Raw genomic sequence first — 72,089 nt, forward strand, 5'->3', positions numbered from 1 at the left:
AATTTTATCTCAATAAATATAATATATTAAAAATGTTAATGATATTTGTATACTTTGGTAGTATAATATAAAATTAAAGATTTTATGTATGGTGGTACACCAGGAACGGCGCTAGAATTTGCGGGGCCCCGGGCAAAATAAATAACAGTCATATACATACATATTACCCAAACTAACTAATCTCTGAACAGTATGAAATATCATTTAAGAACTGCGGGGCCTTGATTATAATTTTAAAATTGCAGGGCCCGGGGCAACTGCCCCGATTACTCCCCCCCCCCCTCGCGCCGTCCCAGTGGTACACATAGGCATGTCATCCCACCTACAAAATTGCTTTCTAACAATATTTTATTTTAACATTAAAATTTAACTATTTACTTAAATTATATTTTTTCTGAAAAAAAATATTCTGTTCAATATAGGTTAAAATAGTTGTGAAACCTTGTAAATAAAAGAGTAAACATAAAATGAGTATGCAATTTATTTTTATGACCAGTGGGCAGTGAGAAAAAAAATGGTGAAATAGAAAATATTGAAACATTTTTATTAAAGTGATGACAGTCACAAATTTTTTTTTAAACACGTCTTCGTTAAAAATATATCGTTATAATAGATGTATCATTAGGTATATATAAAAAATACAATTAAAACTTTAAACTTAAAAAATGAGATATGTTATCATCAATATCTTAACATATTTTACAATAAAAAATAAATATAATTTCAAATTCATACAAACCCTTTTTTTGTAGTGATAATAGATAACTATAATAATTATGATTTATGATATTAACGTTGCATACTCTGATCATATTAGCAGATATTACTCCAACAATTCTTCTCGTATAGCTTCCGCCAGTAGTAATATTCCCTAGAATAATAAGACTATTTTACACTTCAAAAAAAATTAGAGAAGTTTAAACGGGAAAACAACGAAATGTAAAAACATGTTTCCAAATTATGAAACAGGCAACTTTGTGAAAATATAAATTTATCTTAACCTACGATTTAACTATACAAATCTAGGTAAATATATTATATAATATATCTTATTGATTTGCGTTTCTATGAAAAGAAAAACAAAGCGTTGCAAAATTGGTTGGAAAAAAAAGTATTCATTCCAAAAATACATCTATGTTAAAATTGATTTTGCGAAATGCCTACAAATAAAAATAAAATAAATAAAAATCTATATGAACTAATTCTAAACTATGACTTCAAAAAAAAAAATAGTGACTACCTACCATTTGTATTCTATAATTGTAATGGGATTAGATACTGTTTGTAATACGCATGGAATGTTAACAAATTAAAAGAAATATTGAAATAATTACTTTTTTGAAAAAAAAAATAACACTTACCCGATCGACTTCTTCTGGCGTTGCAATAGAATACGAAATTCGAATATAGGGACTTGGATTTTCAGGATTTGCTGATAGTGCATATCCTGGAGCTAAGATTATTAATTTTTCCAAACATCTATTAGTGACTAATTTTTTGGCATCGTTTAGTCCAATTATTTTCAACCACAGAAACATGCCACCATTTGGCTCGTACCATTCAGCTAGTCCTGTTTAGAGAAAATTACGTGTATTTATTGGGATATTGTTATGATGACAAAAGTTAAAAGTATAAAAGTTTTGTTAATTTTTCCTTTAAAATTTAAGGGTGATCTGTTAAGAACAGATATACGTCTTTTATGGTGTAAATCTTAAGTTATATTTAATATCTTTTAATATCTAAAGAGGACGCTACACTCGCATGTGTTGTTTCCGTCTTGCAAATGTAAAACATTGCGAAAACTGTTTTGCGCGGGAAAGAGCCACTCAAGCTGTAATCCAATCTAAGCTACCAAATGTTCACACTATAAAGAAGAAAATTAGGTTTGACGGTATTAAAATCGGAAACCGGTATTGTGGTATTAGATTCAGTAGCGGTATGAAACGGTATGCCGTAAAGCCAGTATATACCGCAGTACCGGCACAAATTGGAAAACCGTGATTATTCTCCTGGAGAATATTTACCGTGCAACGTTGTTTTTAATTTTTCGATATCACAAATAATACGAAGAAAGTTCTTATAATTGTTTTAGAATTCATTATTTTTGAGTTTTTCAAAGTTAAATAACTTTTTTTTTCTGATATCGAAAAAAAAAACGTTGCACATTTTAATATTATCCACTTTATAGTGTGAAAAATTGGTTGGTTAACTTGGATTACAGCTTGAGTTGTTCTATCCTGCGCAAAACAGTTTTCGCTATTTGTACATTTGTAAGACAGAGACAAAACATGTTGGTGTAGACGGTGCAGCGTCAACTTAAATACATTTTAAAAACTCTTAATTCTTATATTTTAGTAAATATGTATATATTTTTGGTATCAACATTGATTTATATTCAATTTCTTAAACACGTGTTATAATTTACAATTGTTATTTATCACACTTAACTTTTATCATTTTTTATTATAGGTGTATACTTCAATATTACCAATTATTAATTAACTATTATTTATAATAATCATGTGAACTGTACAAATATTGTGGTCGATATGTTTCGATTTTTTCACTTATCCACCATAAATGATATCTACTTTGTACTCGGCGTTATTGCTTCACTGTTGATTCACCATTTTAATTTAAGCTTTTTTTTTATTTGGCAATTATTATTTTCGCTATTTTAAACGGATATCAATTAAATACCCTAAAAGAGATGTGTTAGTACCGCAAAACAGTTATTTTTTATTTTTTATTAAGAAAACAAATATTTACAATCTGAATAATAGAAAATACAATAAGCAATGGATATAAAAAATTTTGCAAGGCCTGACAGGTTTTAGTGAAAGAGGCATGCATCTAGTAACGCTACTTCAAGTTGATTGGATTTGTATAGTGTGTATTTTTTTTAAATTATTTATTTAGAAGATCGCGTTGCTAATAGTATAGTAGATTATAAATTTTAAATTAAGATATTTGAATAGGCTGAAGTGAAGGAGTGTAATTTTTTTAGGTTAGTGGTGTTGTATCATGTAATACTATTTATGTTAAAAATATTAACTAGGTTTTAAGCAAGAATATATGAATAATAGTACAAGAAAAATGTAGTGACAGTGTAGTGGTGGTGATCACGTGACTAACGAGTTTTTATTAAAGGTGCTGATTATATTTTTTGTGTACGTCGAAATTAATCAGCGTATACAACAGTATGTATAGAGTATAGAGTATAGACAGAGTTCCTAGATATTTTGAGGTCGTGATGAAGGACGTAGGTCAGTTTCTAAATTAAAAAAATTATATTTAAGACTTAAGTCGATAATACTAAACTTAGATGAGTTAAGTCATTGTCGATTTATTCTTAGGGAAGAATAATTAATTATTGCAATGGTTGCTTACCGTGAAGATGTTTATTAACTGCAGACATCATATAATCCAACTTTTGCTTATAGAAATTTTTGACGTGCATGAAATGAGAAATTAAACCATCTTTGCCCCAGTGTGATAAGAGCTTGTATAAAAGTACTTGTGATAATGATGATGAGTGCATTGATGATGTTTGCATGTGTAGTTCCATTCTATGCAGTAACGTTATGGGTCCGGTTACGAATCCAACACGTAAACCAGAGCTCATGATTTTCGAAAATGAATCGAATCGAAGTACACGACCCTCTGTGTCCATCGATAAAAAGCTAACAGGATTTTCCTAAAATCATATTATATTCCAGTTAATCAACTATTGTTTGTTAATAATTATACTGAAAAGTTACTTTTTCAAAATGTAAGTAGTAATATGGATCGTCTTCGAGAATGAGCATATTATATTCACAAGCCAATCGGTAAATTTCACGTCTTCTATGATTAGGTATTGTAGTTCCAGCTGGGTTTGATACAGTAGGATTCAAATAAATCATCTATTTTAAACATAGTATTTGCAATTATTATATACAATTAGCAATTTTTTAACTAAAACATGGGACAAGGGAGTCCCATTTTTAATTTTATCGTGAGTATTATTGGCTTTAAAAAGTGTACCTTGTCATTGAGTAGGTCACTGTAACGACTATAATGACCAACTAATGGATGTGTTAAATTTTAATTCCATAATAAATTTGCATACGAAAAACTGTAGGCTTATTATATCATATATAAATATATTGATTAATAACTATTAAGTATTACGAGTGGTATAAACTAAAAATAGGGAGTAACATACCTAAAATTAATTAAATGTTTTAAACCTGTAATTTTGCAAATAAACATAAAAAATATACTTATAAATTTTGAAACCTAAGGAAAACATTTTTGAATAACAAAAAAACAATATTAATCACTAACATCGTTAGGTATTCTTCGTTTATTCTGTGTAAGAATTCCAATTTTTTTTAAATTTTTTTTTCTCGATTATTTTTTAAAAAATTCAACAAATGTTCAATTTTGACTTCTCAAAAGTCAAAAGAACTACTGGTAGAAGCAACAACTATAGATACAATTTTCTATCAGAAAACACTCTTTTAAATTAAGAAATTCGTTCCATTATATTAAATTATATATATTATATTATATTACATTATATTTAATCAAACACACGAAAAAAGACATACTTATCATTGTAATGTCAATACATTCAATGGTCTACTCAGAATTTAAAAACCAAACAGGTCCTAAAGTAGTTTTTTTAAAAATCTTTTTATGAATTTTTAATTTTGACGTATAAACATATGCCAGAGTTCATAAAAAATTTAAATAATAAAAAGCGGGAAAGTGGATATCACTCTGATGTACAAATGTACAATAGGTTACAAGTAGATTACTGTAATGGATAGAATTACATACAAAAAAACGTTTTTGAGCGGAGACGGTTTATCTGTCTAGGATATACTATGGATAATTATTACTTATTAAAATATTTGATTTTCCGGTGGACATTATTTTTTTAATTTTTTTTTTTTGATAAAGGTAGACAAACTAATAAGAAATCTTGAATTAAATTTTCTAATCTTAGATTTAAAAAAAAATTTTTTTATGAATTTTTATCTAAGATAATTTGAACATAGCCGTAATTTTCACGTATTTAGTAAAAAATTGAACTTTAAATGCTTATAAAAAAAAATCATGCCTATGTATTTTTAATATTTTTCAACTGCTATTGTAACAATATGTTGGAAGCCTTATATTAAATTTTGAAGCTTTTTGATCAAAACCACAAAAATTTTATTGAAAAAAACTAAAAAAGTTGAAAAATTAAAATGTCAGTAAACAACTCAAAATTTATCTAAATATTTTGAAAATCTTATTAAATATACAAAATGTCTACATAAATATTCAGTGAAAATTTCAAGGATATGCAGTAATTTGTTTTAGAGTTACAACAAAATAAGAAAATCGCTATATGAGATATCTAGTGAAAATCCAATATTGTAAAATTTAAATTTCAAACGCTCATAAAAACTGAATTTGACTTTTTGGTGGATATTTATTTCATGATAAAGGTTGGCAAACTTGTAAAAAATCTTGTTTAAATTTTCAAATCTTAGATTTAAAAATAATATTTTTTATGAATTTCTAGCTAAAAATAATTTGCGAATTTTCATGATTTTTACGTATTTTGTCAAAATTCAACTTTTGAATGCTTATTAAAAAAAATTGTGTCAATGAATGTCTTTTATTTTTCAACTGCTATTGTAGAAATATGTTAGGAGCCTTGTATTAAATTTTCAAGCTTTTCTACCCAACAAATAAATTGTTATCGATATTAATTTTAAAAAAACTAATAATGATCGAAAATTGAATATGCCTATAAATAGTTTAAATAAAATTATATTCAATTTTTTGAAAATTTCATGGTGAATAGAATATAAATATAAAGATTCGGTGAAAATGTCATGTATTTTATGTGGTCATTTGTCTTAAAGTTACATCAAAAACCAAACTCGAAAACTGATTGTGTGTAAAAATCCCGTTTTTTCCCTTAATTTTTACTTTGTTTATATTATTTATGTGAAGTTTTTACTTTCGACTCCCTAAAGTACCAACTAGATTCACTTTCTGATTTAACAAGGTACTGAAGTCGAAAATCGAAGCATTTTTACTGCCCCAAACATGATGACAAAAAAAAAAAAAACACACACACACACATCATTGTAAAATCAATACATTCCTCGTTCCGCTCATAATCTAAAACATTATTTTATAATTATTGAAATGTACAAATCATTTTTGATAAAATATCCCGAGTTGGGGCCGTAGATACGTGGGAATTAGGGGTTCACTCTCTTATAATATGGAAAGTTTATAAATGTATTTATTATATAATTTGTTGTTATTATGATAACCCTCCTCCCCAAATCAAATTCTTGTCTACAGCACTATTCCAGTCAATTTACAGTAATTGGAAAAATTCTGTTCGCAGGTGAATATAACAAGCAGTAGTGAAAGCCCTCTAGCATTTATATATTAAACAAAACAAGAGTATATACATTTAACATAACAGACTAACTTTGGGTATAGGCTTCATTTTTCTTTTTCTTTCAGCTAACACTTTCTCAATTTCTTCCACAACTATACCACAAGAATCTTGTACTATCGGTATAATTTCGGCATCATATGGTTTAAACTGCAAACATATTATGATCACTATAAGATTTCATAGTAAAATTAAAATGAGTTTCGTTACTTTACAACTTAATTTCAATGTTGAATACTAAAATTTAGGACAGTTTATCATTTTTTTTTTAGTGTTAGTTAGGTATTAAAAACACAGACTACAGTATAAGCGTAGCATTTAAAATAATAACTTTTCAGTTGTAAGATAACGAAAGCTTTACCAAGTCAACGGCTCCTGTGTAAACAGGATCAGGCATAATCACTGGGTCGTTGCAACGCATGCACATGTCTACGGCCTTGGATAATCCTTCTTGTGCTCCAGATGTCATAACGATACTTCTTTTATCCCAATATTGAGGTCCATGAAACCTTTCTTGTATTTCTTCCAATATCTTTATCAAAGGTCGATACCTAATGGAATATTTACATAATAATAATATATTATGATACGATTTTAGTCCATGATAAATTTTAAACGAATAATGATACATGCACATTCCGCATAGGGAAAAAAATTGAAAACCCTAATTAATTCTTATAGGTAGGTCCATTAAAAATCATACATTTTAATTGTTATTAATTAAGTTTTCTCTAAAAATGTATAATGCTGGTATGTCAACGAATTTAAGCCATTTAGTTTAGTTATTTTAACCATCCATTATGTCTCTTATTAAATATTCTTAGCCTATTGTTTCAGGTTTGCAATTATAATTTTTTTTTTTTGTAAGAAAACCCCATTCCACGCAGAACTTGAAAGGCAACAAATTTGTCTTGTATACAATTTGTTTGTTATGATTTGTAATCTTTATTTACCAGTAATCGCACGCAATTCTTTACGATGATTTCATTAATTAATCTAAATATTTATGTTAATATAGAATTACCTAATATAATTTTAGGTACAACAAATTTTTATAAGCTAAGGTTATTAGTGTATAAATGTACCTAATAAATAATATAAGGGTATTAGGTATTCATATTCAAACATTAATTAGAATTTTATTTTCGTCGTCCATCAATTAACACAATTGCTTAAGTAAATAATATTAAAGACTATAATAAACTTAAAAACTTTAATATGTAAATACTAGTCTATTATGTGAATAATTAGTTATTGCAGTTTTCTAATGAACAAAAAAATATGTGTAAATCAACTTACCCAATCGAAGGCAGATATTGCAAAGCATCAGATAGTTCTTGACCTTGAAGTTTAATTTTCTCGCCGGTAATTATTTCCACACTCATCTTCTTGAATGGAAAGGTTAGTACGTTTGGTACTCCTACTCCTAATTTTATGCAGTTTGGTGGTAGTTTCTCTAATATCCTTGCTGATAAAACAATCAATAAATGTATTATATTTAAATGGTATTTTATTGTTGCACGCAATATATTAATCAGGGGCATATTTATAGGGTTTCGTCTAATTATGGGGGGGGGGAGTGGAGGGATATGTATCTAAAGTCCAATGACTTTTATGAGTTCCTATTTGAAGGTCTATTACTATAGATGAGTGTATATTCTGAATTGTTAAAATGCCCACCTATGAACAAATTTTTAGAGAATAGGCCAAAAGACAATCTATACCCTCTCGTAAATACGCCACTTACATAATCACAATATTATAGTTACTGATTTCTCGAAGTTGAGACGGCTGTCGTTTAGACGAAATGTCATTTATGAAATATGAATAATCAATTGTGAACGGGGTAGCACTGTTTTGATTGTATGTTGGTTGTGGGGCTTCAGAACCATACTCAGGAATTCGACAATCTACCGGACAACGGGTGACGGACGCTGCTTCATTAGCGGATGAATATAGTTGATACTGTGCCATATTCTGTAGGAAAAAAAATTAAAAAAACACAATAACGTAACAATAAAATTGATTGAAAAACGATCATTAAGCAAATAATTGATTACAATATAATATTATGTTTAAAATTGGCGCACATACTGGGGTGCCAGGTGGTGCTTAGCACCTCTAAGTCTTAAATTAACATCCCCAAATTATTTTGAATTAAAAATGTTGTTTAAAGTGTAATTTTTCATTTATAATGAATTATTTCCAGTTTATATTGCAGGTAATGCACTAATTTTTACTAAAAATTTTTTTCGTATACTGCAATGTCTATCGGAATGATGATTTGTTAATATGAAAATAATTATGTAAACTAAAATTGTTTAGTTAGATAGTATAGAAATGTTCAGCCATCTATTCTTAGTTAGTAGTTTTTAATATGTTGTTTTTGATTCAGTGAAAAAATCACTGATATTAATTTTTTTTATTTTATCATTATTATTTCCAGTACATTTAAATTGAGTAAAAAAAATAAAAATGATGAAAGTAGTGAAAATGTAGACGATCCTCATTGCAACATTTGTTTATTTAATAATGTTATAGGATATATTGAAAATCAGATTCATCAATTTGGGAATTTTAATGTAGTAATTTTTTGAAATAGTAAGTGTAACCGTATAGAATCGATATATATATAACTTAATGATTCAGAATGGAAAAATGATTTTGCCTATCTCACGGATATTACAATGCACTTGAATGAACTGAATTTACGCTTGCAACGTCAAAACCAATTAATACATAATTTATTTGAACATATTAAATCTTTTGAAAATAAACTTCTGCTGTCGGAAATCCAGCTAAGAAAAAATAACACTACTCACTTCCCATGTTTGTCAAAATACAATGTTACTTCAACGGAAAAATACGCAGAAGCAATTTCTGATTTAAAAATCCAATTTGATTCGAGGTTCTTAGATTTTAAAGCTAATGAAAAATTGTTTAATATGTTTTCAATTCCATTTTCATTATCATTTGAAGATGTCCCAGAAACTATGCAAATGAAGATCATTGATTTATAGAACAATTATACAATATTAAAAGAAAAGTACAATAATGTTGAACTTTCAATTTTTTATTCGAATTATATTGACACGGAGACATATCCTAATCTTCGAAACAACGCATTAAGAATGATGTCTCTTTTTGACAGTACTTACACTTGTGAACACATTTTTCACGAATGAAAATTGTCAAATATAAAACTAGAGCTCGGTTAACTGACTATCACATAGAAAATTTACTCAGAATTGCATTGTCTCAGATCCAACCAAATATTGAAAAATTAGTGAAAAACATTGTCAGTTTTCACATTAAAAATAAAATAAAAAATTTGTAATTAAAAAAAATATATTTATCTGTATATGTTTTAATAATAATAATAATTTGTAATTTTAAATGTACCTACCTAGGTAATTTTAAAAATTGTAATGATAAAACTGAATTTTTATATAAAATACATGTTTTTACTACGAATGTGGCCCGCAAGATTTAAAACAAATAATATGTGGCCCGCCGCATAAAAAGGTTGAAGACCCCCTGGTATAGATGGTGTGTGGAGAGCAAAGTCTTCCACTAGTCATTTTGAGGTAAAAGATTTTAGCATTCCCAAGTTTAAGACTGAATGTGTGCCTATCATGTTTAGCATAACATAATATTAACTAATTGATAAGATAATATAATATAATATAATATGTTATGTTATATTATGTTTAGCTTAACATAATATTAACTAATTGATAATATAATATAATATAATATCAATTAGAGTAAAATATAAATAACAAAAATATGTTTGTGCATATTATTATCCATTCTGTATTTTTCTTCAAATTAAAATTACATAACTATATAATATACTATTTAACGTATCTATTTAAAATAAATAGAGAAGTAAGAAAATATTTTACTACCTATTTAAACTTACATAAAGGTCATTAAATTAATTATCATTTAATATTAAAATACATCACGTGTTTAGTGGTAACGATTTGTACAGGCGAACACGTGAAAAATGCGCATGGACAACAGAACTACATAAATAGGTTAACATTTTACAGCCTTAGATTATGTTATTGATTATTATGAAGAAAATTAAAAAACAAATTAAAATACTTCAAATTAAATTGTAGTTTTTAAATGTTCCATAGAAATATGAATGAAATTAAAAATTCTAAAAAACGGTGAAGAGTTTGATATTTGATATCTGAATTTATTTATATCACATAAAATATGATCAAAACAAGCTGATAAGGAATTTAACATTAATATTTTGAATTTTAAAAATTAATTGCACCTCCTTATCCACTGCCGTATCGATATAGATACCAGAAAAAGTCTAAAATTGCCCGACAACCTCTTTGAAGCCCTCAGCCTTACCTATGACAACACCAACAAAATAATCACATTTTTAAAACAAATTGATATGTATAATCTAATTTAAGAATCTATTGTGTAACTATATTTTACTATGTACTAAATACTTAATTTTGTTGCAAGCTAATAACCTTAGCAGTTGAAGCTGTACCATGGATAAAAAAAAAAATTAATAATTTTAATTTTAATATCTTTGTTGCATCCTATAATAATGTATTAAATATCACGTGTTCTAAAATATTTCAAAAAACATATTTGTGTTTGTTGATTGAGTTTTAATAACTCTGCAAAATGAACAATGGATAAGATATTTGTCTAAATTATATTTAAATGTGATTGATTTTTTGAATGAATTATTTTTCAAAGTAGCAATAGTAAACAATTCGTTTGTGGTGGACTGAGTATAGCACTTTGTACAAATAGAACGTGGTTCAAATTACTTTTTAAGAATTCGTTTAAAATTTTCATAAAATCGGTCAAATAGTTTTTAAATTTATAAGCTATAAACATACATTAAGCCCTCGCCCCTCATATTAATAAATAGTTTTAAGATACAATTATTTCTTTATTCGAGGCCATAAACGCGTCGATTTGATGCTTGATTTTACCTCTTCTGTCTGAGTAACTAATAGACCATTAATTGGTCACATATAACCGTATATATTTTATATACAAAAAAAATAATACTTTACAGGGTATAACAGGTCTATTTTACTAATAGTGACGTGATATGTATCACGTGGTCATGTTAAATAATGAAAAAATAAACGTATTTATTATTGATTACCTACCTTTTAATGATAACAAAACATTGATTAGCATTTTAATTTGAACAAACTTTGAAAATTGTTTAAAAATCAATGACGCAACCAAATTAAAAGTTTTGAACGCTAAAACTATTTTTACATACTTATTTATAAAATAGCTATATTGGATGATAAAAAAAAATTTAAATTATTTAATTTTAGTTGTATAACATTAAATAAGATATAACATAAAAATTATAGCGCGGAGCTCTAGAAATCATTATTAAAAAAATTTTAAATATAGAATGGAAAAAAAGTTGTCGCAAGGTACACTCTGTGTAATGTAAAATGTGAAAATTCGATTTCCACAGTAAATCTTAAAATCCTTGTGTGAGCATCTAATTAAAATTCAGTTTTTGGAAAATTATTAATAATTCTAAGTGCACCCTTTCATGGTGGTGCACAATGTAGGTAAATTCAAATTTCCGACTTAGATATAGTTTATGATATAAGCTGATCAGGTATGCAATCAGTTTAAAAAAAAAAAAAAACATTTTCTGCTATTCCCAAATTCTCCAACTTTTGTTTCCGTAAACCCATATTCAGACATTGTACTAAAACATTTTTTTTTTTTTTTTTAATAGCCAAATATATCCAGTCATTCTCAAGGCTAACGAAATGCATTTAATTTTTATTTATATAGATAATCATTAAATCTTAGTTACTTGTTGATACATTGATTAATAATATAAAAATATAATTTTAGCAGTGTATTCGTAGACAGTAGTCTATAAACGATCGATAATAAGTTTTCATAGATTGCAATAGTAAAATCAAGAGGTTTTACATTAGATGTGTTTAATTATATTATTAAAAACATTGTTTTATAGGATAAAAATAATATTGAATAATTGGCAGTATTTTAATATTTAACATTTAACTTCAATTAATAATTAATTTTAATAGTTTATAAACAGGTAAGAAGTTTTATATAATTTAGGTTTCATAATGTTACTTAAAAAAAATATTTTATGAACTGAAATATTATTTATAATTGGCAATATCTTGTATCACTTACATTTAATATCAATCCTTTTGTTATATGATTAAAATAATTGAATTTAAATTAGGTATTTAATATTAAAGTTAAGTTTTAATATACCTACAATTATTTAATATTTTTATGTTTAATACCTTATAATATGTCTATTCTTATTTCATATTTACTTATTGTGCTATTAGGTACAAATTGTATATTTCATATAGAAATAAAAAAATAAAAAATGTAAGAACTAATTTTTACGTTTATAATAAATAATAAATCAGTAAAAAATTATCAAAATATAAAACTTACCTGCAGTTTCATAGAAATATTTTTTCTTAAAGTTTTCATAATATTGTGTCTCTTTTAGTTAAAAAAGTATTTATAGTTAAAAGCTTAGTGTATAAAGTTTTCAAACTAAAACAGTTAAATCCTAATAATGAAATTTTAAATTTTAAATTTATTTTTTAAACGCACTCATTTAGTACCTATTATAAACTTCAAATTAATTAGTTTGATTTATTTTGAAACAATAAGTGTGGCTATATAGTATGGATGTTATGATTGAACATATTTTTTAACACGTCAAGTGTACGACTACGTTAAACTTATGATTAGTAAAAATAGTATAGTCGAACAATAAATAAATGAATAGATAAACATAAAGAATATTTTTGATGTTATCGAAATTAATGTCCAATCTAACTAGTAAAATTATAATGTTAGCAAAACATTAATTATTGCGATATTTAATCCTTAAATTAAATATATCAATATAGTTAGGTAGTTTACTATGTTTGTTAAGTGATAAATCTAAAAATATGATAAAATAATATAATAAAAAATATAAAATAAAATGTATTACGTTTCAATCTCCGTTGTGTCTTGTGGTGAATATTCAAAACTCCTTCGAATGATATATGAAAAAGAGCACTTGGGAATCTAATCAACTTAAATTTATATACCTGATAAATTATAATATTATATTGTATAGAATAATTAAAACGAAGCGGTCCGCAGAACATCGGGTTTTATATCAACAATATTATGGTATTCAACCTACCTAACGAAAGTGATAAGATGTTGTGTTGCTTAATCAACCTTTTTAACTATAGCGTCAGTACCTACTTCCTAAATATAATCAGTCGATAGAAATTTCCATAATGTCGATCATGTCAACAAACGTAAAAAAAAACTAATTGATTACAATACATTAATTTATGTCAAAATAATATTATCATTGATTCTATGTTGTTGTTAATAATTAGAAAATTGTGATGGTCCAATTATTAAGGTATTTTATTAAATGTAATACCATGAATGTGCTAATGGCATGTTTGTGTAATATAGGTATCAAATGTTGGTACCAATTAATTTAACTACGGTAATAATTAATACATAATATGTTAATTTTTTTGATTTCAATGAAAAATCGTTGCATAGATATGAAAACATTTCTGAAAAAAAAATGCACATATTTTATTATTGTAAAATTAATATTTTAATATAGTACTTACATATATAATAAATGGCCATACATTGATGGAAGGTAGTTGAATTCGCAACAAAAAAGCCACAAAATAATAATCATGAAATGTTTTAATTGCAAAAAGCAATAAATTGTATTACATACATTTTTCATAAATTTACAAGATATAAGTAAGTATAACCTATAAAATGATTACCATCGCAGCGTTATAAAATATAATTCAAATTTTATATTACAATAACTATCATCAGTACGCCTTAGGCCTAATTTTTATATTTATATGTCTTTTTTTCGTAGTCTTTCAGTATTATATTGTTGAACTGTACATCCTTCATTCGTTTTATTAATGGTTCAATCGGTATACTACCCTTATGAACAAGATAATTAAAATTAAATTTCAATGACAAAATATTAAAATTTATTGAGTTTCATTTAAAGTGTATATATATTTATTACTTAGCAAACATATTACGTAACTAGTATAGTACATACAACAGCGATTAAATCATTATAATATATCAGATAATAGTTTTTATTATTGTATCATATTATGTTATTTATCACTGTTGTACGTTATACATTTTATAACGAGCGTCTAGAGACAGCTGCTGCACAAGAGCAAAAAATACCTTATCAATTATAATATCGTATTTCTTATCAATTATCATATCATACTTCTTATTAATTATAATATAAATAATAATATATATATATATATATATATATATATATATGAATTAATTAATTAGTTATTAGAGGAATAGGTAATAGAAGAGATTTGTCATCTCAGAATAATATAATAAAAACAAGTCTATAATTATAACATAGGTGATGAACTATTTCGTATATTTCATAAACACCAACGACTTGACTTGAAGATCAATTAACAGCTAGCAACACATAAAACAATAAACAATCACAATGTCACGATTATATACAACATGTAAATATGATTACAAATTTCAGTAGGTAATTGATTAAGAGGACGCCACACCCGCATGTGTTGTCTTCGTCTTTCAAGTGCGTAACATGGCAAATTTTATGCTTAGCAGTTCCAATTTAACTCCGTTAGTTTACAACTTAGAGTAAATTTACCTCTTATAAGAATTAAAGGTAACATTATCATCTAGGTTTTCAAAGAGGCTTTTTATTATATTTAAATTTTGAAGCAACTTATGAGTATTTTTAAAACTGTGAATTGCTTGTATATCTTAAAATACTCATAACTCGCTTCAAAATTGAAATATAATAAAAAGCCTCAGTGAAAGCCTAGATAATAATGTTACCTTTAATTCTTATAAGAAGTCAATTCACTCTAAGTTGTAAACTAACGGAGCTAAATTGGAACTGCTGAGCATAAAATTTGCCATGTTACGCACTTGAAAAACGAAGACAACACATGCGGGTGTGGCGTCCTCTTAATGTATATTACTGATTTTTTGACACTTGCCTATTTTACACGAACCAATAATTTTCATGGCACGTTTTCCTGTAGCTTTGCTCGAAAATATTCCTGAACGATGGCAATAATAAATATTTGTGGCTACAGTTTTATATTTGTTAAATCTTGTCCCCCTTTTTGTTTAACAAATCGCGACGAAGAACTTACCTCGTCAATTGATTTCCATTATTCAAACTCTATAGAAAATAAAGAAAAATCAAAATATTGATTTCATAAATAAGTTAAATAGTGAAAAATTCAAGTAATATAATATTTATCCTGAAACGAAACAAAATTCATATTAATTATATCTAATTCAATATCTGCATCTATATCAGTGGTCTTGAAGATTTAATGGTACGTCCCTCCATATAAAATTTTATATGCCTAATTAAATTGTAATTTTTACAAAATTTATGATTATAATACGTGCACTCGAATATATTTGAATAAATCACAATTTCAAAAAACTGAAGAAAGTTTTGCGATTTGAAAATTTTGAATATTTTTAACGGTTATGATAATTTATAAGAAATACGATATGATAATTGATAAGGTATTTGCTCTTGTGCTGTCTCTAGACGCTCGTAATTTTATATTGCTGCCAGTCGGTTATTATCACGTCATTTTGTGTATAAATTGTGCGTTATAGGAATTAGATTTAAAAATAGTCAATATGAAAAACGTATAGTTAAGTATAGCACAGAAAATCAAACAGAATCGTGTTCCCAAAATGGTAATTCAAATGTATGGAATCCTGCTTTACATGTATATGAAGTAGCCCCCCCCACTTTGATCTATCAACTCCAAACAAATTGTAAACAATTGTAAATCCATTGTAAATAATTGTAAATTTATTCACTGAATTTGTAAATCAACAAAAAAGTTGGAAATGAAAAAAAAAAAATCGAAGGGGCTAGCAAAAACAAAAAAAAAATTAAAACAAAATGAATAAATTATTTTTTTACGAATAAAATGTTTAAAAACTGAAGATCGAAAAAATGTTAAATAAAAAGGAAATTTACACAAACAAAATTTATAATAGTGTAAAAATTAATAATCACAAAAAAATTAAATAAAAAGTTAGTTTTTGATGATAATACTATTGGTTGAAATTAAAAAAAAATAATTGAATGAAATTAATTTTTATACATTCACAGTTGAAAATTATTAAAATTTTCAGTTGGAAAAAAAAGCGGGTAAGTAAGTGGATGTCGCTCCGCTGTACAGTAGGTTACAAGTAAGTTACTGGATGATATTAAATTTGAATTTAATGATATAATATCATTGTATACGAAAAATGAGAGAAATTTGAGAGGAGACTAGGATATTTTATACTATATTAATTATATCTTTATTGTTTCAAAAAAAAAATAATGAAGATACCTATAAAATAAATTCCAAATTAATCAAATCAGATTCATTATTTCTCCGACTCACTCAGTCATTCATAATAGATATATACAATTTATTATAAAGTATTAATATAAGTCATTAACGATATTAACTATTAAAATAAGAATATAAAGTTTACTCTAGAAATTTCAAGTACCCACAAATAATATTTTTAAATTAGCTACAACAATATAACTAAAATTTTTATTCTTGGTTATATTTATATGTAATTTTATCCAAATTTTTTTACGAATTCAGGGAATGAATTTACAATTATTTACAACGGATTTACAATCGTTTACGGAGTCGATAAGTCAAAGTGGGGGCCAACTTCATGTAGGTATGTGTGCTTTACCGGAGCATTGGACGACTATAGTTAAGGCGAGGATGATAGAGGTTCAACCACGGCTTATCTTTATTATGTAGTCCAACACCCCGAATGTAAAAACTGACATTTATATTTAACATGTAGTTACCTTTATTTTAATGTTTTGTATTTAAATATATATAATTGTTATACCTAATGTCCTAATATAGAAATAAAATAAATAATAATGTAATATTAATGTTTAAGATTTGATACAACATTGCGGCAGATTGCATAATATATTATTTGGCCTTCTACTTTGATATTTATACGATATACTTATAGGTATATATATAATAGATAGGTAGTTATTATATAAATATAAACATGATAACGTTTCAAAAATAAACAATAAAATCACGTGCAAATATATTTGTTGCAATCAAAATGTTCAAATCAACAACCTATACAATTTTGATTTATCTGGATGTTAGTATAATATAATATGTATAGTATATAATATACAGTATACCTACATCAAACGAAAAAAAATAGTTACCTATATAATACTATTTATATTTCAGAGAAATGCGTAATTTAAACACAATTGTATACAAATACAAAGTGCAGACAGGAAACAGAATATTTATTATATAAAAGATAATCGATGAGATCACTCACCTCTAAGTCTGTTGTATTATAAATATTAATTCACACGAAATTTTTCAGCCTATTATTCTGGAGCAAAAAACTAAAAACTTGAATTTTGAGGTGATCCTGATACAATTTAGATCTAGTTGATAAGTATCAATAAGTATGGAGGTCAAAAGTAGAAAATGTCTAGCATCTTTTAAACTAATAATCAAGAAAATTGATTTTGGCCGTCTGAAAAAATAAATAATTTGAGACAATATTTCAAAAATATTTTGGTTAAGCCAAAAAGCTTGTATGTTTAATACAATGTTTCTTATAAGCTTTTTTTTAGCAATTGAAAATATAGAAAATACAGTCACAAGTATTGAAGTATGTTTTACATGTGAATATAGATCAAATATTGGCAACATTATTTCGGCATATTGGTATTAAGTTATAATAAATTATAATAATTTTATTTAAGAGTGATTTATATACGAGAGTATTGTATTGCTAAGACTAACATATTTTAAATTTAAGTCTTAACTGACGAAATCGTTTACTCATATCAAGTTGCTGGATAATTCATATCCCAAAACCAGTTAGCAGTTAGTGCTCTAGGTAAAAATTTAGATATCATGTAATATTTTGGTTAGAAAGTATGCGAATGTAATTATTATTTTGGTTAAAAAAATATTTACGTATGTAACTATAAATATGTTATTGAGTGATTGTAGTATGGTCAGAATTTTAAGGGATCTTAAATGCATAAATTGAGTAAAAGAGGAGCTGAAACTACTCCTTGGAGATCCTCCTCAATAATCACACTCACGCAGATGCTAGAGTTATACGGAGCGTATCGTCATGCCCGCCAATCGTGTGAAAGATAATTCGTGGTTTAAATTATTATTCTGGTTAATTTTTCAAAATTATCATATTAACATATTACACACTTAGCGTAATTGCATAACCATAACAATGATAATAAATTAATAACAACAAAGTCTATGGTATACAAGCAATGACCACGTGACGAGGTTGATGGTCATTATTCCGTGGAAAATAGACTCGAATAATATGGACCATATTATATGGTAGGTGTATAGGAGATGACCATCGTAGGGTTGGCTTCCACATTTACAGTTCGTATTCACGGTCAGCGGATCAATATGTTGTGACACCTCTTAAATGGAGTAGTAATTTTTCCACGATGTGCCCTAAGAGTTGCCGGTTGTTGTGTAGTCAGCATATTTATTTATTTCATTAAATTTATAATTCATCAGTTATCTTAAGAATACCACCTGGGCCTTACTTAAAAGTCTTGCATTTTTATGACAATACTTTTAAGATATTTTTACTCGTGCGTGGTAATTGTAGTATCAGCATTTATACTGAGTACAGATAAGTTCATATAAGACATCACTTAAACATTTCATATAGGTTATTTAGATTATAATTTAGTGTTTTATAGTTTTATACTTAAATGGAAATTATTTCATAATCTGGACAAAAAACTTTTAGTAGTGTTCATTTAGGTATCATATTTTATATCGAATAATGAATATATAATTTATAAACTGGGGGTGGAGTGGCCGAGCGGACTAAGGCGTCTGTTGCGACGCACGCAGTCGCCGGTTCGAATCTCGGTCACGGGCGGCATCGCTCTTTGGGCATTTCGCGATGTCTGGAGAGAGAGGCCGCCGCCCCCAAACCGGGCATGGCAGAAACCTACGGGTGCCCATTCAAAATTCTGCAAAAAAAAACCCAAGTGTTAAAAACCTAAAGTACCTTCCCTTACAGTTAAAGGCTAATGACCTGTTGTACAAGCCTTAACCCTAATAAAAAAAAAAAAATTATAAACTTTAAAAATTTTAATCTGCATTTCAATTGCATAATCTATCTAAGTTTATAATTCTTGTAAATAAATATCTAAAAATAAAAAACAATGATCTCAGTTACATCTTAAGATTGTTCAAAAACAAAATTTTCAATAAGATTACTATTGTTGACAATTACTTTTCAATGTTTGTCGTTAAATGTTATAAATAATCGCCCTATTATAGAGTGATTTAAATGCAATACACAAATACACGCATGGTGGTTGAAAATGCACTATTTTATTTTAAATCATAATAGCTGTTTAAATATAATTTTTACCAACACTGTTCTAATGTTGTAAACGCAATTATTGTATGAAATATAAAACTAAAACAATTATTTTTATTAATATTTTATCAATTCTGTAAAAATAATACCAAATCGACAGTACTGGTTTCTAGACATAACAATATTTTATACTACGTAAACAAATAAATAAATAATAAAATTAATAAATAAATGTATTGTATTGTAAATAAATCATTTTATTTTATTATTCAAAGGGCTAACAATAATATCTCGATTTATCTTTACAAAAACAATCAGAATCGATGTCTACAGGTAAATTATAAACTTCATACTGTGTACTAATAAAAAATTGTTTTACGGATAAGCATTATAATTTACACACATTAGTATATTTAATACAACTAAAATATTACCATGGTTATAACACTCAATTGAAACACAACAAATCGTATATATTATTATACAAATTTATTATAAAATATAATTTAAAAATTATTTCATTACTAATATCTCACAAACACAATTTAAACGTGACGATCCTTGTATAGGGTGAGAAAACCCAGAAACTATACTGTAGATGATTACTGAACTGAAATTCACCGGTTTTATATATTTTCCGATTAAAACACTCTATAGATGGTACTTATATTTACAAACATAATAATGCGTAAATTGTTATCATTTTATTCGTTTAAAAACAATATTTAACTATACGACAATACATATTTATTGATGGTGTTTGTAAATATGTTAACATATATTTTATATGGTATATATATGTATTATGTATGTTATAATGTAACATATTTGATATTTCAACAACTACATCACATTTTTTCTCATCTCAAACACATTTAGGTTCTTCATTTTATACAAGACGTACGTACATCATAATATTAAAATTATACATATTATGTTATATTTAAAAAAAAAACTTAACAAATGAGAACATCATTTATTCATAATTCATATTATATACGTCCTTTTGGTAGACATAAAGAGTTTCTCGTACAGATAAAAAATAGTTTTTTTTTTCATTTCAAAAATTGTATCATGCAAAAATCAGGCATCTGCATTGTGAAAAGAATGATTATTTAAGAGTATTTACTCGGATAATTTGAGACGACATTCAACAAAATCTTACAAATCATAACAAGCATAACGTGTTAATATGATAATTAACATTTATAAGTTCCTTTTCGATGCAAACCTTAAATTTGTGTCTCAAAAAATACCCTGTACTCAACACAACAATATATAAAGTGTGAACTTCAGATAAGTTAATATATCAAACACAACAAATTAAAATTGATAATAACTTTTTTTTTATTGTTATTATTGAACCTATATATTATATAATATTACCATACCATTGCAGGTGATTAATTAAAATAACACAAACATCAGGCCACTTAAAATTAATTGGTTATAATATTATCCTTCATTCGGAAAGAGATATAATATTATAACCTACCTACCTAAATTCGTTACGTCGAATATACTATCATTGACGCTTATAATAGCTTAATTTTAAATTTAAAGTTGTAACACACTGCTAATCCATATATATAAATATAGATATTCAATTTAATAATTTTGCTTGGAGCAGGTACACTACGATAAATTTACAATTTAATAATATAAACATACTTTTTACTTAACTCTTATACACACATGTATACCTTAAACAGGAGCTTAACGATATTTGCACTTCCTATTATTCTGAACGGATTTATGAATTAACTTTTTCCAACAATATGCGGCTAGAAAATAAAGTCATATTTCATCCAACTAATATTCTTGTGTGCTCGGCACATCCATGTCATACTATTATTCACATAGGTTTTTTCTTTTTTTATGTAGAATTGGTTTATATTTTGAGTTCGTAAAATTACCTTTTTCGGAACACGAACGCGCATATATATTTTGACGAATTAGAAAAGAATACCTTAAATTTGATGTCATTACGTCCCTACTAAATAACTAACGTTTTAAAATTTAGAATTATATAATTTTAATAAACACATGGCTGAACACATATATTTAACTGCAAGATCTCCATTAATATTGCGACACGTGTTGGATGACACTATGCGGGATTGGTTGTTGTCTGTTCATCGCTTGTTGTCCTATAAATTTATTTTATTTTCCAAGCTATATATAACTGTAAAATGTTATGTGAGATTTGGCAACATCGTCCATAAAATCGTGTAACAAACGAAATAAGTTCTACGAATAATCACCGCGTGTGCAATAATATTCTACCGAAATTGTTTACGGAACGCGTTAGCCGTATAGTTACTTATAGCATACGAGTGTCGACTCGTATACGACTGTCAATAAGTACCTACCTACCTTGGTAAATTAAAAAGTCACGGATCTCCTGCAAACACAGTTACAGAGTGTATAACATAAACACGAGAATATTAGTTTGGAAAAACTTTGTTTTTGCGGGACACTAACATATTATGCGTTTAGATATTATATTATTTATACGATGATAGTATTCTCTGAGACATAATAATAATATATTATAACACACTCCTATTATAGTCCTATGCTTTAGCAGGGGATCTATATACGACTATATGATTATTATTATATAGTGAATGAAGGCTATATTAGCTGAGTCTGTTCTTATATAACATTACCTATACAAGATTCACAAGCAGATCCAGTTCGAGAATACACGATTTCAAAACGTGAATATTATTATGATATTATATAGCCTTTATACAAAATTTAATCATTACGGGTTGCCGTATAATCGTATTATTATAATATATTATCGTCCCGAGATGATTTATCGTGAAACAAATCTCTTAAGCAGAGTATGGGTGGAGGGGTGCGGGGAGTTGCCGCCGGATAATCAATTAAGACGTTTCCACCCCGTAGCAGAGAAACGACGGCGCTTTCCCACGAAATATTAAGTTGTTGTAATAACCCCTCAACAAAAATAGGTAGCTATAATAATTTTAATAATATTGCAGCGAGTGACATTAAATAATACAAGTTATACAAATTATTGGCGGCGATTCGATACCGTTTTTTGACAGTGGCTAACCGGAAAAACAACACCGCCAATAAATCGTCAAAAGTCCAACGATCGTACAGCTGGTTACAAGTAATACCAACAGTAAAATATTATCGGAAGTCGAGCTTTGTCAACACGGTGTGTGAGAGAAAAAACCTCGTTAAGTTGAAAAAATCAAACTTAAAAATAATATAACCGTCAAGGATATTATATTATATAAAATTGAAACATAAAACAAATCGTTTAATCTGTTTGAATAAAACTGGAAGCATATTATGTATTATTTGTTTGTACGCAGTAGGGCCTTAATGCATTCAAATATCATGATATAAATTTTAAACAGTTTGATACTTGATTGACTATAATAATATCAAATCGACTACACGTATAGTACCAATTCTTAGGATAAAATATCTCCTGACCGAGTAAATTGAATTTGGATCGATCAGTTTAAGATCAAGCGATATTGTTATCGACTTAGTTACCATATTTTTAAGTTTTTTTTCTCATCCTTTTTCATTATTAAAACGTGATTGGCGAAGCGTTTCTGTTGGGATGTCAATAGTTTCTTTTGTTATTGACGAACAATCCAATAATATTGCGTAGAACCAACAATAATATTCACATAGGTTAGTGATAAATAAATTATGCCTACCTATAAAGCTGGGTAGATTGCAACTTCAAAGCAGGGTTTGCATTTTCAAACAATTTTTATGTTATGTTACATATTATATATAATTAAAACGTTAGACAAAATAACTTGCGTTTATCGTTGCTTAGAATTACTATACTGTGTGATTGGCGTCATATTAAACTCATATTGTGATGTGGGGCCGCGAGGGTCAGGGTCATATAAGTTAAGTTTATAGTTACTATAAATTAAATACCGATTATATTTAAAAAAAATAACATCAATATTTAATTAATAATGCCGCAATGACCTGGTTAGATAAGATTAAAAAAAAAATATTTCCACGAAACCAATACATAAAAATTATAAATGGTAAAAACACATTTTATTGTTATGATACGGAAGTATAAAAAGGCTTTAATTATATTTTCGTTTTGCGTCATTTTTCGTTTAAAATTATATTCTATATTGTTAGGTATAACCATTATGTTTTGTTTTGCGTTTTCATTTATCGCGTTTTAATTATACGTTTTAAAATGTCAATCGTTTTTTACCATATATAATGTTAACTTTGCAAGCCCGTCTATGATATAACCATTAAAAATACATAGGGATCTTGAACCTGCAGGTATCTTTAACATTATGGATACCTATTATATTAATAATATTACCACGGTGGTATACGCATCTACATTTCGGGAAGACATTTTCGTAATTTTTATAGTAATATTATGTATAGTCGTTACATATTATTATGTATTAAGTACTAGTTGCAGACCGCGAGTAATGATATTGGAGGGGAAAAGTTGTATACACGTGACGCCAACATTGCCAGCCAACGTGCAGGAACGCCATGGCTAAAATAATATCGAACGAAGATATATTTTGAACATTTTTTTTTTTTTTTTTTAACTCACCGGTAACGTTATACCTATCAACCAATTCAATTGAAGGTTACATTTAAAGTACCAAAGGGTACAAGTATACAACTTTTCCGATCTATTCATTGACGTCTCTGATGAATGGAACGATTCGCGGACCGTTCGTTTTGGGGGCTTCAAGCCCTAATACCATAAGACGTTACAATGTTTGTTACTGCAGTTTAAACGGTAAACGAGTTGTTTCGTATTAGGATGTGCGTCGTATAGTAATTATTATAATAATAATCACCCGGTTTGTTCGGCCAATTATTTTTCTTAGCCCCGCGCCACTACCGCCGACGTTTTTTAATATATTATAATATAATACACGGATGTCTGCGCTGCAGGTATATATAACGATAATGGTAGATAACCCTGATTTCATACATAATATTATGTATATATGTAGTATAGAATATTATATTATATGTGCACTAAAATATTATAATATATTGTACCTATACTTGTACACCGCAAGTACAATAATATTATTATTATTATGATACAATACACGATAACATAATATTATTATGCCCACACATCGTAGAAGTATACATACGACATTATTCTCGAACAACACGTAGGTATATAGCATATAACACGACGTATTTTAGCCTTAAACTAGAACAATGTTTCTTTAGACGCGTCGTACAGCGCGCGTAAAGACCCTGATAGTGAGTTAGCGTTGACGATCGAGTCGGCCACGGGGTTGACGTCCGCTTGCACTACGATCACGTTCCGACCGACTGCCGACGGTTGCTGCTGCCTGCGGTTGAAATCGTGATACGACCTGACCGCTGCAGACACCGCGGCGCCACCGACTGTTGTTGGCGCGTCGCGATTGTCGTCGACCCGATGCGTACCACCGTTACCGCGGTTAGTGATCGGCGGCGGCGAGTATCGCCTCCCGCAAGATGCTGTAACCAAAATATAGCCAGGCGAGTTAGTAACATGATAAAATATTAATACAAACATACAAGTGTATATGGGTTGATAATAATGATAAATTTAATTCACTAATACTTTTGAGTAATAACATTTAAAAATGTTTGTGTCTAATTTTTTAATGATTATAATATGTATACCTACGCGGAACACGTAAAAAATATTTTGTACCTTATTTATCGGATAGGTGTTTTCAGTGCTGTAGCTAAAACTAGATGGCCCCGGTGAAAATTTAATCTGTGTGCCCTTTAAATAGGTGCACGTTGAGTGTGAATGTAGGGGTAGCTGAATGAATTTATGATACACATGTCCATGGGGGCTTAACCCCCCCCCACGGTCCACACCCGCCTAATAATATAATAAACTGCATTGCAATAATTTTAAATTTTCACTTATTAATATTTTAATTTAATACAAGACACTTTATATATTGCCACAATGGTAGTTAAAAAATATTAAAAATACATAGTCATATTTTTTTTAAATAAGCATTTAATTTTGAAAAAATACGTAATCACGAAAATTTGAAGTTTATTTTGAGTTAAAAATTCATAAAAATGTATCCATTTAAATCTAAGATTTGAAAGTTCAATACGAGATTCTTCTTGAGTTTGTCTACTTTTATCAAATAAAAAATTCTACCGGAAAGTCAAATTAAAATGTTATGAGCATTTGAATTACAACACTGGATATTCACTCAATTTCTGTTGTACCGATGTCCGATATTCTTATTTGTTATTCAAACACGAATAAGCGAATAACTAAAAAACTTAAAATTTTCACCAAATGTGTATTTTATCAATTCTTATACTTGATAAAATTTTCAATATATTTCAATAATTTTTAAGTTATTTATAGATATTTGGAATATTCCGGTTTTTTAGTTTATTATTATATAAATGTCAATAAAATTGTATTCATTAGGTTATAAAACTTGAAAATTTAATACAAGGTTACCCATAAGTTTATATAATAGTAATTACTAGTTGGAAAATATTAAAAATACATATGCATGTTTTTTTTATAACCATTTAAAGTTCAAAGGTTGACAAAATATATTTAATTAAATTATAAAATTATTATAAAATTTACAAATTCTTTAGTGCTTAAAAATTTATAAAACGTTTAAATTGTATAGCAAAGGATTTAAAATTTAAAATAAGGTTCCACTTAAGTAGTTAATTATGTTACAAAAAAAATCTAAAAACTATACAAACACAGTTTTTTTATGGTTATTTTAAGTTCAAATTTGGTTGAAATTACATATTAAATAATCAAGAATAACAACTTTGGTCATGTTGTTGTAATTTAAAAATATTATTCGTGGGTACTTAAATTTCTAGAGTATACTTTACATTCTAATATTAATAGTTAATGTCGTTGATGGCTTATATTAATACTATATAATACATTTTATATACCTACTATGAATGACCGAGTGAGTCGGGTACATAATGAATCTGATTTAGTTAATTTGGAATTTATTTTATAGGTATCTTCATTTTTTAAAAATATAATTAATATATGTAGTACAACATATCTTAGACTGACAAACCGTCTCCTCTCAAAATTTTTTTTGTATACTATGATATTATATCATTGAATTCAAATTTAATAACATCCAGTAACCCACTTGTAACCAGTAGGTTAGGGTAGGTTATAAAGTAGCTGGGTGACATCCACTAACCCGCTTTTTTTATTTGCTTTGCCTCTATATAAACTCAAAACCTAATCTACTATTTGCAATTAAAGTTATATCAATTAGCTCTTCGAGATTCGTATCGTGTATTTATAGTTTATTTGTTCAACCCCTATAGGTTACCACAAAATGGCTTACGCATGCATTCGGTTTTGAATCACAAAAATCGATTATTTTTATTTATTTAAATGGTTGCCATTGGTTACAGATTACTATTATAATTACTAGAAATATGACATATAATACGTTAAACATGAATATAAAAAACAAAAAACAAAAGATAAAATTAAATACTCATGAACACAATATTATAATGAAGAAATGATTACATTTGATTTGATTTTTTTTTAATTCGTGAGAACATATTTTTTATGTAAATATCACGTAAAGACCAATATGTCAACCTTAATGATATTGGGTTAACATTATAATAACTTTCAAGTGTTCATTGAATCCGTCTTTATTTTTTTGTGTCTGTGTCAAAAGTATGTATATATGTAATATGTTCATAATTCAGAAGTGGAAGATTATGAAATGAACCATTGAATTGTGTCTGTAGTCTGTACTATATATTTCAACCAGAGAAAACGGAAAACGATAAAAAGATAAATTAATACTTTATCCCGGATGAATTCGGGTAAATAGAATACAATTAGTATTCTATTTCTATATAAAAATGAATGTGTGTTTGTGTGCGGGGCTTATATAGACTTGGAAATAACTTGACAAATTTTAACAAATATTTTAGAGATTGTATTTAGAGATATTATGATAGTTTTGAATGTATTTTGAATCGCATTCGAAAATTCACCAATTACCAAACACTGTATAAAGTTCGCTACAGGTAGGTTGACCGTCTCAGTCGAATTAGTTGACAAAGTGAAGTACACCGATGTACCGATTTGCCATGAACTGAAACTGAAATACACCAATAAAGTGCCGTATTTTATGTTAATTCAATGTTTCCTGAGCCAAGTGGGTTTATTCTGTATTAAATTGTATAATTTTTTCAAGAAACATACCTTACAGTATCTAATTATAGCATTATAATTTATCACTATTATTAAAGAGGCGGATTAATTTTGTTGACAATATTATGTACAAAAATAGTTATAGTGTTTAAAACCAAAAGTGTCAAAAATATTTTTCATTTAAGTTTGATTGATTATATTATATTTTAAACAGTCTATAGACTGCCAAATTATTTCAACGACGGCCAATCAAACAGGTTAAATAGTCTGTTGTCAAAAAATCAAAAAATCTACACAACTAATTAGCTCACCTTTGGCGGCCGTGATGGCCGACGATGCACCGGCGTTGTTGCGGTCGGTCAGCTGCAACTGAGACGGCGGTGACGACGACGTCGTCGTCGAGCAACAACATTCTTCGGCGAACACTGACGAGTTGACGGTGGTGGCTGTGGAAGCGGCGTCGTCGCTGCAGCTGCTACACGACGTCCGGATGCACGCGATCGGCGCCGCCGTCGACGACGACGCCGTCTTCCGCTGCTGCTGCGGTGGTTTCCGGAACCGTTCGGACGCCGCCGGCAACAGCTGTTCCGTGTGCCTAGGCACGTCCGAGAAACTTTCCTGACTGCCGCCGCTCGGTGACATGCACGGCGTCGGCTGGATCACCTGCAGTGGCACAACACAGCGACACGAATGATAAATAAATATATATTGCAATATTGTATTATAATGATAAAATAATGTTATCATTAAAAACAATTACTGTTGGGTGGGTTTTTAATGCCTTAATAATGAAAATTCAAAAACGCCTTGAACATCTTAAAAAATGTTTTAAAAGAATTTTACGTATTGTTTATTGAATTATATAGGTGACGAAAACGTGTTTTATATGTTGTAATATGTTTAATGTTACCGTTATAGCATGAAATCCATTATTTTGCCATTTAGCGTGCGTTACGTAGTTTTGGTTAGTTAAAACGTGGAATATCTTTTTATTATTACAAGATGATTAAAAATATAAATAGGTAATAATACTTGATATGTTTAGGTACCTAATGCGAGTAAAAGCGTAGTCGTCGTTTTAAATCAAAATAGTATTGTACACAATATGACTGACCGATCACGGGAAATTTATAAAAATGTATAAACTTAATGTTATTAACTATAATATGGTTATCTTAATATGGTTATAGAGTATCTATACTTAACCTTATGAAGTACTTAGATATTTTACCAAGTAACATCGTTTCATGATTAAACACTAATATTTTGTATTTTATATATAGGCATGCACAGACCGTTGGGACAGAGTAGACATATTAAATTAAATTGATATTACATACTTTAACTTACGTGTCACATTGCCTACTGCTTATTATAAGGCATACATGCAATTAATTGCATGAAAAAAATATGCTAAGCTATATTATAAGGATAAAAATGTATAACGGAGAACATTATAAAATAACATCCAAATATACAATAGATATACCAGCTCTCATGTTACAAGTAACGTCATCCATTAATAATTTAACAAATTAACTTTTATGGATATTGAACTAGGTACGTCTAGTTATTATTAATGTTTAATGATATAAAAATAAAAATCACAATACTTTGACCACTTAATAGGATAATACTAAATTTTCTATGTATATAATCTAAGTCACCATATAGTATTGTACAGTTTGATCATCGACTATGACCCATCAGCCCACACTTGTATACGTCTAAGAAGAAATTAGATTATAATACACTATAATATGATAAATAATGAAGAGTTTCTTTCAGAAGACATTTTAAAATGCTATAGTAATATAATAAAATACATAAATATTATTGATATAATGTTTATGGCCTGTTTAATTATTTGTAGATACGAAAATAGCTAGTGGTCGTTCGGTCGTTGATGAGTATCAGTTGTAGTTTTGTAAATAATTAATGTTATACCATTTGACCACTATAATATATTTTATGTCTACATACACCTCTAGTTCTCTATGCCAGTTTTTATTAAGACATTTAAAACAATACATTTGAACAAAAATGAATAATTAATTATATTTGATACAACAATATTATATTGTGAAAAATAATCTAAAAACTTGAGAAATTAGCAAAAATTCGATTCGGACAAAAATAATATATCATTAAAATTGTTGCCATCCAAAACATATTTTCCGCGCCCTAGCGTTATTATAAAGTAATTAACTATTATTATTATCGACTTGTACGTGATGTACTCGTATAATAATAATATAATATAGTTATCGGCCAAGTGGTAGTGGCGTGTTCTGCAGTGAAGAGGAGTTATTATGTACATTATGTTTAAGGGTAGAAGTTAAAATTGGCACTCCTACCCGGGTATCGATCTCCCTACCGATGTAATATGCACGATATATAGGTGGTAATATAATGTATACATATTTGTTGTTTATTTTTTAGTTTTATTATATGCTTTGTTACTTTGTATAATATGTTTTTATTCGCCTCCATATATACGATCAAATTATCAAATACATATATTGTACATGATGTGTATATAGGTTGTTACCTATAGGTACTGACCAAATCGTAATTTGAAATATACGTTTTATTGTTTAGTATTTCAGAAGGGAATGTCTAGCCTACCGCGTGTGTGTATCACTCTATACCTCAGAAATGCTAAACACACCATTGAATAATTCACGATATAATATTGATAGTATATTTATAAACGAACCGCAAAACCGTCCACGACTATGATTTACGGCCAACAATTTAACCTACTGTTGGCAATAAATCATTAAATTACGCAGCAAAAATTATGGAATTTACGTCTTATACATAATATTTTTTTCATCAAATCCAATAAAACTTTAGAATAATATACAGTTAAATAAATAAACTGTATTTTAATTATTTTAAACCCTTAATAAGCATGGCTTGTGGTTGTGTAGAAGAGTACCTATATAATTTTATTAAATTTAGGTTGTTGATAGAAAGAAAGCTCGGTAATAATCAGCAGATATACATAGTTTGATTTAGAATTATTTAAAAGTTATACCTATATAATATACAGTTTTTGTTTGTTAAGTCCTGTATATGATATTATCTGGGTTAAAAGATTTTTGATTTATAACTATTAAGCATATAAGTAGAAATTAAAACAATCGTTACACACTTGTGAAATTCAAATTGCTCCTATAGACTTTAATTCGTTCAGTGTAGAGAATTATTAAAGTATAAAAATATTATGTACGGTGAGTCAGCAACTAACCTGATCGTAAAAATACCACCGTAGCTGACTTGATCAGTTTAACTAATAGATCATAATAATAGTAGTCCAGTTTTGGGAAAGAACGTCGTTAATTGTTAGTGAATGATACGCGAACGTTGCTCTTTTTTTTCAAATAGACTTAAATATAAACGACTTTTAAATTTTTATTGAATTTGAAGGACTTTTTAGATACTTAATTTATAGATAAATTTTTGAATTTAATTAAAAATTATATTAAATAATATTATTATATTATATTAAATATATTATTATATTATATTAAATATTATATTTTATTAAATTAAATGTATATTATGCTTTAAAGTTTAAATTAGGTTTTTTGTTTTTGGTTGAGTCTCCTATATGTTTATGGGTTTTATATTAACTGCTGGTAAACTATTCTAATAACTAAAATAAATTAACTGCCTAATAAACGGGTTAGTTTGAACGAATTAATTTTTTTTTTTTTAGAGAGCATTCCGATAACTTTAATAGTCTATTTATTTATTTATTTATTTATTATAAGCTACTACTATTATAATCACTAACACAAATTAAAAAATTCAAGAAATGCATTTGCTTTAAGTTAATAATAAAACTAAATATTTAATGAATCCATTTATACACTTTTAAGTTCAATATTAATGAAATATACAAATTAAGCCAGGGGTATCCAACCTAACCGTGAAGGTTTTTGATCCGGTTCACTAAACCCACCCCCTTTTTAAATATTTAATTTCAAGGTTCCAATTATACATATATAACTGAGTTGTGATTGTGAGGAAATCGATCATATGCAATGCAAATAAAATAATTTTTCTCTCTTCTCAATACCATTAATCATTGTCTAGTACAGGCATGTCAAACTCAAAGTATCAAGTTGGCCAAATATATTGAAAAGGTTACTATGCGGGCCGCACATAAAAATTTAACAATAAAAAAAATATTTAAAAAAATTCTTATTCTATTACATTTTATCAAAAGATAAGACACTATAATAATGAATACCTAATAAACTATTCTCTAAAAATCTAAGATAGTTGTAACACAGCAATTATATATATTAATATATAATAATTATTAATAATTATATATATTAATATCTTATGACTTTCTTCATTATTATTGGTAGCCGTGGGCTATAAGAAATTGAACTGAGGGCCGCGTGTTTAACATATTTGGTCAAGTCAATATAGTCTCAGAAATATTTTATGGGGCAATTTACTTTTGAACCACTCCTTGAGATATTAACTACTTAATACAATACTTATTATTGAATTTACTTATGCTAAATATCAAATCCAGATAAAGTTAGACTTGTGCTATAATTTCCCACTAAATCCAGTAATCACCCACACACCCCATTAAAATAAATCAAGCGACTGCCCTTCAAAATCACGATCAACACGCTACTGAATATAGTAACTACACTCGCTTCTATCCTTCTCCAAAACAATTTCGGCCAGCCATTACAAAATGTATTTATTATTCAGGTGACGCGAAGTAAAAAAAAAGTTAAATTGGAGACCCTTTGATTAATTTATTTTATCCTATTTTCACTCATTATATAATAAATAATAATAGCAAGGTAAATTAGTAACAATAAAAATGCGTATTTGGTTCTATTTGTTTTTAGGTATTTTTTTGTTTGATCATGATTGAAAAACAATATAATATAGATTAGGTATGACATACCTATATCAAAAGGTATTTAAAAGGTACTAAATATTTTTAAATTATTAACATTTGTAAAAATATACACATGAAAACGGATACAAATAACGAAAAAATTTGGGCCACCACGTCACCAACATACACAACATTAAGAGATTTTCGGACAAAACGCTTTTGCCACTTTTCTTTGTTGATATCCAAAGAGCAACCAACAATTCTGATGTATTGAACATTGAGTTTTTTCTCAAATCAAAATTTATTGTTGAAAAACCACATCCACCAAAAAGCCCTCCGCAGTGCTATACATACCAGTCTTACGGTCATACTTGAACATTTTGTTATCATAATGATCCACGCTGTGTAAAATGTGGTGAAAACCGTGTCTCAGGTTCCTGTACTAAGCCACGCGACTCTCCAGCCAGATGTGCCCTATGCAATGGCAGCCACACTGCCAACTACAAAGGTTGCCCCGATTACAAAAAACTTAAACATGATACTCATTCAATTAGGCGAGATCCTCCCATACCTACTCCTTCACCAAAAAACAATATTACCAAAACCTCTCTTGCTACCAGTCAGAATTCTTATGCTCAAGCCATCTTCTCTGGTAAAAACTATTATTAACCTTTGTTATCCTCCTTCAACTTCGAAATTTCTAATATCGTATAATCCTTCCTCTCCCTCCTTACTTCACTTCCAAAGAAGTCTCAATTATCAACAATTTAAATATATCAAATCGTGTTAATCACGTTATACGTCTTTGTTTACTATCTGTTCATTACTTGTCTTTTAAATATTAATTATCTTATACTCTGAACATTCATATCTTATATTTATATTTATATATATATATCTACCTTAATGTCATTGTATGTTCAAACTATCAATTTATTGTATTTTATGCTATTTAATACTCTATCTTGTTTTATTTTCGGCTATAATTTTATTTTATAATCGTTACATAATTTCTATTGTTGTATAATTGTTGAGCTTACTGTAATTGCCGAAACTAATGGTTCTTACCAAGTTTCTTAAATAAAAAAAATAAAAAAAGTATATAATAGCAGAAAGTTCCAAGTTTTTGCGATATAAATTTTTTCAATAACAAGAAAATAACAAAAATCATTATTTTATACTATGAATATCTAATGATATCAACATTTAAAATCCAATCGCTCATGAAAAATGTAGGGGATTACACAGTAGCCTATTTAATTTTTTTATTTCCAATAATCAAAACTTATAAAGAATCTTGTATTCAATTTTCAAACCTCAAATGTTAAAATTTAAAATTTTATGAATTTCTACCTACAGTTATTATTTACAAACTTTTGTGATTTTGATAAATTTTGTAAACGTTTTAACTTAACACATTGATGGATAGTACCTACTGCTTTAGCAGCAGTTTTTAAATTGTATATACATATATTACTAACGCTAAAGTATTAGTATAAAAACTATTTATGAAAACATACTACTGTAATAGCTGTACATTTTTCAATGGTTTCATATGAAAAAGGATTTTTATTCTAATGCTTATAGTTTTTTTTTTTTATTTTACTTCATACATTTTATATATTTCAATAATTAGTATATGAAAAACTTATGAAAAACCTTGTTGTAAATTTTCAAATATCAATGAATATCACAGAATATTTTCAAAACTACATAATTTCGATTAAAAGCTTCTATGAATATTTTGTCAAATATTTAAGTTTCTAATATCTATTCATTTTTTAGTGACAATACAATTTTAAAACCGTAATTTTTGCGTAGATATTCCCGTTTTTCGTTAATGATTTGTGTTTTTTCCGATTATATTTTGTAAAGTAGGTTGGTGCTGGGAATTTCACCATCTAAAGTATTAACTAAAGATAATATTAATAGATATTTTAATAATGCTAAGCTAATTACATAATTAGTCATAGTTCTTTATTTTATAAATATAAATTAAATAACTACCAAATGTGTTTAATAATAAGAAGGGCATTGAACAACTCATAATAAATGTATATATTTTATAATTTTATGACATGCATATTATATCAAAATTAAAAGAACAAGTCTTCTTTTTGTAGAAATATTTTTCTTTCTTTACTTTATAGACTCGAGAAATTTGAGAACCTGCAATGATAGGACAATTGACACCGAATATAAAATGTATAAATACTAAATATTAAGCATATAATCTTATAATATAATAATATAATAAAAAATGTATTCTAATAAAATAAAAAGATAAGATTTTGTAAATTTTAATTAATATGAATAAAAGGTAATAAAAATAAGAGAAAATAAGAGACTAACTAGCTTCCCGCTCAAATGACGCACAATACATTAACTTTGCTCCGTACTCAGATGTTAGAAAACAAATTAAAGAAATCACAACCTCCCTTTGGCAAAACATATGGAACACCCAAACAAACAAACAGTGAAAAGATGGAAAATAAACCCAAACATAAGTATTACAAATGAAAAAAAACTAAATCGAGCCAGAATTGGTCACACAAAAATGACATACGGATACTTTATGGCAAAAGACGACCCACCTATATGCCAAGTATGTGTAATATACGGATGTTAAAATCTAATTATATGTTGGAACTTATTGTTCCAACCTTCTGATATATTATTAGTCCTACTATATTATCCAATTTTGTTGCATTGTGCACGTTCCACATAATTGTGGAGAAAACATAGATGGGCTTCTTATGAAGCCCAAAACTTACGTATTGTTAATTAACTTGTACGTTTCATTAACAAATGTTACATCGAAGTATGTTAAAATATCATCCACATCATTACCATATGAAAAAGATCATCATATCATAATCTATAAAAAAAGATATTTAAATTTTTTATATTTTTTATAACATTTTCTTTCATTATAATAGTTCGGTGTCAATTGTCCGTGTTCTAAAAATATCGGGTACAAAATGAGTCCGATATCGAAAAAACCGTTGGATATCAAACGTCCCTGGTGTTAATTATCGGAATACCGTTACCCACATATTATAATTCATATAATTACTATCCCAATTTGCGATAAAAATCATTAAGAGATGAATACATAAATTCGACAATGCAGTATAATATTATTATAACAAAATAAACAATACGTGATATTTTTTTCTAAATAAAAGTTGTGAACCACCAGATTTATAACACGGTTGACAGGTTCCTTTTGAAAATTTTAGGGGCAGCCCAGGCACCCTAGGCTGAGTAGGCTGCCACCGTAGACACACCTATGATAAAGATAAATAATATACCCTATAATATTGTATAACTAAGTAGTAAGCATTAAACAATTGTATTTGAGGTACTTATTATTATACGGCATTATTGTAAATATATAATTAAGGTTCCTATAATATATTTATTAGTCAGTTTATTATTAAAACAAGAATAATATTATTTGAAATACAATTTCAAAGTTTATTAATTTAATTAATTGAAACTACGAATTAATTGTACACATTATAGAATTAGATATAGTTCATTGAATATGTTCTGATGATCAACATGTAGCATGTGGCGTATGTATGTAGGTACACGGATAGGTACTCAACTTTTTATTAAATCACACATCGGTTACATAACATGTTACATGCAATTCGTAATCATAGCAGTTTTTCCCAGTTTTAGGCGATGCATTATAATTATAGTATTATCCACTAACTTGTATGTCAATGGGATAGTAGAACTCCCACGGTGGGTAACCGGCAGGTGGTGGGTGGTTTAACGGAGATGGTGGCTGTCCAATAATCAACGATGATCCTCTATCCTCCAAGTAACTCGTATCGTTGCTACTGACAGTTATAGCACTATTTCCTCTTGGAATCCACTTCTGGTCACATGGTACTTCCAGCCATTTGGCCACACGGTAACCATTGTTAGATACGTCTTCAATATCATCATTATCCATATCATCGTCTTCGTCCTAATTGTAATTAAAAACAAGTAGGTGAATTACAATTTATTACCATCTTAAAAAATAACTCGATTTCATACACACATCTCCTATACAATCACTGAATAAAATATTGATATAATATATTATTTTAATAATTGTATTGAAATTCAAAATTAATAAACGTAGGTGTTCATTATAATACAAATCTTAAATGAGTACTTTAAAGTTTAAGGGTATAAATCTTATTCAGCTCTAAATGAATACCATATTTTCCTTAAGTATTTTGCACACAGGATAATTCAATTCAAAGAACTAATTTATTCTTGATGTTACAGTTTTATTTAAATGCGATAATACTTATTTGTATGTGTTTAACAAGTTACTATACGAAAAAAAAGACACAGAATAAAGTCAGAAAAGAAAATTTCTTAGTATTTAATACTACTGAAAAAGCGACATAATAATATAATATACGCATTAATTGAACTCATTTTATAACTCTAGTACCTAATTGGTTATCATTTGTTCCTAAAATAACAGAAGTAGCATAATTACAGGGGGGATGTGGATATCACCCCAAGAACCTTTAATTTTTGTTTACTTAGTTAACTAGATTTTAGTTTATAATATTTATCATCTACAAATACTGACCCATTTTAAATCGAAAAGGTTATAACCAATCAATAGAATAAGATATCATAAGACAAAAGTATAACTTTTTAAATTTTTTTAAAGATATTTCTAGACATTTTGTCAAAATTACGAAAATTTACGAAAATATACGAAAAAGATAACAATTTATAAAATGAGTATTACCTACGTATAATGTTATTTTTAATTGAAATTTTCAAAAAAAAATTTAATTGATTTTAAGTTGTTCATTCTAAGAAATTATTTGCATCATTTTAACGTTCGGTTAGCAAGCAAAATTATTTAAAAAATAAGTATTATAACTAGTTCATAGATGCGTATTCTGCTATTAGGTTCTCACTTTAAATAGTAGGTATAACAAAATACAATCACAATTAGGTGATGTATCTATTTTTTTATGCATACCTATCAGAATACCTATAATATATTATCCTTGATGGCCACGAGAGTCTATAAATAATATCATTAATTTCACTCAATTATTGGCAGCGATTCTTTAGAAAATCTCATACCTTAAAATATATCTATATAATAATACATATATCTATAATCTATATATATCACATATCTAAAATCTCATGATCTCGATATCTTATATCAGCCATCTGAACGCGATTGAACAAACACAATAAACTTTTTTGTATCATATAATAAATATGATATGAATAAAAGCGTAATAATTCTGCACCCACTTCAACTTGATGTTAAATCATATACAATTTATAACATCAAACGTAAACTATTTTATTCTATATATCTACGCTATACTGCACATCAACTGTCGTATACGTTTTTATTTATCAATCTATGTTTTTCATGGACTTATATTTTATGAGTGTTTTATGATTTTTTGATACACGATTGAATTATTATAAAAGTTCAAACTGATGTGTACCGATATGAATATCAACATGATGTTTCAAATAAATTAATGATGTACCGTTAAGTCTTATAACCACTCTGAAATTGGGTCACATTCAAAGTTGTTATAAGTTTATTTGAAGACTCCAGTTTCTAAGTTCAAATATTATTACTTAATATATTTCCTTAAAGATATACTTTTACGAGCATCTATCATAGATTCCTATAAACTATATATAAACTGTCTAATATTATATAGTAAGTACATACCTACCTTTTAACATAATATTATGAATTCGTTGTATTTGATAAAGATTTATAAGATATTCGTATTGTGTTATTCAGATTGAAGCAATACTTCTTGTATTATCCTATGTTGATAAGGATATTTTTATTTTATTTTTTATTCATGCTATTGGATACAATTATTACAATATCGGAGATACCTATTATTCTTTGATCAAGAGGAAATCTATCATAGACAATTATCATCCATATTATTATATACCTATGATGTTTCAATAAGTAACCATTCGACAACCAAAAGTTTTTTTATCGTAGCTAATGCTAATACATTATGATTCATTAAATAAATATTACGAGGTATATCCAGAAAGTAAGTTCCGTTTTCTATTTTTATCGCGTTTACGATGTTATCTTAATTACGGTCATATCAGATTATTTCATTTACTCATTTAGAACATTTTTTTACACATGAAATCATTTATGGGTGGCCAGAACTTCAACGAAGATGATGAGGTGAAAAAGGCTATTAGCGCATGGTTACAATCACAGGCGTCATCTTTCTATGATGAAGGGATACAAAAACTAGTACCTCGATATGATAAGTGCTTAAATAATGGTGGTAACTATGTTGAAAAATAGAGTAATACATGTATTTTATATTCAAATAAAATTTATAATAAAATTTACACATTTACATGTTTTTATTGCCCAACGGAACTTACTTTCTGGACACGCCTCGTAATTTCAAATCATAATAATTAACGATATTATGTACGAATACATTAAATATTATTTTTAATGTATATTATATAAATGTCTTATAGACTTATTAACTGTCATCTATTAACATAATTTAAATTATTTTTTAGATAATAATTAATAAATTATTATTAAAGAAATACATAAAACTAAATGTGATGAATCTTTAAAGACTAACATAATACAATGGTGAGATTGTGCGATGGGATTGTTAGTTTTATTATTTTCATTTTTTGGTAATGTGATTAAATTCGGATATAAACTTTGAGTTCATCGTTACAAAAATTTCGATAACTGTTTTTATACGAGAATACATGAGTTTATTTTTTTGAGATTTAAAAATTATAATATCTCGACAATTAATAGGAACATAAATATATATTTATACATAAAAGAATTATTAATGTTCACACTTTTAGATTTCGAGGCCTGACTGCATTATAAAATAGTAAAACACGTGAATTTAATATTACATAATAGGCATTATTTTATTAGCATCAATAATATATGGTTTACGTATCAATTAAGTACCTGTATAATTAATGTACATCAATTTATGCAATCGCGGGTAGTAACGTTTTTGTTCTAATAATAAACTATTAAGACGCTTTAAAGTTTAAATAAATATGTTATTGAAATAATGAAATATGATAAACCTCAAAATATAAATTAGTTAAATATTTTATATTTTCATATTTGCGTTATATAGGTTTATTGAGGTAGGTACATTATAAAAACACGAGTAAGTGGATGTCGCTCTGCCGTACAGTATAGGTTACAAGTGGGTTACTGTAATTTATGGTATTAAATTTGAAGTCAATGACATAATGTCATTGTTTACGAAAAATGGTTTGTCAGTCTAGGATATTTTATACTACATTAATAATTATATTGTAATATTTCAAAAAAAAAAGAAAAATGTTGGAACCTATACCTACACTAAATTCCAAATTAATAAACTTTAAATTGTTATAAAAAAAAGTCGTGCCCATTTATTTTAATATTTTCTGACAACTAATATATAAATGTATGGGAAACCCTGAATTAAATTTTCAAGCTTTTTGACCGAATGAATAAAACTGCATAGATATTTATAGAATAAAATCTAAAAATATTTCAAATATTTTGAATATGCTATCAAGTATAGGAAGTGATAAAATAAATATATATGATGTAAATTTAGTTTCTACAGTTATTCGTTTTTGAATGATAATACAAAATAATGATATTTGTAGTATTGGTACTTACAAAAGATATCGAATTGAGATCGAATTTTGTTAAAATTTGAGATTCAAACGTTCATAAAATTTAATTAGACTTTTCAGAAGAATTTTTCATTTGATAAAAGTAGACAAACTTATATGAAGAATCTTGTGTTGAATTTTCAAATATAAAAATATAAAAAGATAAATTTTTATGAATTTCCAACTCAAAATAATTTTGCACATTTTCGTGATATTTAGTATTTTGTCAATATTTAAACTTAAAATGTTAATAAAAAAAAATTGTGAATAACTTGAGCCTGAAAAATATGACCATTTGCTGTTTTTGTAGGCTTTAGTAGGCATGTAATTGCATGGTAGTAGACGGTTGGGTTTTGAACACGTGTGTGACAAAAATTTGTCACTAAGATTCCAGTTACTTACCTCTCATCTACCTGGAAACTAGTGGCACCTGATAGTGCTTACTCTCAGATCGTCTTTCACGATTACTGGCAATACCACGCTAAGCTACTAAAATACTTATTATAATATATTATAGTTTACAATATAAATAATAAGAAAGTAGTTTTTTCTTATTTATTTATATTTACTATTTGTAAATTTCATGATTTAATGACAAGTACGAACAAAACCAAAAAAGCAGTTAATTTTTGGCTTGTAACGTGAGAACAATTTGTCATCCCTGTGCCTTAAACATTGATTGAATATGATTGAACAGATAAAATATAGTAATAGATAAACGTTTACGTTTTACGTTAATTCCCTATAATACCACTATAACTTAAAATTTTCATTCAATGCAGAGTTCAGTAAATAATACCTTATACAATAATTATAAAAATCTTTATCATTTAAATAGTATAATATAAATATTTTAAAACATGAAATAAGTAAATCAGTAAACATATTTTTTCTTTTGGTTTTTACGTGATGAACTTATTCAATTTATTAAACAATCCTGTAATCATTATTTTTCATTATAAACTTTTTTCAAGGCTTGGGGCTTAACATAAATTATTAATATATCCCATATGAAATTAACTAAAAGATTTTCTCATTACTCAAAATGGCTACGAGTCATCACTGCTCTTATACCGAAAATACGCCAATTAATTAAGTATACCTAAATGACATTTTATAGAATATGCCATAACGATAAAATTAAATTGTTCTTATTAATTAACAATTAATTTTAAATGATGGGAAGCTTTTTATTTTTATTTCTGTAATCGTGTTTTAAACTAAATTGTTTTTCAAACTGAGTTTTTAAGTTATTGAATCAAATTTAGGATGTAAAAAATGTTTAAAGGTAAAATAGAAATTTACAAGTACTTAATATAACTAGAAAAAAATAAAATGGTGAAAAACGAAGTAGTTTTATGCATACCTATCAGTTTTTCACTAAATTGATGCGATATTGTGACAAATTGGTTACCTGTTTCTTGCTGTAATGTTTAATAATATAAAATATAAAGAAAAATGCTAGATCTATAATTGATTGCATTCAAAAAATGAATTCTAATTTTTTTTTTATACACGTGTTTGATAATTTGAATAATATTTAATTGATGCTAATATTATTATGAATTATAAAATATTCTATACAATTTATATTTTTATATTCGTTAACTGCTTATATTTTATCATTTCCTGGAACATTTTAGATTATAGAAATATCAAAGTTATACAATTACCACATCAACAAAATTCAATAAATGTGTAAAACAAATTAAATTGAAACCATAAATTACGCAACAAAAAATAAGTACACTGGTATTCCTAATTTGAATAGTTTTTTTTAAATTCTTCGGATTCAATACTGTTATTTTTAATTTCTTTTATCAGATCTGTTAGCAAGGGCTGTAAATTTAATATTACAAAAAGTCCAAAATAAAATCAGAACTATAAAAAGTAACTACTTAGTAGGTACGTACAAAACTTTTATTCTTATTTTTATAAGAATCATAATTTGTTGTTGGGTACAATTTTTGAATTAACTTAGACAATTTTAAACTAACTATTTAAAAAAAAAAATTTCGTTTGTACGAAAAATACAATTTCCACATAAATAATTCAAGAATCATAGAATATGTAGTTTCAAATATGTATTACAAATTGAAATATGAAGAAACTGCAGGCTTAAATATAACTTCTGATGGGATCATGATTAGGTTCAACCGAAACGATAATTTATATCATAATACTAACTGAAATCTACCAAACAAAATACGTTAGTCTAAATAAATGATACTTCAATGTAAATAATTTTACTGAGAATAAACATAAAATTTCATTAACAAGGTATAACAAAAAATCTAAGTGAGATGGCCAAATATATTAAATACGATCCCAAACCTAATTTTTTTGAATTCATATCCTTATAAAAATAAATAAGTGGGATAATAGAGAGATATGAGTAAGAGTTTAAAAAACCCAAACAACTTTTCACCAGAGCTTAGAATCTCTTAAAATCCAAGCTTCTCAGAGTGCTAACAAATTCATTTTTGATTTATAAAAATGTATTTATTGTAAATTTTAAAGATTTTACTTTTAATATAAAATACCTACTCTATTTATTTTATTTGACTGTTGTATTCTGTATATTTATTTATTGATAGGCTGGCAAATTAGCTTAATTATAAATAGAATAAATTACAAACACATTACCCAAAAATTATTTTCTCACTAAAATTCCGTAATTTACTGTACAATTTTAATTAACTATATCAGATATGAAATCGAATTTAGCATAAACATTTCAAAAGAAATAAACAATAACTATTTCATATTTCACTACAACGCACTTACCTCTTCAAAAGAGTATTCTAGTACTGATGATTTCATAAACTTGTTGCTGGTTTGAGTTAATGCTGAATACGGATGATATTGAGTTTCAGAAAGATAGGTTTTGGCTTTACGGTTCCAATTATTACACTCAGCAACAGTGTTCTCTGTCATACTATATCCTGGTGACAAAATAAACAATGTTAGCTTCATAAATACATTATACTTTTAGCAATAATTTTTGTTACTTGGAGAACATCTACAAAGACCATGGCCAGAACAATAGCTAGAGCTAGAACTTCTTTTAGCCATAGCAGCTAGTTGTTCTTCTTGGTCCACAGCCGCTTTGATGACGGCCTCTAGGTGTTGATCAGAAAGTGATCGAGTTTTACATTTACTTTTGTACAATACTAATAGAACCATCATTAAAAAAAATCCTCCTAAAGTGGATGCGATCCTAATCTGAAAAAGAAATATAGTCACACATATATATTACAAAATGTGTACAAATGAATATCTAATAATTATTTATATTTATTTTTTAAATTCTTTACTCCAGTCATCACGTCGTAAGTGTTATAAAATTCGGCTCTAATAATTTGTCTTTTAATCATGATGTCTGATTCAGTAGCATTTATGCAGTTATCGACGCTATCTCCCATCGCTTGGGGGCTGTACCCCAAACTGACATACAATTACTTTCATGTCATTCCTCTTGACGTCTCTGCAAAAAGTATATACACATATATAAATAGGTATCCTAAAACTGTATGACTTAATTATTCTATTAAACCAAATAGAAAATAATTAAAATATTTTTATACCATGTTCATGTCATAAACGACACATAAAGACAAAATAAAGAAAGATTAATACATTTTTTGAGTAAGGGTAGTTATTTTTAGTGGTGTCATACACATTTTTTCATGAGACATAAAACGATAGACCTATATATTATAATATAATAATCAATACCTAAAGGTTCGCTTCAGTCGTAAAATAAATAAAAGTCATTACATGGGTTCCCGCTATTTAGAAAAAAAAACAAGGGATACAAATGCATACGAGGGCCTCCCACAAATTACACCAATGTCCTATAATTATTTAATTAGTTAAACTATGGTTTACCATTTATTTACGATGAATAATAAAATATCTTTATACAACATGTTTTAGATTTTGCACGGAGAGATAGATTTATTTATTTCAGAAAACGATTATAATCACATGAAATAAAATTTTATAAAATATAACATAAAACTACTGATAGACAATTTATTTTTTATGAATATTTTGTAAAAATCAATGTCGGACTAAAAATTATCAAAGTTATGCCAGTTAAAGAACAAATAGACATTTTCTACAAAAGTTGTTGACAAATTATTCTACAAATATGATTCGCTATATTATATCTCTACACCAATACATTTTAAGTGAGATAGATATAAATATTTCTTTTACATTCAAAATAATATAACAGCAAGTATTACAAAAAAATAACGATGTTATCCAACAACAATATTCTTATAATAATTGTTAGATTCTGAGAGCAATGAAATTATATTTTTAATTTAAATAATAATATTATAAATTATTTATACTTTGATATTTTTTTTAAACTTATACTTAATCTAAAATATCATTAGACATAGTTTTCTTAATTCAAACTAAAACTTACTCTTACATAGGTACAGCTAGTTAATTAAAAATATTAAATTTTACATCTTTCTCTAAAATCATTAATAGTAAAATAGTGTTAGTTTTAATAAATACTAATTTTCCATCCACTTTTTATTATTCGTTTATAGGTTTGATTTTTGTATGATTTATAAACCGTTTTTAGATAATATCTTAAATTACTATTTATCCCTACAATCAACTTAAATATCGAAGAATAGAATACTTAGGTAATAAAACGTAACTTGGCATGTTTAAAAACAAACACGACAACAACAATAGGTATCATACAGGTACATGTGGTTACATTACGATCCTATTTTTCTGCTATATTATATACTCACCAATTATAAGTTTAATTTAGTTCACTCAATGCTCTTACTATATACTACGAGTATCTGTTCCAGACTCATCCCAGAAGTTGAGCCACCTATCAGCTGTTTAATTTGTATGGTTTGATACGTCATCACTCAATGCACAGTTAACACACATGTACATATTGTTTCAATCATGATTTTTTAGTCCCGTTGTATACACTGAGTGCCAAATTATTGTTGATTGATAATCACATACATTGTGTGTCAATTATGGTTTGAGAATTCGAAATTATGTTGAATGGAAAAATATTCCAATTTCCAACATTCGCCGATATTGAAGCTCCAAAATGAAAAAATAATTATAAAAATATTTGGTCAACGTTGTTGAATGAAAGTCCAACCAAATTTCATGACACTTTAAAATATTATTCTTCAACGGGTGTCACACGGTTTAGTTTTTGAGAATCAAAATTTGCACGTTATAGTTTCGAAAAGTTTGATACACATTTTGTCTGAGAAGAAACAATCTTATGAAATGTACATCGTCAAATATTATAGGTACCTATTACAGTTTTTATGCACTCCGTTCGCACAATAAATTATAATTAAAACATTAGAAAGTAGATTACTCATTATTCTATCTATATGAGTAAATTACTCAAATAAAGGTTAATTCACAATCGCTAAGGAAGTCAAACCATTCTCAAAAAAAATGTATCTAAGAAAAATAAAGGGTTCGAGCTATTTAGTAACTAATCAATTCACCATATACATTATACATTTATCTATTTTTGTCGTGATTTTTAAAGCCCAATTAAATATAATTACTTCAAATTAATTTTCTACTTCTATTTCCATTGAAGTGGTCTATGCAGCATTGCAGCTATAAATTCGGTGATTGCATGTGCAAGCTGGGGAATTTTCAGTTAAATACAGTTAAGAATTAAGTATATATCAAGTCATATATTTATACTTATATCAAATATTTTTATCGTATGCGAGCAATGCTTATAGTTTTAATATTTCAATAAATACGCATTTCGATATTTTTATCTAAAATTACATTTTTATTAGATATTATATTAATGGTAAAAAACTTCAGGAAAATAATTGAATTATGAAAAAATCATGTTAGGTACTTAAATTGTATCTATGGCAAATTAACGAAAGACAAGGTAAAGTCCCTCAGACTGTGGAGAGGTAAAAAATGTTGCTTTTATTCTCATTTACCCTAATACAGTAAAACCTCCTTTAACGGACACCTCTCAATAGCGGACACCTCCAATTAACGGACTGAATTTTGGGAACGGTGAAATGTGTACTCACTATATTTCCCCTGTTAATAGCGGACACCTCCAAATAGCGGACGACGTTTAAACGACTGAGAGTGTCCGGTATTTAGAGGTTTCACTGTATGTTATAATTATATTTTACTATAGTATATTAATATAATAATATGTTATAAACTCTAAAACATTTTCTCATCATCTATTATCGTTATATATGTGATAGATATAAAGATCAAGGACAATACTATACAATAGACAATAGTTAGAGCTGTAGAATGTACAATTGATGATACGCACTGAAATACCTTTGGTACTGACACTTATTAAAAGATCTGTAAATAATAAATTTATCATTTATCTACCGAATTATTTTATTTGAGATACTATTTATATGATAGATAACGATGAATTATTTTAGCTGTTATACATTATTATGAATTTTTATTTTTCTGTAAATAATTTTATATCACGCAAATACTATACAGCATTTCCATTTAAAATGCTATATGTTGGGATGGATATTATGACGTTCATCATTATTGTTACTTATTATACTTGATGCTCAAAATTAAAAAACCTTTCTCGACATGTTTTCCGCGTTCACTGCGGTTTTGTGTTTTTTTTTTTTGTGTTTTTTTCAAAATAACGAATAAAATATAGGCCATATCCGCTGTATTTTCGCAATATTGATCTTTCCGGTAAAAAGGCACTGTGAACCAACTTCATTCGAATACTGCGGGTACTTCATCACTTCCGCACTTACCATCGCTATCGCGCCACCCAGCCAACACAATTATGTGACACACGAGCGCAATCTCGGTATCTGGAACAAAGCCTTCGGACATTTAATGAACGTCAACTGACAAACATATAATTTGTCAAACCGAAATGCCGGATATTTAACGCCTAAACAGATGTCTACGTATAAATGCATTACGGGGGTTAAGAGTTGGGTAAAATACTTCAGTAGTACTTAACTACCTAACCTACGAAGGCTGTCGTATGTTGTAATCCCATTTTATCAAATTTTCGCTGGTCAAATTTAATAACGTTTTCAATTCAATAATTATTTAATATTAGCGCAATATATTTATAAACGTCAACATTTATTATGCAATGGCTTAACTCTTAAATTTAGCTTATTGGAATTTTGTTCGATGAATACGGCAATTCAAGATGAATATAATTCAATTTATGTTCGACACAAATTAAATAGGTAAATAGTTTACTTTTAATATTCTATGTATCCGTTACATTTACAATAACTTTCAGTTACATATGATAAGACAATACGTTTAACTTGTTATTTGAGTATTTTACTATACAGTATAAAATCAATTAGGCGTAGATATGCAAAATATTATACAGTTGATAATAATGAAGAGTAAAATACTTGATGAAATGATGACCTTTTTGTTTTCGTTAGCAATTTCATTAGATTACAGGACTTGCGAGTTTTGGTTCTTATTATTTGATGCAGTTAGTAAATTAATTTTACAATACGTTTAATACCCAGTTAAATTCAATCTTAAAATACTAACATAATAATGGTCAATTTGTGATTGCTAACGATTACATACGACTGGAAAACAACTAAAATAATAAATATGACCATAAACATAGTAATTCTCGAGTGTGATTTATTGGATATTATGTTGTTGTTTGTTGAATGACAAATTAACCATGATTGTGCACATGACATTATTATGTGTTTTTGTGTTTATAATGCAGACTTGAAATGTAAGTGCAAAAAAACGAGGAAATTCACCTCTGCTATATAATAAGTTTTAAATGTATCTCGTCCTTAGGTGGGCTACTGTAATAGATGTGTTAAATTTGAATTCAACGATACATCACTATAAATTAAAAAAAAAAAAGATTGGTTATATATTTGCCAAAACATGATATATCATATTATAAATAGAAAAAATTAGTCATTATTATTATTATAGGTTATAAGTCAATACCAACAACGTAATGTAAGACGGTATGAATAGTTTAAAATTAGTTAAATATTTTGAAATGCCATTGTGTATATAAAATAATAGTTGTTTATAAAATACCAAAATGTTTTAAGTCCCTGCAGTAAAGTAATTCAAGTATCTATACAATATAATACACCTACAACTCAAGTATAAGCGGAAATAAAATTAAAGATACAAACCTGGTGCATCTATTATGCACCACGAGATCGGCAGGATATTTAAATCAATGATCTTATCTAAAAACCTAGACACGAATACACCACGCTTTTTATGTGACCTGCAGTGATTTATGGCTGTGAAAAGTGTACGTAACATTTAAGATTTATATGTAGAACAAAATAAATTCAAGATTTTTGAATGAAAAATGCTGAAAAAATTTTTTGGATCATAGATATATGAAACGCTGGGTGGATTGAGGACATATAAAAGGTAAACTTAAATGATCTGGGCTCACGCGATGATAGGTAAGCACTTTAGACATATATGGAGCAAGCAAGTACTACAGAAAGAAAAACACCTCTGATACGGACTGCGTTCTACATGTCATCAGACTTGTCATAGAATAGAGCAAATTTTAATGAAATACCTATATGTTTATCAATATGGTATTGAGGACTGAAACTAGGAAGAAGAAGAAGAAAAATGGTAATAGGCACACAATTCTGGTTGAACTTGAAAATTAAATAATTATAGGTATAATAACATATATATACGTAATACAAATTTAAAGTAAATTTGCTGATTCAATTAAATTCTAAACGACAGATATATTATTAATAATACACAAACAATAAACATATTGTGCAGATAAAAGTCTATGGTTTGATCGTTGACTTTAGTTGTTCATAATGTTGTCGTAATACACAGTCTTTTTAAACAGTAATTGGGACCTATAAGTACATGTATATAAATATATAACTATATTTAAAAATCACATACTTTACGAGTGTCAAATAATTTTAAGCTAACATTTCGTAAGCCATTTACGCTTTTCACACTCTTAATCTCTTTCAGTTCTAAAACTATGCACAATAATTTGACATAAGGTAAACGGGCAATGCGCAAACGGTGCACAACCCAAAAATCGAAGGATGCGCAACTGTCTTACGAAAAAGGTCAAAATGAACAATAGTGATGCGCAAACGATGTACGGCTGGGGAGATGTGAAAGTTTTAAAATGGCTAAAACTGAGAAGGGACTTGCACCTTTACAATGTCAATTGAGTTTTGTGAATTCATTTATCCATATATACATTTTATTGTACCTTTCTCATTCTTCGTAGCTTGGGCCATCAGACTATATTTGCACTGTTAAACGGATAATATAAATATATAATAATATATGAAACTACGGAAAACAATTATTTGGATTGTAATAATCCGGAAAGTGGTAAACTGTACAATGTAATGTACATTCCCGGGCCGTAAATATCCGGGTAATATAAATACCTATGAAGAATGTCACATGGCCCAATATCTATAAGAATCCGGATAATTAAAAAAAACTATACTAGTGCTCTAGTTCAATCTTAGATTTAAAATGTATAATGCAAAGAACAATCCTGTACAATATTGTAAGCTATTGAGTTTAAGCATATTATTATACTTGTATTAATAATTAATATAAAAGTAAGTAAATCTTTCATAGATTATAATAATAATTGTAATATTGTTTTATTTTGTTCATATTTACAAAAAAAATGAATGTATATAAATGTATATTAATATATATTATTATATTATTATTATATAAATATATAAATGCATAAAAAATAAATTGTTAAGATTTTATTAATTATTTTTAATATATTGTGATCTATAAATTTTTTATATTGGTTTTATAAATATAGTATTTACTACATTAATTAAATTACAGAGCATAATGCCTATTATTGTTACAAAAACTGTCCACGTGACTGTCCGAGTTCTGCACACATAATTTTCAGTGAATTGTATTTCTCTTTAATTATTATTGTATTGATTTTCTCGTATCCCGATCAATGAAAGCCCGACGAGGAGAAAAAGAAACCCTCCTTTGATATTTTTAATCAAAAGCATAATACTACGCATTGGGTATAGGATATATAGGTTATGCAGTACTATATATTCTGTAAAAGGACCCAAATATACAGGCTTGAAGGTCCTTTTATTCTTAGAGAGCATTCGAGTTCTATAAAAAAAAAATGAATATTGATAAGTTTAAAATTTTATTTTTAAAAGCCTACTCTGAAAATGGCATTTAAAAAATTATAGACAAGTTTATTTTAATTTTTTTATTTTATAATCAAAGTGTCAATAGAAAGGTGATTTAAAATATAGTTAATTAGAATTTTTTTAAATGTACAAAAAAAAAATTAATATGTTGATGAAAATAAATTGTAATTTTTTATGGCATTTCGCTTTAAAATAAAAGAATATATTATTTAGTTTATTGTTAGATACTCAAATGTACAACAAAAAAGCTATGTTTTCATGTTTGTAACTTATAGAATCGAAAAGTCGAAAACCGCATGGCCAAATTTAACCGAAAGTTTCAAAGATTGTTTTTAAATATATCAAGAAAGTTTAGATAGTAGTTTGAACCCCATTAAAAAAATATGCCATGTTGTTGATCCAATGTATTACAGGTGGATTGCCCATTTCGGTTGAATATTAGTTCACAAGATAGGTATACCAATAAAAGTTTTCCCGCAAATTGAGGTACCCTATAACCCTAATGCCACACCGATACGATGCAATATTTTATTTTTGTTTAATTTTTTTACGGTTATAGTGGGATATTGCAATTAGAATTTTTATATTATTGTCTGTCTAAATATTAAATTATAAAAATTATATAGTTTGATAAAGTATGCAAGGAGTTAGATGTTAATTATTCATAATTTAGTTCATGTAAAAAAAATAAAATGAAAAAAAAAATACCATAGGTCAGAAATTTCACCTATACACTTTCTAATTCAATTATTGAAAGTTATTATTCAAAACCTAAAAATATATTAATATTTTTCATTTATATTGTATTTTATAATGTAGAAGTGTAATAGTATATTTAAATCTTATTCATGTTAATGTATAAAATAACCTTTGAAATTAAATTTATTCTCAAACAAGTGATGTGCACATAACTAAAATAGGAACATCCCTATTACCTATGTATATAACTAAATGGTCTAAATATATACAACATACAATTTGTATAATTTTATAATAAATAGTAACAGTAACTACCGACCGAGGCAAAATATTTCAATTAAAATCGTGTTACTATTTCTCATGTGGTGTTGGGCATCGTCGCCTTCGGTGAGGCGATGGTTTGCCATAGTGTTGTCCGGTGGAGAGGCAAACAAAGATTAAAGGACGGACGACGTCGGACACCGCACGGGAATAATGATGACGTAAGATTATTGGTAAGATAGGTGTGACGATTGGCCGGTAGGGGAAGAATTAAAATAATAATTAATTGATAGTGACTCAGTGCCGCCGGTCACGTCCGAACTACGTATACTATGTATATATAGGCATCGGCGACAGTGTGTGTGTTTAAATATTACAATATCGGTGTTTTTCGTGGTGGCGATGCCCGCAGGACGAAGAACATTATCGCGTTGTACTTTCAACAGTGATGGTGGTTCTTGAATTGTTGACCGTTACAGTGTGTAAACAATAGGTAGGCCAGGTAGGGGACAAATTCCTATAGAAACGTAGGAGAAAGTCAGCCCTTTATAGAAGTAGTTTATTGCAGTATATGTAAAGTACAAAAAATATGAAAAAATAAATATATTATGTTATAAAAACTTAAATGATTTTGGATTAAGACTTCGTTGAATAAAATACAGTTTTGGCGTGATAATAAATTGTCAAAAAAATAGACTAATTGATCTAAATAAACATTTTTATAATCAAAATTATTCTAAAAACTATATTAAATTTATGAATTGGTTAATTTGAATTTTTTTTTAGAGCAAAAGTCATTACATTTGTCAGGTATTTCTACTACAGCCTGTATATATGAATAAGTTTTAATTGTTAATGTAAAATTATAACAGTAGGTACATTCAACATTTGTATAAAGAATTTGAATTTTCGCTATTTTTTTATGTTTTTATTACTGTAAAATTATAAAATTAAAACTGAAATTAAACCACTGTAAATGTTGTGATATACTATAATTTAAATTATTGGGATTAAAATGTGATATTATTTATCATATAATCGTACCATAAATATATAAAAAAAAAAAACAATATATTTAATATAATATTAATTGCACGTTAGGAATTGGTTTGTTAGTTTCACGTTTCGACATGTCAGATTTGTGTGTAATATTTTTCTCGTGCAATACTGCCATTTTATAATATTATAATATTTATAATAAACGAGCCCGTCACGCAATTCCCGTACAGAAAAACTCGTAATTTGATATTTTTACAGACTATATCGGAAAAGTTTCACAAGTCTGTCTAATGGTTATAGGTAAAAAAAAAATGTATGTATAAATAATCATATACACACACTCTTAATACATAATATATATTGTACAATATTACACTGTATATATTCAGAACAGATGGAACCTATCAAACAGTCGTTTATCTGGCCTGTACGCTCGGTTAACGCTTAATATGTACGCGTGGATCGTATATTAATAAAATAGATTGACAGTAACGTCCTGTTCTGTGGTACGTTGGCAGATGAGATATTGATCCGAAAACGGTATGGTACCTCTCTAGACCCCCCAACCATGCCCGCTCCATGTGAATCCATGACTCGGGGCCGCAATCCTCAACCACCCCCGTCGGCCTACCCGTCGACTCCGTACCATAATTGTTGTATATTACATATATACAGGTTAGGTACGCCGGTACATCTACTTTGGCAATATTAACTGTTATTAATGTAAAATATATAGCCACAATATTAATAACTGTCCTCGAAGAATAAAATAACGTTGTTATCTTATTATCAACGATATTAATGATGATCGTGGGTACAACTTTGTGAATGATAAATGATATTAAATAAGTAACAACAATACAGTTGAATTCATATATTATGTATTATTATAAAATATAAATTCGTAGGTATCTGTATTGGAAAATATAATAACTGACGTCGTGTGTCGATTAAAATATACTTAGATTTATAATAAGTATTATTTTATTATATTATGGATAGATTCAGTGGTATAGATTTATGCACGAAATTAAATGTCCAGTGACAATTTTCTACAAATTAACGAGTAAATATATACTTCCACGAAGAAATACGTTTGCTTGTAGTATTTTAATTTTTTCAGTCATAGGTACCTGTAAATATTTTTAACACCTTTAAAAAAAAAAAAAAACGTTATAAAAGAAGTTAAACAAATAGGAAAAAACCTTCATTCAACACTGGCGTATTATGCAAATATTCTGACCCTTAATAAATTTCCTTCTTGTTTTTTATAAGGTAGTAACTAGTAAGTAGTAAACAACCATTTTACCCTCTATGATTTTTCAGTAAATACAGTTAGACTAAACCAATCGTTCATTACGAAAAATTCGATACTATAGGAAATATAATTCCTTGTCCCACAAATCATAATTCTTGAATCCTATATTACGATGATAATAATAATAATTTAAATAAATTCGAATTTAGATGTACCTACGTGATTATGTTATCGATCATTTTTTTGTTTGTGCATTACTAGAAACATAGAAATAATAAGTTTTTTTATTTTTTTTTTTTAAGAACTTTCAGTATAACAAATAATACGTTAAACTACAAAAAAAAACTTAATAATAAACAATTTTAATATTGAGTATATTGCCGTCGTTACCGATCTGTACAACCATCACCTACAGTTGAACATAATTATATTATAACGATTTATGAATTATGACCCACCCACAGCACTGATAGTAATTATTAAAATGCTCTACTACGTGGTGTTGATAAAATTCCTGTAAAATTTCGTGTGATATTTCTTGTATGTGAACGTCACCTGTCCCGGCTGTCCCACTCCACTCGCTCACTATGTAGGTATATACCGTGATGACACTTATATACGCAACGCACTCATATATTACCGGATGAACATATGATGTACAAACAGTTTAGCGAAATGATGTTACTTTTTCTTTCGATTGTCATCGATTTCCTCGTAACGCGATATACTGCGATTTGCTCGTTGGTTTTTTTATTTCAATACTCGTACCATATATAGTACAGCTTCTGTTTTCAATACAAATACACCCGTCGTTGTGGTTTCCGTTCATCTTCATATAATTATCCGTATAAAAATAATAATATTCATTGTAAATTAATTATACCCGGGCTATACTGGTTGGGTAAAAATCAAATTTTTATGAGATAGTTAACCGACTTAAGTTAAGTATAATGTCTTTTATATAATTTTAAAATTTTAATGAGTTAACAATTTAAAACTATGCGATGGCTATAATATATCCAAAGAATAGTCTAAATAATGCGGCTGTATAGGTAACATGAAAAATGAACGTGCAGAAAGTTAAATAAATATGTATGTATATAAAGAATATATATTTACGTATTCGAGAAATGTGATGTAAATAGATTTGGACATGCGAAAATTACCAGACAGCTAAATGCAACGAATAAACATCAATAGTTGAGATGAGTACATTCTACAGAAGTTAATAGAAAACATAAAGACTTAGTAGAGCTATACTTTCAGACGTTTGAGATGATCACAAAAATAGGCTAATCGAAGTTTATTTTATGGGTATAATTTCACACGATTCCTGATTTAATGTGTAGCATTTTGAAGTACATTAAGTAATTGATTTCGAGTAATTTATATTAATTTTAATTTATAACTATAGATATTAATCATCGGTGATATTTATTTTCTTTTACACATTTATGCTTATTTATTAAATATTTCGGATGTGTAATAAATTGTATTCAAATAAAATTATGTTTAACAAAACATTTTTTGTTTTTTTTATATACTTCATTCACTCATTTAAAAACTTTTATATTACATTCCCATTCGCCGTGTGAACTATCCGGATGTATGATTCTCCAACATCCGTACAATTCAAAATAACGATTGAAATTTCAATCGTACCTGCAGTATTTGTGTTGAATTATCACATTTTCCATGGCCAATATTTGACTGATTACTTTTATTAGATTTTATAACTTACAATTTACCTTCAATAAAAAGTATATTAGACGCATATCAAAAATACTTATGCACTTTTGGTAGAATATGTATAAGCACCAACATCTCCCTTTCAAACTCGCTAAGCTTATGATTTACAAACACATATTATTATTATGAACGTTTAAAGTGTACCTTTCTATTTCTATAAAAATGTTATTGAGTTAAGTTTTTTTTTATTATATGCTGCTTCCGTTGTTTACATTCATAGCAATTAAACAACGTTTAAAAATCACACCTATGGCGTATATAAAGTTAAAAGTATTTGGTTATATATATATATACATATATATGGATAGTGATTGATGAATACATATATTCACCAATCACTAGCCATTATCTAAATAGGATTTAAATGACATAATATTATCGAATCACCTGTCCGGTAATACGTCTATATTTTTTATAATAAAAATATATTGTGACTCACGAATTATGGTGGAGCAGATAAAACAAAAACCGATAGCATAAATATAATCGATGTAATAAACAATGAACATAGAGTTTTACACAATAAAATAAAATAAAAAAATACATAAAAATACGTTTTTAACATCAAACTATATACTTATTATTATTAATTACATACGGTATTTTATTCAGTTATACATATTATTATAACTGTAATTAATTATATAATTTGACCGTAACAAAATATATATTTTTTATTGTACAATATAATAATATTACCATCCATATATTTATTTCATATAAGTATGATGGTTTTAGTTTACGTCTCAACCTGTGCAGTGGCGTATTTGATTTAGTTGTATGTGGATGGGGCAAACTAAAATATTATTGTACACAAGCTTAAATTATACTCCATTTATTTTTTTAAATTAACTGTTTTTTATTTATTTTATATTATTGCGTCTAATGCCACTTGCTAGATTTCTGGTGGCATATTTAATCTTGCTTGTACTGCTTTATCCGTATTAAAACCATTAATTATTTAAGTGTCATGGGGGAAGATCGCTCCCCTCAAATACGCCACTGACCTCAACACATTGTTAGATTTATCTCATACATTGCATTTGATATTCTGACTGTAGAACTTACAACGGATTTTTTATGGGTAATTAATTGCATCGTGTGGCATCATAAGCATTACATTTTTGGCACGGAATTCGACCAAATATGAGTATAACGTATTATAGGTAGTTACTCGTATTAGAATACAGTCAAATAATAGGATCGACGAATAACTCGTAGGTACTCACTTTTCTTGTACAGCAGACGAGTTGACGAGAACGACATCGTAACGGGTAACGGCGGTACGGTACGATCATTGCTGTCCGTGTCGCGATGCTGCGGGTGTTCCGACGGCGGCGCGCATGTTTCGAACGGCCGGCAAGCAACGATGACGATGTACCAGTACGACGCGACCCGTTTGCTCGGCGGAATTTATCGCTTAACAGGACGTGCAGGCTGTCGTCGCGGCGGCGGCGGCGGCGGCGTTCGGCTGTCTTTTTGCTCCGGCGGCGGGTCAGCGCTTCGTCACAGACTTGCGTTCAGCGGGCGCGTAAGTCGTGGCGGCGACCGCGACGGACTGGTGTTGCACACGCGTCGTACGCGGCGACGGCGATGGAGGCGATGGAGGCGGCGGCGGCGGCGGCGGCGTCAACTCCGAACGACATCTGTACCCGAACGCGAGAGGCCCACACTGAACGGCCCCGCTTTGAATCCGACGAGCGTGTTAACAACAAAAACGGGATGATCAATATTTCTGCCCCTATTGGCGCGCGCGGCGAATACGTCACGCGCGCCCCGCGGCCGCCGGGAAGAAAAACAAATAATTTACTCGCCGTACGGCGGCCGCACGACACGATAAACGGTAAATTTTTATCTAATTTTTCGTCCGATCGAGACGTGATTTTTGCACCGTCGATTTATCCCCCGGCCACAGGGCAAAGGTTAACGATTGATTTCCCGCCACCCACTCGCACCGCCACCAAACCCGGCATACAGGGTGACTCGCCAAACATCTTATTATACGACCAAACGCACTTAACTCTTTTTCGTCACTTAACCTCTAGATTATATTGTCAGTTGATATTTTTAATTTTTTTAAAATTTTCATGTACCTATATCTGAATCCGAACGAGTGACTTTCGAGTCATTAAATTGCCACTGAGCGAACAATATTAAGCATAATGATAGTAATATTATTGCAGAAGGTCGACTATTTTGATGTTATGTTTGCATGGTACCTTATTTAATGATGATTTAAAAATTATAGCAATCAATATTAGAGTGTATTGTAAAATTGTGTTTTAGATAGGCAGGTACTAGACTATATTTTTGTTTGTATTTTTTTTTCTTCTTAGTTTAGAACCTTCAGCGATAGCTATTACAGTTCAAAGACTATATTTTGTTTTTCACATTTTAAAATTTATACATAATTAATGATCGTTGTCCTGTTATATCAAAAATTTCAATAAATTATAAATTACCCATACGAATTTCGATCACTCTTTAAAATCTTCATTTAAAATTATTTGTTTAACAATCATTTACACATTAAAAAGGATGATTCTCATGTGAGAAAAAGAACTTTACACTGTGGATTGTGGGTATAGATACAATAAATTCTAAAAACTAGAATGTTAATAAAATTCATTATTTAAGGATAAAATCTAGTGAGCATGCCTGGCTTGAATCACTCTGTATAATACAGTCATGTACGTTTAAAAAGCTCCAAGCCATACATAATGTATTGTATAGTACGTTTTGTACTCATAATCATATTATAAACCGACCTAATGTATTATACTCAGAGCAGGGTTTTCGTCGATCAACAGTTATTATTGCAATATTAATATACATCGACCGAACGAATAATACACGTACGACCCTGCCACCCACGACCCACCATTCATAATTCACCGATTACATCGCTCTCCGACCGCAAAACGAAAATATTAACATGCCTAATAACGCGCTGCATTTTAAGTGTATAATATTATAATATTATAACTCTTCGTTGGGACTCTCATTTCCGCCTTTTTTACTTTTCGCCGTCCCGCTAACGTTTTCGACAAGACAGTAATATACGCGCAGCGCTCCTTATTCCGTTCCTTTCCGCTCCTTTCCGCCAACGCAACGGCACTGTCTCATTTCAATACCGTAGGCCTACCTCCCCCCCCCCCAAAAAAAAAAAAAAATACGAAACACATCATCATCGGCCGACCACACTGCCAATCCATAGACGAAAATAGCCGATTTCGATTTTTATGAGACGCCGACGTGACCGGTAGAATGCGCGTCGGTCGTGACGTCGAGCAATGATATAGAGGACCGCGCGCGATCGCCGTGGCGCCACCACCGTCTGAGGTTATAATAGACGAACGCGCGTGAAACGTCTCTTTCGCCCCCCCCCTCCTCCCACGCTAAACGTCACACATTTACACCTCTATAATATGGTCGATGCGATCGTTCTCAATAGCGATGCAAATCGGTAATAATAATATAATTACTTCCACAATCCTATTATTGCATTCGCATGGCTGCAAACGGATTAAAATGCATGATAACACGGTCGTATATTTTTTGTTTTTACGATACCGAATAACGACGATAACGAAGCGGTAGGATATAATTAAAAATAGTAATAATTATATTAATTATAAATATTTTTTAAGGCAGTTTAAGCATTCGTAAGCATATTATACAACTGAAGTGTCTGAAGCACGATATAATATACCAACACTATGATCAACTTATTCTACCATATTTTGATAAATCAACTACAACCGTCTACACATCTTCAATTTATACAGCGTAAATGCATTAATAATAATTTTGATTCAAATAAATACCGATAATACTATTGTACATTTGGTATCCATACTAAAAACCGAAACAAAATATGTATATTTAGAATATGCTTCGTAAAAGTTTAGGTTCACAATAATTAAGCTCTAAAATATTGATGTATTTATATTCCGACCTTGTGGAATAGTTAATTATTTAGTAAGTTAATGAAAATTGATGATTCTACCAACGGCATTAAAAAAATCATTAGGTAGTAGGTGTATCTCCATAATACATAAAAAAATAGAAATATTTCTCAAACAAAAATTGATTTTGTTGTCTTACAACTACTTATTACTACGTGTTTAAATAATTGTATGCTATTATTAAAAAAGTTCCAGTTAATAATAATACTAGTTATTCAGTTAGATTATCACTAAATATCATACATACTCGTAGGTACATATTATATACTCGTCGCGATTAAAACACCTAAAAATTTATATTACATGCAAATATAACAAAAATAAAACGATTCGTGGTATTTAGGTGTTGGTTATAATCCATTAAAATCTTACTTAAACGTTTTTTTTTTGTTTTCTTATGCAATCATTGGATTTCGTTTGTAAAATGTTAGGTACTAATAATTAATAACTTCAACATCAGTAGTAGGTAATCCGTAAAAGGGAAAAGGGAGTATTATAACCAAACTTAGTATTTGGTTTTTGAAAGCTTTAATTATAGTGCGAGTAGGTACCTGCCTTTATACATATCATACTTTTGAGTATTATAATAATTAATAACCCATGCGAGATTTATTATATAATCTTCTAATACAAACTTTTAATTGGCTTTTAAATTCTGAGCAGAGTTATGAATCTATTAATCCGTATTAATGATGTCGTTTATGGTTAGGCGATAATGTGTTTTTTTCTACCTGATATATAAAAAAATCAGACAAAAGAAAAATTCATTCTTACAATTTTAGGATAGTTTGTTAACAGAAAATTTGATTTAGTTCATAACTTTTGGATAAGGGGATAGGATTAAAAGTAAAAAACTTTTCGGAACTTTTACAATAATCGATAAAAACTAACAAAAAAACTATGCGATAGCTTAAAAAAAATTGTGAACCAGAATACTTTAAAAAATCAAGAAACAAATTTGATTTTAAATTCTGATCAAAGTGATAAAATGTAATAGTGTAATATTAATTTTTCTCTACAAACATCATCTTTTGGGGATCAGTATTTTATTGAAATTTGATAGGTACGTAACAACAATTTCAAGACAGATTCTTTTTGGACCCCATTTGAACACACACATGTTCATTGGAGCTCATTGTTCTGTTGAAATAAATAAACATAATATTATACTCGTAAATACAAAAAATAAGAAACAACATTTTACTATATTATGTAACTAAAAAATTTTACTATTATTTACAAAATATATGTGGAAAAACATATGAAAATAGTGTCTTCGTTAAACGCCATGATTTTAAAAAACATTAAATAAATCAAAAAAAGTTGCACAAAGTATAAAAAAACACGAAATATAACATAATAATGGGGGAGGGAAATGGGGGTACGTGATTTTTTTCTTTTCATAAGATGGAAAAAAAAGTAAGTAAACTTTCAAAACGTCACTATAAATCCTTTTACATAAAACTGCCATCGAACATTAACCACCTAATTCAAAAAATGTCCTCAAATCTTATCCCTGACCAACCTCCACGTAGACTGAAAAGAAATTGGAATCGTGACCTACTACTCTGAAAAAAAAATTAAAAAAACAGCAACAATAACATTAACTATACAATCATCCTTGCTACACCTAGATATAATATAATATAATAAAACCTAAATATTTGTGTGAGGGGTATTACCAGTAGATGACTTCCCCTATCATGTAAATCATGTTATGTCCATTTCTAATTGCTATCATAATGACTTACTGTACAGATTATGTGTATAGATTGTCTTTTTCTTAATAAAAAAAAAAAAAGTTGGAAAAAAAAATTTTTGCCCATAGTAGTATGTATTTGTATATGTTCACGGCCAGCGATAAAAACAATTGTTCAAGCGAAAATGTCCAACTCCGAGAACACCGATTTACCGCGTAACACAATACGATGATTACACAAAATTGTCTGTCTATTTGCCCGTTGCACAAAAATATTTACCGTATCAACTATTATCGAACACACCCATTAAAGTTATTGATACTTCAAAACAGAACAAATTCGGTGTAACTGCTTATTGTTTATTGATTCATGATCGTATTGTAGAATATGTACCTTTTACTAGAGAAGTAAGAAAACTTGTATAATTTTATTTATAATAATAAAAAAAGTGTATTAAATAATTTGTGTTCTTTACTTGAAATATTATTTTTATAAACAAATAGCGAGATTTAATTGAAAAATTAAAAAAACGAAAAACCTACTATAAAAATAGTTGATACGGTAAATATTTTTGTGCAAGGTACAGATAGACGGACAATTTTGTGTAATCACCGTATTGTGTTACGCGGTAAATCGGTGTTCTCGGAGCGGAACATTTCCGCTTGAACAATTTTTTTTACCGCGTAAAAGCTGGCTGTGAACATACAAACACATACCACTGTCCATAGAAGCTAATCGTCATTCATCATGTGAATGGTCAAACCCTGCAGTTTTTGAAGATCGCAAGACGCTCCTTTTGCTTTAAAATCCAAGTCACTCAATTGGAACTTGAAAAATTATTTTCCATCCTTTTCCTAGTTACAAGAAACTAGTTGGTATTATATAATATTCGAAATCTTGATATCACGATTTTCTAACGTTTTCACGGGTGATTTAGCTGGAGATCGTTATAAACTCGGAACATAATTTTGGTCACAGGCTGGATATTTATATTTGACCAATTCCTCAATTCTGTGATTTTCGAAATATTGATCTGCTGATAAGTACGGTTCACTATTAAAATTATAATTATATTTAATATATTGTAAACTCTTCTTGTACTATACATCTATGTTTAAATAATATGTAATCACTAAACTAAATGTTCATTGTTCATCATATGTTTTTTTATACTATAACACTATATATTAGTATTATAAATGGATTTATTCCATAAATAATTTATACGAATAAAGCACGTCGTAACTTTATATTATCTATATTTCAAACACTAATGCTGTTCTTGGCAACAAGACTTTTATAATTTATGTAAATCAGGAATCTATCTAGATATTTTCTAATTCATATTCGATTATTATTTATGAACGTAATACATCAATTTTTAAATTTTACTATTCAACAACATACAAAATAAAATGTTTGAATAATTGTTATATACCTTGATTTAAGTTTGTATTTTACTTATTTTTAATTCCGGTTCTAAAAACATTTTAATGCTTTTTTAATCTATTTTATTATTCAAGCAATTTTTTTCTTTATTTCTTTGAATTCTAGGCAATCATATATTTTCTTTTTATTCTAAACTAATCAGCTTCTTTCAATAGATTTAAGTAATAACTAAGGGTCCTATCACTGGATAGCTTCCCTTCTTATGTATCCAAAGTCACTATTATAATTGTAAACATATTTGCTTATTGTATTTTATTATGTACAGATTGTAAATGTTATTTTGTTAATAAAAAAAAAAAAAAAAAGTAATAACTACAGCTGCCTACTAGTAATTTTAAAGAATTGCAACAGAAGTGTAGCTAAATTGCCTATCTAAAACGCCGTGTGATCATAATTTATGTATATAGAAATGCGTATTTTTATGCCTAACTTATAAGTATTATAAGTGACTAGCTCTCCCTAAAGGTGACTTCAGAATGTCGAATGAACCCAAATAAAAATTTTGATGTATATAATATATTACTCCACTCAGAATCTCAAAAATAAAGTTTCCTAGTTTACTGAAAAGTTTTTAGAATGCACAAATTGTGACAGTCATATAATTTACACTATGTTCTACCATGAAAAATGATCTGAAATTAATATAAGAATAACTACACTTAAAGCAAGAACAAAAAAATTGGAGATTTAGAACGCTTTTGTACAGTTATATTTTCCAATAAATAACTATTTTAAATTCACTGTTGGAAATTTCGAAATTATCTTAATTAATAATTATATACACTTCATCGTCTGGATCATTGTCATGTAATACTATTTACACAAATAGTTCTCAACCTGGGAACCACTCCCCCCCCCTTGATTGATGGGACAAAATTTCAGGGGAATTATGAAATCGTTTCATTATGACATATGCCATGTGTCTGTGAAAAATGGATACATTCTATAACTCAGTTACCTGCATTACTCTATGGGTACCCAATAGGCCATAAGAATTTTAGGATTCTGTCTGCGGGAGGTTGTTGATCCATGTGGTATATACCTATAATTTCATGTGCCGTCAACAGAGTTGGTTTGAAAAAATGTATAGGAATATAGGATACTAAGTATTATAGGTTATTCATTTATTTCCATCATCGGTTCCTGTGTCAGTGGTATTAAGCGAAACGAGATCGTCGCTTTTCGTGCCGTTCGTTTCACGTTCAAACGGTCCTCGCGTTTTTTTCATCGCAAATGTGTATACCAATAATATTATTGTAGCCTGTAATAATAGTAGTGCGATGATGTTTCAGCGAAATATACTTTACGAGTGTTGTGTTTTCATATTATGTGACATTTATGAATTGAAATTTATATAAAAAACCATATTATTCACCACCATTCGTTCATCTTTAGCAGATAAATCAATTTCAGTATAAAATGGACGCGAGCGTATAGAAGTAAATTTCGGGCAGTAAATTTAATTATAGGGTATAATACAGTATTTAGTTAAATCAAGAAAACCATCTCCATAAAAAAACAAATAAACAACAATTATGCATAACATTTTAATAAGCAATATTGTATAGGTACATATAACTTAAAAATTACCTATAGATTAAATATAAATCAGTAAATTGTTTATAGGTACTAAGTAGTAAAAATTAGTTTATACTTAGATTATATTAATACGTCTTATAGTATTTATGGTCATTTTTATCACGCAAATAATATGTCCGTATAGAATTAATATTTCATGTATGGAATTTATCTAGTGAAATAAAAAACCAATCTGAGAATAATATTATAATAATGTACTAATTCGTTTATTATATTGTATAAGTACCTACATATATTATTATGACGTGTATAATAAAATAATGACTGCATTTAATAATAACTGAGCAAAACAATTTACAATAATATGATCTACACGATTCTTCCATGGTTTCTTAAGTATTATCTTGTTTTATTATTATTATTATGCCACAAACAGATTTTTGTTTCGATATATTAAGGCAATATTTTCATCTCGTTGAAAAAAATTAGGTGTTGTATAATTGCTTAGATTTTTGCTTTCTTAAATATTACTCCAATTGATTCATTAATAGATACTTTAAATGATGCTTATCAATAATATTAAGTAGGTAGTGATTCATTATTTGATATTTATTCAACAACAACAATATTTTTTGGTGATAGTTTTAGTATAGACTATGAAATTATCTTCATTCATATTATATTCATATGTATATTGTCATAATAAAATGTTATATTATGTTTATGTCATAATATTTCAAATTATTTTGAAAAAAAAAAACAAAAGCTTATAACTGCATTATAAGTATAAAAAAAATAGATAATATCGCTTAGGTTTTAAATTGTTTTTTGTCATTCTTAAACGTTAACTGCAGTATTATATGTAATCTGCGCAACATTTACAACAAATTATAATAACGTTATTAACAAAAAAATTATATTGGTAAAAATAGAAAACAATAAGAAAACAAGAAAAAATACATAATTTGATATTATTATCGTCTTCGTGCTGTATTCATAATATGATATTGCACTCGCGGTAATCAGTGGGTTAATCAGTATGCAAACGATAGATTATTATTTTTATATTGCATTGTGTTCTTCAGTTGCGTGTTGTCACCTACATCCCACATTAAATGTATACAATACAAACGATGATGACACATGTGTTGTGCATAAAATATCAGTAAGGGTGTATCGCTGCGATTCCGATTCGGCCCGACGACTGTAACGAACCGTTGTGACGGTACGCAGATTCTTGCGGAGGCTGTGCCTGCTGGTGCTGATGCCTGTGATACGCCTCTGCGTAGCTGTGCCTGTACCTGGGCGAAACCGGCGAGTGACAGTCCTCCGCGGGCGCCCGCTTGTCCGACACCGTTTCCCGTCTGCCGCCGTAACCACTTCCGCCTAGGTCTGGTTGTTGGTGGTTGTTCTGATGACCGCGGTGTTTGTATTGGTGATGGTGCGGGTGGTGATCCTCGTAAGCGTACGCCGTCGATCGCCGCTTGTACTCTCGGCCGGCCAATGCCGCCAGCGCCGGACCGTCGCAGTCGTCGTCTGTGTCCCGGATGTCCGGTTCGCCGCGCGGTCTGCCACCGTAGCTCGGGGGAGGACAACAGCCGCCGTCATCTTCGTAAGCATACGAGGCCGACCGCCGTTTGTAATCGTTGGCCGCACGCGAAGACAGCTCCGGCGGTGGCGGCGACACGTCGTTATAACGATTCCGCCTGGGCGCCGCTCGGGGGGCTTCCGGTGCTCCGGCCCGGCGCGACGAGCTTTTGCGCTGGTCTTCCGGAGGAGGTGGCCTGTAGCTGTGGTCCGACTGCGGATGATGGTATTCTTCGGCCGAGTAACTCCTGGGCACCAGTCTGGGTTCGTCGTGATCGTGCTGTCGAAAACAAAAAACACCGATGTAGTTTAATAATTAATTGTCCACTGAAATACGCATCATTTGTGTATATTGTTATGCATATATACGATTAACTAACGGGTAATCCTAAAACGTGTTGTGTTGCCACAGAGCTTCCACTCACAGATCCACACGAGCAGGTTTTTGAAGCCCGGGATCCATTAAGGTTCCCGCACTTCCGCCCCAAATTTAAGACGAATATATATATATATATATATATTAATAAGTTATAATAGACATTTATAATTTATAGGGATCATTAGGTACTTACATCAAAAATCGTTAATTTATAATGTGTACCTTTTTACTATTTTTTTTATTACTATTACGGCTAATCTCAAAAATTACGGGACCAATTTCAATACAAAATTATATAAATATTAAATAGAGTCCTTGAGACTAGGAAGGTGATTTAGGCTTAATATTAGGTTGTTATAGTGTGGCTCACACGTGAGTTTCATTTAGGATCACACAATTTGAATAATTTTTTGTTTATAAATATACAGAAATGAAAAAAAAGTGCTTGACTTGTCGATCCACCTTGTGAGATTTTTTTAAGTAAAATAAAATAATATTTAATTTATTGTTTATAATTTACCATTTCAACACAAAGTATAATGTTCTTATATGTATGACGTAAAGACTCAAAAAGACAAAAACTAGTCGACCGATTTTTACGAAATTTTTATCATTAAATCAGTTTTGAATATCGATCCCTTTTAAAGAAATAGTACGATATATTATTATGGCCTTATTAATATTATTTTAGTCAATGCGGCTTGGTAAAAAATTTCTTTTATTTATACTAATCAAGTTCTTTAGTTTATACAACTGCATTGTGTAATCAATTTTTTAAAGGTATTTATTTATTTAAATCTATTTGTGCTAGAAAATGTATGATAAATATCATCGGAATCAATAATAAAATGTTCTGATATAACTGTCTTATTCTATACTATATTATTATTATTCCCACGAATTCGTCTTTACGGTATAAAAATTGTTTTTATTGCACTTTCTTAAATAAACATAAGTATCAATAGTTAAATTTTTACATGGAGTGATTTACTACCGTAAAATAAAAAAATATAGCCAAATAGTATACCATATAATATCTGATTGTAGCCAAGTCAATACCAAAAACATCTCACGGCGGAGTGGAATTGGTCCAGAAGGTAAAAATTAGGCATTGTAAAAAAGTTAGATCAAAAAAGACAAACTTAAGAGGACATCGTACCCACATGTGTTGTCTCTGCCCTATACTTAAGCATATACTTAAAATTCCAACATTTACATTCAACAGTTCCAATTTTGTGTTGTTATTAGCTTAAATATGAGAATGAATTTACCTATAATAAAACTTAAAAATTAAATATAAGAACAAAACCTCCTCTGACACCAATCACGCATGAGGTTTCTGCCACTAGACAGCCTCCCTCCTCATAATATAAAACCATATAAATATTTTGTAAAAAAAAAAAAATTCTATTTGATCATTGTGCTTATGTTACAGATTTTAAATATTCTATTTTAAAATTAAAAAAAATAACATATAACCTGTGTCCTCTCGTTTGATATTTACGCTATTTTAATTCGTAAGCTAGTTATAAGTAACTAAGTAAATTATCAAAATTCAAAAATGCTGATAACTCAATTTAAATATCAAAAATAAACTAACGTGAGAACATAGATAACGATTTTACTTTCAACTTTGTTAATTGACCAACTCACTCACTCTACTATTAAAGCTAACCACACAAAATTAGAACAGCTAAACGTACATGTTGGTATATGTTTATGCGGCAGTAAGACGAAGATAACACAACATAATGTGGGTACGACGTCCTTTTAATGTTTTAGTTTGCATGAATTAATAATGGGGCCACCTATAAATAAAGGGGATCTCCTTTCTAGAAGAATAAAATCACGTGTTTGGTGGGAATTATTTTGAAACAATACACTGTAGGTAAAATGTATGGTTTTATTTCAAATAATATGCAAGAGTTGTAATTCTATTCATCAATAAATTACGTTAACAGTAAAAGTAACCGCAATAGTACTGATGGTCTTAGACCGCAGTTATAACTTAATAAAATAATAATGCAACTGTTTCTTTATTTCACTCGAATCTATATCTAATAGACACTATATAGTCGATACAAAATATAATATTGATTATTATAATAACTGTAGACGTCAGGTATTTTTTGGAGACTGTCAATGGGGTTTATTTTTGCTTACCTTATTCGTACAAATAAAAAAGTTTTTAACTGCGACTCATAAAACATGTGCATTTTAGGACAATAATATGAAATGTTTGTACAAATATATATAAATCGTTATTTTTTTTTTTTAGCGATCAGAAAAAAATAATATAGATCATGAATCTGCTTGTATATAATATTGACTTAAATACGATGAATTGTATTATTATTTAATATTAAAAATGAAAGTTACCAATTATACAAATCAAAATAGTCCACTTTTTATCGTCATTAAATGCCTATGTGAACATAAGAGCTGTGTTTCATTTTAAAATTAAAATTTACCTGGAAGTTTCTAGGCTGTCTATTGGAAATTGGTTTTGAATAACCACCATTGTAATCTGCAGTATCCAAACCTTCTCTCGGTCTATTGGTTTTTCTGTAATTTTTTACCGCCTGGTGGTCAAAATGACCGTCGTCATAATCACCATCGTCATCATATCGATTCCTAACTATTTCGTCGTCGTCAGAATGGTGACTTCGTGACCAATTGCAAGAGTCTCTGACCACTGCTCGGATCATGGGCGTTGCGTTTTCTTTGCGTTGTCGTTCAAGACGCTTTTTTAGTTCAGATCGTTGCTCGTCGATCCGTTCTTTTTCCAACATGAGGAACTTTTCTTTAGCGTCCTTGAATCTCTCGCGCGGGGATTCTCTGACTGTCGAACGACTTGGAGACGGTGTTCTTTGCCTGATTTCTACAGGCTTTTTCCTGTATTCAGGTGCGGTTAAGGGCGTCGGTGCAACGTTCTTGGCCACTTCACTGTTTCTCGGTCTCGGTTGGACCAGCGCAACGTTACGATCTGAATATTTTTCCCTCAGGTTTGGTGCAATGTTGTTGTTGTTGTTATTGCTATTACTAAAGTTTTGACGTTTAACATTTGAAACATTGATGTGTTGTTGCACTTCTTGTCTCCCATTGTAATAGTCTTTTTCTGGCGATGTCACTGGGCTACTGCTACTGTCAACGCCACTGTCTTGTCTCCTAATTCTGGGTAACGGATGGTCACTAGTAGGCTTTGCAAACAATGGTTCTTCTAACGGACTAGCGTTCCAGTCATCATCTGAAAAATAAATTAAAATTGTCGTATAAAAAATGCGTGTTGTATAGATAGGTAGGTCGTAGCCTCGTAGGTATCTAACTAAAATAATTATTATTCATTCAGAATACAACTATTAAGTATGGGTGTCATCATCGTCATTATTCACTCAACACGTAGAAAATTACTATATAGCTTACGAAACCGTTTAAGGACAACAAGTGAGGTTATAAATTATTATTGGAATTATTAGACTAGTTAAACTAGTTAGGCAACCATAACAGTCATTTATCTAAAATTAAAATATTTATGTAGGTTACTTCAACAAAAATAACACAATATTTTAGGAGACTTTGATAATTATTTATTAATACAATAGTACGATTTACCTACTAGTTTGTTCTTATAATAATATAAATGGTTATAAATAGTTTGTTATAATAAACGTCCAATAAAATTAGTTAACGCTGTATGTTATTGTAATTTAATAATTTTTTCGATATGACGGAAATTATATGAAAAAATGGCTTATTAACAAATCATAAATGTATATTAATTGGTTTCCATTACATATTACAATAAGCCTGATGAAAAAAACGACTTTTCAGGTATTATGAACAAACAGTAATACGTTATATAAACTACTCAATATTCTGAACAATTTCGAACCAACACTCTTTAATAACACCTCTAGCAAATAAGAACTTTTAAAGTTGCTGTTGTTATACACTAAATAAAATGTTTTATAGGTGTTGTTTCGATTAACCGGTTTAATACAGTTTGCCTAGAAATCTAAAATTCTATATTTTTACCTCAAGAGATTCCTTTCTCTTGACGACGTCACCCAATCACCTAGTAAATTATACTATAAACCTGCATAGACTTATTATTATTATTACCTTTACAATGATATACCTACGCATAAAATATGACCACAAACAAAACCACCTATGCGGATATGATTGGTTAAACGCATCGAATTTGTTACAAATAACCATACAGGTAGGTATATTGAACTCAGGTTGTGCGTATCGATAGATAAAAACAGTTGTACCTACTCGCTGTTTTTGTGTTTACACTATACATTTGCGATATATTTTGTGGCAAAACAATTGTAGTTTAAATTTAATCGTCTATCCGGCACAATTCACACGGTTTTTTATTCATCCACTATAAGAGGGCATGAGAAAGAGGTCAGATTACGTATGAATTGGCTGTTCGCCACGAAATAAAATCGTACACCAAAAGCCACGGAATTGTATTGAACTACGATGTACTATAATACTATTATTATTATTTATCATACTACACGTAATATACACCTATGTTTTTTACAAACCTGTATATGTTTTTATGTGTATATTGCTACTATGAAATTGTCCCTTTATACAAATAACAAATATGCCTTAATAAAATAATAACCCATAGCTATCAGCTATAAAAGTTGCTAAAATTTTAAATTGAATTTTAAACAAACATGGGCGTAAAATGTTGAGGTATATAAATGCATAATGTGACAACGGGGGTCTGTCTATACCTCTAAACATATTGAAGAGGCATTGTTCCCTTTTTATATAAATTAATTATATCATCAAAAAAGTATTTTTTAGTAGTTCAATTTTGTATGGTAAAACATAACGTTAAAATGATTAATTATATACATATCGAAAAAAAATAATCGATTAAATTCCTATTGTCTTCTGTTGATTGTTATTATAACAATCAGAATTGCGATTAGATTATACGATTATATCGTATGATTACAGTTGGATGATTGTAAGTTTTCCTATTTGCGATTTGTGAATATTTTTAAGAATACTCATGTTAAAAATATATACATATAATTATACATAGATTTTGCCACCAACAAAAATTACTCAAGTTACGCCGATACTCATGGAAAGACAATGTGTACAAGATATTATGTTGTTTATCGGAAAGTGACAGAAAAAAATCAAACTTGAAATTAAATTTTTTTCTTCTGCAATAAATTACTAAATAAAACACTAATATTTCAGTGACAAAATTAGCAAGAGAATTAGGATCTAAAATAAATAATACGTTCAGTAGATAAAAAATATTATTTTAAGTACAAATTATAAAATATATAATTTAAAGGAGGAGGCAATTATTACTTTCCTTCTCGTCTCCTTTAACTAGTAAATTATAATAAATGGCTTATGAGATTTATATACCAAACTTAAATAGAGTGAAGAATT

The 72,089-nt window shown here is 28.4% G+C and overlaps 3 protein-coding genes across 4 annotated transcripts in view; all 3 read right to left on the reverse strand.

Moving 5' to 3' along the window:
• Positions 1–523: 523 nt before the first annotated feature.
• LOC107171505 (kynurenine/alpha-aminoadipate aminotransferase, mitochondrial) lies at positions 524–13,656 on the reverse strand. 2 transcript variants are annotated; one of them, XM_089227858.1, is made up of 9 exons: positions 13,485–13,656; positions 8,227–8,434; positions 7,757–7,925; positions 6,819–7,008; positions 6,491–6,607; positions 3,762–3,905; positions 3,391–3,697; positions 1,362–1,570; positions 524–871 (listed from the first exon to the last, which is right to left on the reverse strand). In XM_089227858.1, exons 2-9 carry the CDS (start codon positions 8,429–8,431, stop codon positions 824–826), a joined length of 1,389 nt encoding a protein of 462 aa, XP_089083984.1. In that variant the 5' UTR covers positions 8,432–8,434; positions 13,485–13,656; the 3' UTR covers positions 524–823. The 2 variants fall into 2 exon arrangements, with proteins under 2 accessions (XP_089083984.1, XP_089083983.1); XM_089227857.1 differs by lacking the exon at positions 13,485–13,656 and adding an exon at positions 12,932–13,153.
• A 6,323-nt stretch (positions 13,657–19,979) lies between these two features.
• LOC107170518 (uncharacterized) lies at positions 19,980–57,694 on the reverse strand. Its single transcript, XM_089226026.1, has 7 exons — positions 57,255–57,694; positions 44,133–44,302; positions 43,827–44,040; positions 43,603–43,760; positions 36,821–37,081; positions 28,523–28,874; positions 19,980–25,513 (listed from the first exon to the last, which is right to left on the reverse strand). Exons 2-7 carry the CDS (start codon positions 44,238–44,240, stop codon positions 25,218–25,220), a joined length of 1,389 nt encoding a protein of 462 aa, XP_089082152.1. The 5' UTR covers positions 44,241–44,302; positions 57,255–57,694; the 3' UTR covers positions 19,980–25,217.
• Positions 57,695–64,923: 7,229 nt separating this feature from the next.
• Positions 64,924–72,089, reverse strand: part of LOC107171817 (uncharacterized) — a 19,826-nt gene continuing 12,660 nt past the window's right edge. Inside the window, exons 2-3 of the mRNA XM_089226550.1 lie at positions 69,119–69,894; positions 64,924–66,548 (exon numbers count right to left, since the gene is read on the reverse strand). Coding sequence (XP_089082676.1) covers positions 65,844–66,548; positions 69,119–69,894 — 1,481 coding nt within the window. The 3' untranslated portion in view covers positions 64,924–65,843. The remainder of the gene's footprint in view (positions 66,549–69,118; positions 69,895–72,089) is intronic.

Source organism: Diuraphis noxia, unplaced genomic scaffold (genome assembly GCF_037042655.1).
Source record: "Diuraphis noxia isolate RWA-SAM2 unplaced genomic scaffold, SU_Dnox_SAM2 contig0004, whole genome shotgun sequence".
Taxonomy (NCBI): domain Eukaryota; kingdom Metazoa; phylum Arthropoda; class Insecta; order Hemiptera; family Aphididae; genus Diuraphis; species Diuraphis noxia.

What these genes read in the sequence shown, in the direction of transcription:
- LOC107170518 (XM_089226026.1), bottom strand. Translation starts at nt 44,240, where the DNA reads ATGGGAGATAGCGTCGATAACTGCATAAATGCTACTGAATCAGACATC. An exon ending in CTTACGACGTGATGACTGGA is followed by an intron (nt 44,041 to 44,132) that starts GTAAAGAATTTA and finishes TTTCTTTTTCAG; the next exon opens with ATTAGGATCGCATCCACTTT. An exon ending in TCTTTGTAGATGTTCTCCAA is followed by an intron (nt 43,761 to 43,826) that starts GTAACAAAAATT and finishes TTTTGTCACCAG; the next exon opens with GATATAGTATGACAGAGAAC.
- LOC107171505 (XM_089227857.1), bottom strand. Translation starts at nt 12,970, where the DNA reads ATGAAAACTTTAAGAAAAAATATTTCTATGAAACTGCAG. An exon ending in GTCTCAACTTCGAGAAATCA is followed by an intron (nt 7,926 to 8,226) that starts GTAACTATAATA and finishes TTGTTTTATCAG; the next exon opens with CAAGGATATTAGAGAAACTA. An exon ending in ACTACTTACATTTTGAAAAA is followed by an intron (nt 3,698 to 3,761) that starts GTAACTTTTCAG and finishes ATATGATTTTAG; the next exon opens with GAAAATCCTGTTAGCTTTTT.